Raw genomic sequence first — 72,089 nt, 5'->3', positions numbered from 1 at the left:
ATTCCTTTCATGCATGCCAAAAGTTTAGCTTCTAAAGGACTCTCATAGTTGTGCAAGTATGCAAGAGGATAGTACGGTTGAGTCGTTTCCCTTAGTATCATGTTATCATGTTAGATCTCCCCAGGGACGGAGCCATCAAGGGGAGATATGGGGCCATGGTCCCCCCATGGCAAAAAAAAAATCATGAAAGCAATCATGTATTATAAGTTCAAAGTGCTCTAAATTTGTATGCTTTCCATGCCCCTCTCAATATTTTCTATCTTCCGTTAGCCATTCCTGGATCCATCCCTGGTCCTCCCATGCTAGCTTTGGCGTTGAAATCACCATCCATGTTCAGCGCGTTCCTTAGTTCGAATGCCTGACACATTGCCATTGTGGCAATAGAGGTAATGACACAATAAGATTCCCTCGACTTCATTTATGTATGCGTGGACGTGTGATTTTGCTTCTAGGGTCGTGATGGTGCTCGTACAATTAGATTTTGATAAATCAAGATCTCTATAGATCATGCTATATGTTGTTTAGGTTCTTATCTCATCCGCGAGTTTGTCTTCTCAATGGAGGTAAATGTGGAGGAAGAAATAATGTCTAGTGTATGTTTTCTTCAAGACTTTCTATTACTTCAACCTTTATTCGTATGGTGTAGGATCGAAAGTATGTCTAGGGGGGATTGATTATACTACTTGACAAGATATTTTTTTTGCCTTTTTTCAATTTTAGTTGAGAGGCAGCTATGACAGTTATAGCAAGTCAAGTACACCCTACACATGCATTTCTAAGAGTGTAGCAACGGAAAGTAAAACATGCAAGTGTAACGTAAAAGGGCAAGGTAGGGAGATCAAACGCATGAGATTGACACGACGTTTTTTCGGCATGGTTCCAATAGGTGGCGCTATCGTACGTCCATGTTAGTGGAGACTTGAACACACGGAGGGTATGGCTGCGAGAGTCCACGGACGGCTCCACCCATGAAGGGTCCACAAAGAAGCGGCCTTGTCTATTCCACCACGGCTTCCGTCCATAGAGGACTAGCCTTACTCACGGTAGATCTTCACGAAGTAGGCGATCTCCTTGCCCTTACAAACATCTTGGTTCAACTCCACAACACAAAGTAGAGGGCTCCCAAGCAACACCAAACCAATCTAGGAGGGACCACCCTCCAAAATGTAATAGATGAGGTAGATCAATGAACTCCTTGCTCTTGTGCTTCTAAAGATAGTCTCCTCAACACAAAATCACTCTCTCACAGAATATGAATGGGTAGGAGAGGTTGATTTGGTGGAAAGAACTTTGGGGAGGCTAGAGATCAAGATTTAAATGAATTGAGTGGAATATCTTGGTCTCAACACATGAGTAGGTGGTTCTCTCTCAGAAAATGGATCTGGATATGAGGTATGTGTTTCGAGTGCTTCTCCCACGAATGAGAGGTGGGTGAAGGGGTATATATATGCAGCAGCCAAAATCCAACCGTTACACACAAAGTGGCAAACTCGGTGACACCGAAGTTGAAAACTCGGTGGTACCGATTAGCACAAAGGTGTGAACTTTTGTATCTCGGTGAGACCGTTATATGAAACTCGGTGGCACCGAAAAGGTAGCTAACAATCAGATGGCCAAACTCGGTGGCACCGAGACTCAAACTTGGAAATTCCGATTTTGTGTATCGAGGCACCCGAAAGTTGGTCACCCAAACTTGGTAGCACCGATATGGATTCGGTTGCATCGATTTGGTGGGAATGGCTAGGGTTTGTGTCTGAGGTTAAACTCGGTGGGTCTGATATTTAAAGTTGGTGACACCAAATATGTGTATGTGGATTTTGCAGAATGGTTTTGTGGGAAAAATGACTGAGTATTTTGGTGGCTAACTTAGAGCACTTTGAGCAATCATTTCATTTTACTACCTCACCCCCGTGTAATAGTATTGTGTTTCCTATGGACTCAAAAGTGATTTCTCACAAAAGAGAAAATGAAGAGTCTTCTAGCTTGAAGCTTGATCCAATATTATTCCTTTCTTGCATCAAGGGGTATCTCCACATAAACCTTTAGCCATAACATCTTTTGAACTTTTCTGAAATATACTTGGAAAACATATTAGTCCAATGATGCATATGTTGTGATCAATTATCAAAACGACCATAGGGAGCAATTGTGCTTTAAATTTCCCCCTTTTTGGTAATTGATGACAACATATAGATGAAAGTTTCGACAAAATATAAATCAATCATTAGCATCGACGCTTTGAGAAGTATGTGAAAAGAAAGAGCTCTCCCTAAATTTGTGCATTACTTAAAATTATCGTTTGAATGCAAATGCACAATCAATTAGGATCATGAGTCACTCTTCCATGTCACATACATCTTGGTGGTGTGTAAACAAGATAAGAATGAATAGTAAGCACATGACACCAACAAGATGAGTGAATAATCATCACAAGGATAGCTAAATGATAGTAATGTAGCATCACACAAGATGAAGCGTACGATCACACACAAGATAAAGTTATCCAAAAGATCAAAGTTTTGAAACCAAATGAGAGAAAATAAATCAAAAGCTCTCTCTCACACGAAGTCTATGATCTATACATTTCCCCCCCTTTGGCAACAAGTTACCAAAAAGTTCAGAAGTATAGAACTACTCGTCTCTTTGGAGAACTGATGATGGGGTTGATAGAAGAGCGTCCGCGAAGTCTTCTGCAGAATGTCCTCGAGCTGGAGGAGTGGATACTAGAGGTGCGTGAGTTGATGCTGGAGGTGGAGCTGAAGGTGTAGATGCTTGAGCCGATGAAGTCTGTCGTGTCTCCGAAGCAGGTACAACAACAGATTTGGGCTTGGTGCTGAACTGAGTGGTAGTGCGAGGAGGTGACTCATCATCATCATCATCATCATCATTGTCATCATCGTCATCTGAGTGAGGAACTTGCAATGAGTCAACTTCATGTTGAAGTTGTTTGACTATAGTGCTCAATTCCATGACCTTCTCATCCATGTCATGAAATTTTGTCTCCACAACTCTCTCAAGGCTCTTTTGGTTTTGTAGAATCTCCTAAATGTTCTTCTCCATGCCTTGGACAAAGCTAACTAGAAATTCCATTTTCTCAACTTGAATCCTGAGCTGAGGAACTGGCGGTGGCCTCACCTTCTGCTGCCTTTGTTGCCATCCTAGCTACAGCAAAACTGGGATCATTGTCATCCATCACAACTTCATTATATTCAAACTTTGGTTGAAGAGGTAGACGGGGACGATGAAGTAGATATACATGCTTTCCTAGCTTGGTATTAATAAGCATCTGAATGTATGGGACATATCCACATGATCTGTTTTGATCAGCAGCAGTCCTTCGGATACTCTCTACTATCAAATCCATCACTTTGAATCTAGTGTGAGTGTCCAAGTGGTGCAACAAGTTGATGGAGTATCGTCTGATCATCTTCTCACTGCCTGATTTAGGCATCAAGGTGTATCTCAGAATAGTGTTTGTTGTGTGTATTCCTGCTCGCAAGAAGTAAAGTGAGCCCATCTTGTGACTAGCCAAATAATCATGAGGAATTGCCTTGTACATATAGGCCTTGGAGTTGTGACTCTTCTTTGCTTCAGAATACACATCACCATCACTCTATTTTTGCTTAGGGGCAACAATGATAGTGGCCCACTCATCAATTGTAGCTTGGTACTTGCTCACATCAGTCATCTAGACCAAAGAACTATCTCCATAGAAATGAACAGTTGCATAAAAATGCATGATCATCTCATCATTCCATGGGGTCATCTCTTTTCCAACAAACTTCTCAATGTCCACTAGCCTAAAATTTTCTTGGACATGGGGAAAGAAATTCTCATTCTCCTTGATATACGCCCAGTCAACATATCTCATATCACTAATAGCTGGACATTTGTCATACAAGACAGTCTCATAGAAATCTTGTTCTTTCTTGGTGTGAAACCTTGGATCAACATCAGATCTCCTTAGGAAAGCATATGGTTCAGCAACTCTCCACTTCCTCAGACCTGCAACCTTTCTTTTCTTCATATCTTTAGCTATAGGATGAGCATCATTATGAATAGGCACATGTGGTCTGAGCTTCCTGAGAATGGTTGCATCCTCATCATCCTCTTCCTCAGCAGCATGGGCACTTGAAACAAGGTCTTTCTTCGTAGCAGATGTAGGAATGTCCTGTGTAGTCTTCCATTGAGCTACATACTACATGTCCTTAGGAGGCTTTGGAGAAAACTTCATAGCATCAGCCAAGAGCTTCTTCTTGGGAGGAGCTGGAATCTCATCTTTTCTTCACCAGCTTCGATCAGGGTCCTCAAACATGGAGGTTTGTCTTCCAACTACACGAACTACCCTCTTCCTTTCTCTCTTAGTACCAGCCTTCTTATGGGCCTGATCAGTGGAAGGTGTTGTGTTTTTCCTCACATAGTCACGTTCTCTCAGATTAGAAGCACCAGCAGATATCTTCCTGACAACTTTCCTTAGAGGAGCCTTAGGAGGAGCTGAAGATTCCTCTGGCACAAAGTCTGAGTCCTCTTATTCAGAATTAAGTTTCTTCCTGTGCCTGGTGGCTGCCTTCGGCAAGCCATGGGAGCTGTAGGATCCAGGGTCAAAGTCAGACTTCTCTGGACTAGTGCCTGAATTCATGTCAATACTAGGTTCCCTGAGATCATTTTGAGTGTCATGTGAACCACACATCTCTGTCAAGCAAGCAAAACCTCAGCACCAAGTGGCAAAACCTTTGAAGAAGATATAGGAAACATAGAAGGATTGAGCATCACAAAATTTAGATGTTTTCGGAAGTTGAACAAAGAAATCCTTAGTTTTAACTTTCTGCCGAACACATTTGGGTGGCACCGAGTTTAAACTTTCGGAGTCTCTGAGACATATGAACTCCTTAACGGAATCTTGGTCATCATTTTTGGTGGCACCAAAAATGACAACTCGGTTTCACTGAGATCATTCTCAGAAACCCTAGGTCCAAAATCGTAGCACCAAGTTTTGCAACATGGAGTCACCGAGATGGGTCTGCGGACAACTAACTCTGAAAACTTCCTCGTCCGCTAATCTACGGGATTTTCTGGAGGATGGGGAGGCTTGCACATGGTGGAACATAGATAAAACTTTCCACGTGTGGGAATTAGATGGAGGAACGCGGAGGAGGATCCAAACCATACCCCAATTCGGTGGTGGTCCGGCTACGGTGGCGACATCGGTGAAGAATCCATCGATGGCAGCTAATCCCAGTGGCGGAGACGCATAGGGAGTCAAGGGAGATGACCAGGCATCCAGGGGGCAGCGTAGGGTTTTGGGATGACACGACTTTGATGATTGGAAATCAAAGATTCGGTCTGCTGGAATATATACCCGTTCTTTGTCGTTGTCACTGAGATTACCAAATCGGTGTCTCGGAGAGAGTGATTTTGTGGAAAGCAGTTTGGGAAGGCTAGAGATCAAGATTCAAATGAATTGAGTGGAATATCTTGGTCTCAACACATGAGTAGGTGGTTCTCTCTCAGAAAATGGATTTGGATATGAGGTGTGTGTGTTCTGAGTGCTTTTCCCACGAATGAGAGGTGGGCGAAGGGGTATATATAGGCAGCAGTCAGAATCCAACCGTTACACACAAAGTGGAAAACTTGGTGACACCAAAGTTGAAAACTCGGTGGTACCGACTAGCACAAAGGTGTGAACTTTTGAATCTCGGTGAGACCGATATATGAAACTCGGTGGCACCAAAAAAGGTAGCTAACGGTCAGATGGCCAAACTCGGTGGCACCGATACTCAAGCTCGGAAATTCCAATTTTGTGTATCGAGGCACCCGAAAGTTGGTCACCCAAACTCGATAGCACTGATATGGATTCGGTTGCACCATTTTGGTGGGAATGGCTAGGGTTTCTGTCTGAGGTTAAACTTGGTGGGTCCAAAATATGAAAGTTGGTGATACCGAATATGTGTATGTGGATTTTGACAGAATGGTTTTGTGGGAAAAATGACTGAGTATTTTGGTGGCTAACTTAGAATACTTTGAGCAATTAGTTCATTTTACTACCTCACCCCCTTTTAATAGTATTGCCTTTCCTATGGACTCAAAAGTGATTTCTCACAAAAGAGAAAATGAAGAGTCTTCTAGCTTGAAGCTTGAGCCAATATTATTCCTTTCTTGCATCAAGGGGCATCTCCACATAAACCTTTAGCCATAACATCTTTTGTAATTTTCTGAAATATACTTGGGAAACATATTAGTCCAATGATGCATATGTTGTGATCAATTATCAAAAACCACGCTAGGGAGCAATTGTGCTTTCATATGGTTTCTGGTTTGAGATTTTGAACATGCGAGAGAGATTTATTCTGTTTGTTCAAGTTAATACATTGGCCGAGATGGTAATGATACATATGTGTTTGGTCGTGGTGCTAGGACGCATGTCCTCTAGTGTCCATGCATGTTGATGCCTTAGACATTGTAGGACTATTGCATAAAAATGAAAAAGAAAAATTGTGGCAAAGTGGTGTTGTAAGATGACATCATATGCTACACATAGTGTTCCTTTTGCATACTTTGTAAACATTGTTTCGCAGGTTTGTCTTCCAACTACCCAAGCATCTTTGATGGTGTACGATTGATGAGGTCTCCAAATTCTTTTACCATTCCTAGTTTCTGCGGAAGTTGTGCATAAATTTTGGAATGTAGGAATTTTGTATCCGTAGGATTGGAAATTTATCCACTTCCCTACATTTTTTCCGAAGATTGAAACAAAAAATAAACCATTTTTGGTGTTGGTGAGTTTGTTTTTCAGCCTTAGAATGATCTTAGTTATAATTTCTCTAAAGATCAATAAGAACTTAAGAAGTGATCGACTTTTCTTGATTTTTTTTCAAAGGCTTGCTTCTCAAGCGCAAACTTCTCTCCTCTAGGGATTCTGTCGGCTTCAGTGATCACATTCGAATATTCTATTGCGTTTACACTCTATGTTTCAATAGAACTGAACCATGTGCAAAAATGTAAAGGGTGAAGTGGCCGCTCCATCTTGAGAATAAATCTTCTCTTTACCCCCCATTTTTCTTGAAGCCACCATGGACTTGGGACAACTCTATATATTATCTAGAAAAATGACCACGTACGTTCAGTATATGTAGTTTGGATAAACATTTCCAATTGAGATAAGTTCACTTTTCATCCCTCAGCTTACCACTTTGTGCCCAACCCTGAACTACAAAACTGGTTATTGGACACTGATACGTCTCAAACGTATCTATAATTTTTGTTGGTTTCCTGCTGTTATCTTGTCTACTTTGGATGTTTTATATACCTTTTATATCTGTTTTGGGACTAACTTATTAATTCAGTGCCAAGTGCCAGCTCCTGTTTTTTTCTGTGTTTTTGACTCTTTTCACATCTGATTTTGGAACGCAGTCCAAACGGAATAAAATCCCCGAAATGAATTTTTCCAGAATGGAAGAAGATCGGGGGACTTGAGGGCCAAGGCAGGAGGCCCACAGGGAGCCCACAAGCCCTATGGCCGCGGCTAGGGGAGCCCCGCGGCCACCAGGCTTGTGGCCTCCCTGGAGCTCCCCTGCCCTAGCTCTTTGGCCTATATATTCCCTAAAATCCCAGAAAAAATCAAGGCGTCCACAAAACCACTTTTCCGCCGCCGCAAGCTTCCATTTCCGCGAGATCTCATCTGGAGACCCTTCCCGGTGCCCTGCCGGAGGGGACTTTGGAGCTGGAGGGCTTCTTGTTGGAATTATGCCCTAGAGGCAATAATAAATATAGTTATTAATATAATTCCTGTATCAAGATAATCGTTTATTATCCATGCTATAATTGTATTGAATAAAGACTTGTATACATGTGTGGACACATAGACAAAGCACTGTCCCTAGCAAGCCTCTAGTTGGCTAGCCAGTTGATCAAAGATAGTCACGGTCTTCTGATTATGAACAAGGTGTTGTTGCTTGATAACTGGATCACGTCATTAGGAGAATCACGTGATGGACTAGACCCAAACTAATAGACGTAGCATGTTGATCGTGTCATTTTGTTGCTACTGTTTTCTGTGTGTCAAGTATTTGTTCCTATGACCATGAGATCATATAACTCACTGACACCGAAGGAATGCTTTGTGTGTATCAAACGTCGCAACATAACTGGGTGACTATAAAGATGCTCTACAGGTATCTCCAAAGGTGTTCGTTGAGTTAGTATGGATCGAGACTGGGATTTGTCACTCCGTGTGACGGAGAGGTATCTCGGGGCCCACTCGGTAATACAACATCACACACAAGCCTTGCAAGCAATGTGACTTAGTGTAAGTTGCAGGATCTTGTATTACGGAACGAGTAAAGAGACTTGCTGGTAAACGAGATTGAAATTGGTATGCGGATACTGACGATCGAATCTCGGGCAAGTAACATACCGAAGGACAAAGGGAATGACATACGGGATTATATGAATCCTTGGCACTGAGGTTCAAACGATAAGATCTTCGTAGAATATGTAGGATCCAATATGGGCATCCAGGTCCCGCTATTGGATATTGACCGAGGAGTCTCTCGGGTCATGTCTACATAGTTCTCGAACCCGCAGGGTCTGCACACTTAAGGTTCGACGTTGTTTTATGCGTATTTAAGTTAGATGGTTGGTTACCGAATGTTGTTCGTGTTGGGGAACGTCGCACGGGAAGCAAAAAATTTCCTACGCGCACGAAGACCTATCATGGTGATGTCCATCTACGAGAGGGGATGAGTGATCTACGTACCCTCGTAGACCGTACAGCAGAAGCGTTAGAGAACGCGGTTGATGTAGTGGAACGTCCTCACGTCCCTCGATCCGCCCCGCGAACAATCCCGCGATCAGTCCCACGATCTAGTACCGAGCAGACGGCACCTCCGCGTTCAGCACACGTACAGCTCGACGATGATCTCGGCCTTCTTGATCCAGCAAGAGAGACGGAGAGGTAGAAGAGTTCTCCGGCAGCGTGACGGCGCTCCGGAGGTTGGTGATGACCTTGTCTCAGCAGGGCTCCGCCCGAGCTCCGCAGAAACGCGATCTAGAGGAAAAACCGTGGAGGTATGTGGTCGGGCTGCCGTAGAAAAGTCGTCTCAAATCAGCCCTAAAACCTCCGTATATATAGGTGGGAGGGAGGGGCCTTGCCTTGGGGCTCAAGGAGCCCCAAGGGGGCCGGCCGAGTCCAAGGGGGAGGACTCTCCCCCCCAAACCGAGTTGGACTAGGTTTGGTGGGAGGGAGTCCCCCTTCCTTCCCACCTCCTCCTTTTTTTTTCTTTCTCTCTTGATTTTCTTCTCCTTGGCGCATAGGGCACTTGTGGGCTGTCCCACCAGCCCACTAAGGGCTTGCGTGTCTCCCCCAAGGCCTATGGGCTTCCCCGGGGTGGGTTGCCCCCCCCCCCCCGGTGAACTCCCGGAACCCATTCGTCATTCTCGGTACATTCCCGGTAACTTCCGAAAACCTTCCGGTAATCAAATGAGGTCATCCTATATATCAATCTTCGTTTCCGGACCATTCCGGAAACCCTCGTGACGTCCGTGATCTCATCCGGGACTCCGAACAACATTCGGTAACCAACCATATAACTCAAATACGCATAAAACAACGTCGAACCTTAAGTGTGCAGACCCTGCGGGTTCGAGAACTACGCAGACATGACCCGAGGGACTCCTCGGTCAATATCCAATAGCGGGACCTGGATGCCCATATTGGATCCTACATATTCTACGAAGATCTTATCGTTTGAACCTCAGTGCCAAGGATTCGTATAATCCCGTATGTCATTCCCTTTGTCCTTCGGTATGTTACTTGCCCGAGATTCGATCGTCAGTATCCGCATACCTATTTCAATCTCGTTTACCGGCAAGTCTCTTTACTCGTTCCGTAATACAAGATCCCGCAACTTACACTAAGTTACATTGCTTGCAAGGCTTGTGTGTGATGTTGTATTACCGAGTGGGCCCCGAGATACCTCTCCGCCTCACGGAGTGACAAATCCCAGTCTTGATCCATACTAACTCAACCAACACCTTCGGAGATACCTGTAGAGCATCTTTATAGTCACCCAGTTACGTTGCGACGTTTGATACACACAAAGCATTCCTCCGGTGTCAGTGAATTATATGATCTCATGGTCATAGGAATAAATACTTGACACACAGAAAACAGTAGCAACAAAATGACACGATCAACATGCTACGTCTATTAGTTTGGGTCTAGTCCATCACGTGATTCTCCCAATGACGTGATCCAATTATCAAGCAACAACACCTTGTTCATAATCAGAAGACACTGACTATCATCGATCAACTGGCTAGCCAACTAGAGGCATGCTAGGGATGGTGTTTTGTCTATGTATCCACACATGTAAATGAGTCTTCATTCAATACAATTATAGCATGGATAATAAACTATTATCTTGATACAGGAATTATAATAATAACTATATTTATCTTTGCCTCTAGGGCATAATTCCAACAGTCTCCCACTTGCACTAGAGTCAATAATCTAGCCCTCACATCACCATGTGAATTACATTGTAATAAATCTAACACCCATACAGTTCTGGTGTCGATCAAGTTTTGGCCGTGGAAGAGGTTTAGTCAGCGGGTTTGCTACATTCAGATCCGTGTGCACTTTGCATATATTTACGTCCTCTTCCTCGACGTAGTCACGGATGAGGTTGAAGCGTCGTTTGATGTGTCTGGTCTTCTTGTGAAACCGTGGTTCCTTTGCTAAGGCAATGGCACCCGTGTTGTCACAGAACAAGGTTATTGGATTCAGTGCGCTTGGCACCACTCCAAGATCCGTCATGAACTGCTTCATCCATACACCCTCCTTAGCCGCCTCCGAGGCATCCATGTACTCCGCTTCACATGTAGAATCTGCTACGACGCTTTGCTTGGAACTGCACCAGCTTACTGCACCCCCATTGAGAATAAATACGTATCCGGTTTGCGACTTAGAGTCGTCCGGATCTGTGTCAAAGCTTGCATCGACGTAACCTTTTACGGCGAGCTCTTCGTCACCTCCATATACGAGAAACATCTCCTTAGTCCTTTTAAGGCACTTCAGGATATTCTTGACCGCTGTCCAGTGATCCACTCCTGGATTACTCTGGAACCTACCTGCCATACTTATGGCCAGGCTAACATCCGGTCTAGTGCACAGCATCGCATACATGATAGAACCTATGGCTGAAGCATAGGGGACGGAGCGCATATGCTCTCTATCTTCATCAGTTGCTGGGCACTGAGTCTTACTCAATCTCGTACCTTGTAAAACTGGCAAGAACCCTTTCTTGGACTGTTCCATTTTGAACCTCTTCAAAACTTTATCAAGGTATGTGCTTTGTGAAAGTCCTATCAGGCGTTTTGATCTATCCCTATAGATCTTAATGCCTAGAATGTAAGCAGCTTCTCCTAGGTCCTTCATAGAGAAACTTTTATTCAAGTAACCTTTTGTGCTCTCCAAAAGCTCTACGTTGTTTCCAATCAGTAATATGTCATCCACATACAATATTAGAAACGCCACAGAGCTCCCACTCACTTTCTTGTAAATACAGGATTCTCCAACAACTTGTATAAACCCAAATGCCTTGATCACCTCATCAAAGCGTTTGTTCCAACTCCGAGATGCTTGCACCAGTCCATAAATGGATCGCTGGAGCTTGCACACCTTGTTAGCATTCTTAGGATCGACAAAACCTTCGGGTTGCATCATATACAACTCTTCCTTAAGGAAACCGTTAAGGAACGCCGTTTTGACATCCATCTGCCAGATTTCATAATCGAAAAATGCAGCTATTGCTAACATGATTCTGACGGAGTTAAGCATCGCTACGGGTGAGAAAGTCTCATCGTAGTCAACTCCTGGAACTTGTGAAAAACCCTTTGCCACAAGTCGAGCTTTATAAACGGTCACATTACCGTCAGCGTCCGTCTTCTTCTTAAAGATCCATTTGTTCTGAATAGCCTTGCGGCCCTCAGGTAGTATCTCCAAAGTCCACACTTCGTTCTCATACATGGATCCTATCTCGGACTTCATGGCTTCCAGCCATTTGTTGGAATCTGGGGCCACCATTGCTTCTTCATAACTTGCAGGTTCATTGTTGTCTAACAACATGATTGATAAGACGGGATTACCGTACCACTCTGGAGCAGCACGTGATCTCGTCGACCTGCGTGGTTCAACAAATACTTGAACTGGAGTTTCATGATCATCATCATTAACTTCCTCCTCAACCGGCGTCGCAACGACAGAGGTTTCCCCTTGCCCTGCGCCACCATCCAGAGGGATGAGAGGTTCGACAACCTCGTCAAGTTCTATCTTCCTCCCACTCAATTCTCTCGAGAGAAACTCCTTCTCGAGAAAGGCTCCGTTCTTAGCAACAAACACTTTGCCCTCAGATTTGAGATAGAAGGTGTACCCAACTGTCTCTTTTGGGTAACCTATGAAGACGCACTTTTCCGCTTTGGGTTCCAGCTTTTCAGGCTGAAGCTTTTTGACATAAGCATCACATCCCCAAACTTTAAGAAACGACAACTTTGGCCTTTTGCCATACCACAGTTCGTATGGTGTCGTCTCAACGGATTTTGATGGTGCCCTATTTAAAGTGAATGCAACTGTTTCTAATGCATAACCCCAAAATGATAACGGCAGAACAGTAAGAGACATCATAGATCGCACCATCTCTAACAAAGTACGATTACGACGTTCGGACACACCATTACGCTGTGGTGTTCCAGGCGGTGTTAACTGTGAAACAATTCCACATTGTCTTAAGTGAGAACCAAACTCAAAACTCAGATATTCACCCCCACGATCAGACCGTAGGAACTTGATCTTCTTGTTACGATGATTTTCCACTTCACTCTGAAATTGCTTGAACTTTTCAAATGTTTCAGACTTGTGCTTCACCAAGTAGACATAACCATATCTACTTAAATCGTCAGTGAAGGTGAGAAAATAACGATATCTGCCGCGTGCCTCCACGCTCATTGGACCACATACATCGGTATGTATAATTTCCAATAAGTCACTTGCACGCTCCATTGTTCCGGAGAACGGAGTCTTAGTCATCTTGCCCATAAGGCACGGTTCGCACGTGTCAAGTGAATCAAAGTCAAGTGACTCCAAAAGTCCATCAGCATGGAGTTTCTTCATGCGCTTTACACCAATATGACCCAAGCGGCAGTGCCACAAAAATATGGCGCTATCATTGTTTACTCTAACTCTTTTGGTCTCAATGTTATGTATATGCGTATCGCTATCAAGATTCAATATGAACAATCCTCTCACATTCGGTGCATGACCATAAAAGATGTTACTCATAGAAATAGAACAACCATTATTCTCAGACTTAAAAGAGTAACCGTCTCGCAATAAACAAGATCCCGATATAATGTTCATGCTCAACGCAGGCACTAAATAACAATGATTTAAGTTCATCACTAATCCCGATGGTAGCTGAAGTGACACTGTGCCGACGGCGATTGCATCAACCTTGGAACCATTTCCTACGCGCATCGTCACTTCGTCTTTCGCCAGCCTTCGTCTATTCCGCAGTTCCTGCTTCGAGTTGCAAATATGAGCAACAGAACCGGTATCGAATACCCAGGCACTACTATGAGAGCCGGTTAAGTACACATCAATAACATGTATATCAAATATACCTGATTTTTCTTTGCCCGCCTTCTTATCTGCCAGATACTTGGGGCAATTGCGCTTCCAGTGACCCATACCCTTGCAATAGAAACACTCCGTTTCAGGCTTAGGTCCAGCTTTGTGTTTCTTCGGCGGATTGGCAACAGGCTTGCCGCTCTTCTTCGAATTGCCCTTCTTGCCTTTGCCGTTTCTCTTGAAACTAGTGGTCTTATTCACCATCAACACTTGATGCTCTTTACGGAGTTCAGACTCTGCGACTTTCAACATCGCAAACAACTCGCCGGGAGACTTGTTCATCCCTTGCATGTTGTAGTTCAACACAAAGCCTTTATAGCTTGGCGGCAGTGATTGAAGGATTATGTCAGTGATAGCTTCTTGCGGGAGTTCAATCCCCAGTTCAGCTAGACGGTTTGAGTACCCACACATTTTGAGCACATGTTCACTGACAGATGAGTTTTCCTCCATCTTGCAGGCATAGAATTTATCGGAGGTCTCATACCTCTCGATCCCGGCGTTCTTCTGAAAGATAAACTCCAACTCCTGGAACATCTCAAATGCTCCATGACGCTCGAAGCGACGTTGAAGTCCCGGTTCTAAGCCATACAAGACTGCACATTGAACTATTGAGTAGTCCTCCTTACGTGCTAACCAAGCGTTCTTAACATCCTGATCAGCCGTAGCCGGTGGTTCATCTCCTAGCGCAGCATTAAGGACATAATCCTTCTTCCCAGCTTGTAAGATTAGCTTAAGATTACGAGCCCAGTCTACAAAGTTGCTTCCATCATCTTTCAACTTAGCTTTCTCTAGGAACGTATTAAAATTCAGGATGACTGTTCCGTGAGCCATGATCTACAACACAAATATATTCAAAGTGGACTTTAGACTATGTTCAAGATAATTAGAGTTCAACTTAATCAAATTATATGCTAAACTCCCACTCAAAAAGTACATGTCTCTAGTCGTTTGAGTGGTTCATGATCCACTTACACTATCCCAAGTCCGATCATCACGTGAGTTGAGTATAGTTTCAGTGGTAAGCATCCCCATGCTAATCATATCAACTATATGATTCATGATCGACCTTTCGGTCTCATGTGTTCCGAGGCCATGTCTGCACATGCTAGGCTCGTCAAGCTTAACCCAAGTGTTCCGCGTGTGCAAATGTTTTGCACCCGTTGTATGTGAACGTTGAGTCTATCACACCCGATCATCACGTGGTGTCTCGAAACGACGAACTGTAGCAACGGTGCACAGTCGGGGAGAACACAATTTCGTCTTGAAATTTTAGTGAGAGATCACCTCATAATGCTACCGTCGTTCTAAGAAAAATAAGGTGCATAAAAGGATTAACATCACATGCAATTCATAAGTGACATGATATGGCCATCATCACGTGCTTCTTGATCTCCATCACCAAAGCACCGGCACGATCTTCTTGTCACCGGCGCCACACCATGATCATCCATCAACGTGTTGCCATCGGGGTTGTCGTGCTACTTATGCTATTACTACTAAAGCTACATCCTAGCAAAATAGTAAACGCATCTGCAAGCACAAACGTTAGTATAAAGACAACCCTATGGCTCCTGCCGGTTGCCGTACCATCGACGTGCAAGTCGATATTTCTATTACAACATGATCATCTCATACATCCAATATATCACATCACATCGTTGGCCATATCACATCACAATCATACCCTGCAAAAACAAGTTAGACGTCCTCTAATTTTGTTGTTGCATGTTTTACGTGGTGTCCAAGGGTATCTAGTAGGATCGCATCTTACTTACGCAAACACCACAACGGAGATATATGAGTTGCTATTTAACCTCATCCAAGGACCTCCTCGGTCAAATCCGATTCAACTAAAGTTGGAGAAACCGACACTTGCCAGTCATCTTTGAGCAAAGGGGGTTACTCGTAACGATGGAACCAGTCTCTCGTAAGCATACGAGTAATGTCGGTCCAAGCCGCTTCAATCCAACAATACCGCGGAATCAAGAAAAGACTAAGGAGGGAAGCACAACGCACATCACCGCCCACAAAAACTTTTGTGTTCTACTCGAGAAGACATCTACGCATGAACCTAGCTCATGATGCCACTGTTGGGGAACGTCGCATGGGAAACAAAAATTTTCCTACGCGCACGAAGACCTATCATGGTGATGTCCATCTACGAGAGGGGATGAGTGATCTACGTACCCTCGTAGACCGTACAGCAGAAGCGTTAGAGAACGCGGTTGATGTAGTGGAACGTCCTCACGTCCCTCGACCCGCCCCGTGAACAATCCCGCGATCAGTCCCACGATCTAGTACCGAACAGACGGCACCTCCGCGTTCAGCACACGTACAGCTCGACGATGATCTCAGCCTTCTTGATCCAGCAAGAGAGACGGAGAGGTAGAAGAGTTCTCCGGCAGCGTGACAGCGCTCCGGAGGTTGGTGATGACCTTGTCTCAGCAGGGCTCCGCCCGAGCTCCGCAGAAACGCGATCTAGAGGAAAAACCGTGGAGGTATGTGGTCGGGCTGCCGTGGAAAAGTCGTCTCAAATCAGCCCTAAAACCTCCGTATATATAGGTGGGAGGGAGGGGGCCTTGCCTTGGGGCTCAAGGAGCCCCAAGGGGGTCCGCCGAGTCCAAGGGGGAGGACTCTCCCCCCCCAATCCCGAGTTGGACTAGGTTTGGTGGGAGGGAGTCCCCCTTCCTTCCCACTTCCTCCTTTTTTTTTCTTTCTCTCTTGATTTTCTTCTCCTTGGCGCATAGGGCACTTGTGGGCTGTCCCACCAGCCCACTAAGGGCTGGTGTGTCTCCCCCAAGGCCTATGGGCTTCCCCGGGGTGGGTTGCCCCCCCCCCCCCGGTGAACTCCCGGAACCCATTCGTCATTCCCGGTACATTCCCGGTAACTTCCGAAAACCTTCCGGTAATCAAATGAGGTCATCCTATATATCAATCTTTGTTTCAAGACCATTCCGGAAACCCTCGTGACGTCCATGATCTCATCCGGGACTCCGAACAACATTCGGTAACCAACCATATAACTCACATACGCATAAAACAACGTCGAACCTTAAGTGTGCAGACCCTGCGGGTTCGAGAACTATGCAGACATGACCCGAGGGACTCCTCGGTCAATATCCAATAGCGGGACCTGGATGCCCATATTGGATCCTACATATTCTACGAAGATCTTATCGTTTGAACCTCAGTGCCAAGGATTCGTATAATCCCGTATGTCATTCCCTTTGTCCTTCTGTATGTTACTTGCCCGAGATTCGATCGTCAGTATCCGCATACCTATTTCAATCTCGTTTACCGGCAAGTCTCTTTACTCGTTCTGTAATACAAGATCCCGCAACTTACACTAAGTTACATTGCTTGCAAGGCTTGTGCGTGATGTTGTATTACCAAGTGGGCCCCGAGATACCTCTCCGTCTCACGGAGTGACAAATCCCAGTCTTGATCCATACTAACTCAACCAACACCTTCGGAGATACCTGTAGAGCATCTTTATAGTCACCCAGTTACGTTGCGATGTTTGATACACACAAAGCATTCCTCCGGTGTCAGTGAGTTATATGATCTCATGGTCATAGGAAAAAATACTTGACACGCAGAAAACAGTAGCAACAAAATGACACGATCAACATGCTACGTCTATTAGTTTGGGTCTAGTCCATCACGTGATTCTCCCAATGACGTGATCCAGTTATCAAGCAACAACACCTTGTTCATAATCAGAAGACACTGACGATCATCGATCAACTGGCTAGCCAACTAGAGGCATGCTAGGGATGGTGTTTTGTCTATGTATCCACACATGTAAATGAGTCTTCATTCAATACAATTATAGCATGGATAATAAACTATTATCTTGATACAGGAATTATAATAATAACTATATTTATCATTGCCTCTAGGGCATAATTCCAACAGTTCGGAGTCCCGGATGAGATCACGGATGTCACGAGGGTTTCCGGAATGGTCCGGAAACGAAGATTGATATATAGGATGACTTCATTTGATTACCGGAAGATTTTCGGAGTTACCGGGAATGTACCGGGAATGACGAATGGGTTCCGGGTGTTCACTGGGGGGGGGGGGGCAACCCACCCCGGGGAAGCCCATAGGCCTTGGGGGTGGCGCACCAGCCCTTAGTGGGCTGGTGGGACAGCCCAAGAAGGCCCTATGCGCCATAGGAAGAAAATGAAAGAGAAAAGAAAAAAAAGGAGCGGAGGTGGGAAAAGGGGGAAGGACTCCTCCTTCCAAACCTAGTTGGACTCGGTTTGGAAGGGGACGGTTGCCCGCCTTGGCTCGGCCGACCCCCTTGAGGGTGCTTTTACCCCAAGGGAAGGCCCCCCTCTTCCCCCTATATATACGGAGGTTTTAGGGCTGATTTGAGACAACTTTGCCACGGCAGCCCGACCACATATCTCCATGGTTTTACCTCTAGATCACGTTTCTGCGGAGCTCAGGCGGAGCCCTGCTGAGATTAGATCACTACCAACCTCCTGAGCACCGTCACGCTGCCGGAGAACTCATCTACCTCTCCGTCTCTCTTGCTGGATCAAGAAGGCCGAGATCATCGTCGAGCTGTACGTGTGCTGAACGCGGAGGTGCCGTCCGTTCGGCACTAGATCGTGGGACTGATCGCGGGACGGTTCGCGGGGCGGATCAAGGGACGTGAGGACATTCCACTACATCAACCGCGTTCACTAACGCTTTTGCTGTGCGGTCTACAAGGGTACGTAGATCGAATATCCCCTCTCGTAGATGGACATCACCATGATAGGTCTTCGTGCGCGTAGGAAAATTTTTGTTTCCCATGCGACGTTCCCCTACAGTGGTATCAGAGCTAGGTTCATGCGTAGATGTCTTCTCGAGTAGAACACAAAAGTTTTTGTGGGCGGTGATGTGCGTTTTGCTGCCCTCCTTAGTCTTTTCTTGATTCTGTGGTATTGTTGGATTGAAGCGGCTTGGACCGACATTACTCGTATGCTTATGAGAGACTGGTTTCATCGCTACGAGTAACCCCGTTGCTCAAAGATGACTGGCAAGTGTCAGTTTCTCCAACTTTAGTTGAATCGGATTTGACCGAGGAGATCCTTGTATAAGGTTAAATAGCAATTCATATATCTCCGTTGTGGTGTTTGCGTAAGTAAGATGCGATCCTACTAGATACCCATGGTCACCACGTAAAACATGCAACAACAAAATTAGAGGACGTCTAACTTGTTTTTGCAGGGTATGCTTGTGATGTGATATGGCCAACGATGTGATGTGATATATTGGATGTATGAGATGATCATGTTGTAATAGATAATATCGACTTGCACGTTGATGGTACGGCAACCGGCAGGAGCCATAGGGTTGTCTTTAAACTAACGTTTGTGCTTGCAGATGCGTTTACTATTTTGCTAGGATGTAGCTTTAGTAGTAATAGCATGAGTAGCACGGCAACCCCAATGGTGACACGTTGATGGAGATCATGATGTGGCGCCGGTGACAAGAAGATCATGTCGGTGCTTTGGTGATGGAGATCAAGGAGCACGTGATGATGGCCATATCAAGTCACTTATGAATTGCATGTGATGTTAATCCTTTTATGCACCTTATTTTGCTTAGAACGACGGTAGCATTATAAGGTGATCTCTCACTAAAATTTCAAGACGAAATTGTGTTCTCCCCGACTGTGCACCGTTGCTACAGTTCGTCGTTTCGAGACACCACGTGATGATCGGGTGTGATAGACTCAACATTCACATACAACGGGTGCAAAACAGTTGCACACACGGAACACTCGGGTTAAGCTTGACGAGCCTAGCATGTGCAGACATGGCCTCGGAACACATGAGACCGAAAGGTCGATCATGAATCATATAGATGATATGATTAGCATAGGGATGCTTACCACTAAAACTACTCCCGACTCACGTGATGATCGGACTTGGGATAGTGTAGGTGGATCATGAACCACTCAAAGATGATGGAAGCAACTTTGTAGACTGGGCTCGTAATCTTAAGCTAATCTTACAAGCTGGGAAGGAGGATTATGTCCTTAATGCTGCGCTAGGAGATGAACCACCCGCTACGGCTGACCAGGATGTTAAGAACGCTTGGTTAACACGTAAGGAGGACTACTCAGTAGTTCAATGTGCAGTCTTGTATGGCTTAGAACCGGGACTTCAACGTCGTTTTGAGCGTCATGGAGCATTTGAGATGTTCCAGGAGTTGAAGTTCATCTTTCAGAAGAACGCCCGGATCGAGAGGTATCAGACCTCCGATAAATTCTATGCTTGCAAGATGGAGGAGAACTCGTCTGTCAGTGAACATGTGCTCAAAATGTCTGGGTACTCAAACCGTCTAGCTGAGCTGGGGATTGAACTCCCGCAAGAGGCTATCACTGACAGAATCCTTCAATCACTGCCGCCAAGCTATAAAGGCTTTGTGTTGAACTACAACATGCAAGGGATGAACAAGTCACCCGGCGAGTTGTTTGCGATGCTGAAAGTCGCAGAGTCTGAACTCCGTAAAGAGCATCAAGTGTTGATGGTGAATAAGACCTCTAGTTTCAAGAGAAACGGCAAAGGAAAGAAGGGTAATTCAAAGAAGAGCGGCAAGCCTGTTGACAATCTGACGAAGAAACCCAAAGCTGGACCTAAGCCTGAAACAGAGTGTTACTATTGCAAGGGTATGGGTCACTGGAAGCGCAACTACCCCAAGTATCTGGCTGATAAGAAGGCGGCCAAAGAAAAATCAGGTATATTTGATATACATGTTATGGATGTGTACTTAACCGGCTCTCGTAGTAGTGCCTGGGTATTCGATACCGGTTCTGTTGCTCATATTTGCAACTCGAAACAGGAACTGCGGAATAAACGAAGGCTGGCGAAAGATGAAGTGACGATGCGCGTAGGAAATGGTTCCAAGGTTGATGCAATCGCCGTCGGCACAGTTTCACTTCAGTTACCATCAGGATTAGTTATGAACTTGAATCATTGTTATTTAGTGCCTGCGTTGAGCATGAACATTATATCTGGATCTTGTTTATTGCGAGACGGTTACTCTTTTAAGTCAGAGAATAATGGTTGTTCTATTTCTATGAGTAACATCTCTTATGGTCATGCACCCAATGTGAGAGGATTGTTCATATTGAATCTTGATAGTGATACACACATACATAACATTGAGACCAAAAGAGTTAGAGTTAACAATGATAGCGCCATATTTTTATGGCACTGCCGCTTAGGTCATATTGGTGTAAAGCGCATGAAGAAACTCCATGCCGATGGACTTTTGGAGTCACTTGACTTTGATTCACTTGACACGTGCGAACCATGCCTCATGGGCAAGATGACTAAAACTCCGTTCTCCGGAACAATGGAGCGTGCAGGTGATTTGTTGGAAATCATACATACCGATGTGTGCGGTCCGATGTGCGTAGAGGCACGCGGCGGATATCGTTATTTTCTCACCTTCACTGACGATTTGAGTAGATATGGTTATGTCTACTTAATGAAGCACAAGTCTGAAACATTTGAAAAGTTCAAGCAATTTCAGAGTGAAGTTGAAAATCATCGTAATAAGAAGATCAAGTTCTTACGGTCTGATCGTGGGGGTGAATATCTGAGTTTCGAGTTTGGTGCTCACTTAAGACAATGTGGAATTGTTTCACAGTTGACACCGCCTGGAACACCACAGCGTAATGGTGTGTCCGAACATCGTAATCGTACTTTATTAGAGATGGTGTGATCTATGATGTCTCTTACCGATTTGTCGTTATCGTTTTGGGGTTATGCATTGGAAATAGCTGCATTCACTTTAAATAGGGCACCATCAAAATCCATTGAGACGACACCATACGAACTGTGGTATGGCAAAAGGCCAAAGTTGTCGTTTCTTAAAGTTTGGGGATGTGATGCTTATGTCAAAAAGCTTTAGCCTGAAAAGCTGGAACCCAAAGCGGAAAAGTGCATCTTCATAGGTTACCCAAAAGAGACAGTTGGGTACACCTTCTATCTCAAATCCGAGGGCAAAGTGTTTATTGCTAAAAATGGAGCTTTTCTTGAGAAGGAGTTTCTCTCGAGAGAATTGAGTGGGAGGAAGATAGAACTTGATGAGGTTGTCGAACCTCTCATCCCTCTAGATGGTGGCGCAGGGCAAGGGGAAACCTCTGTCATTGCAACGCCGGTTGAGGAGGAAGTTAATGATGATGATCATGAAACTCCGGTTCAAGTTTCTGTCAAACCACGCAGGTCGACGAGACCACGTGCTGCTCCAGAGTGGTACGGTAATCCCGTTTTGTCAATCATGTTCTTAGACAACAATGAACCTGCAAGTTATGAAGAAGCAATGGTGGGCCCAGATTCCAAGAAATGGCTAGAAGCCATGAAGTCCGAGATAGGATCCATGTATGAGAACAAAGTGTGGACTTTGGAAGTACTACCTGAGGGCCGCAAGGCTATTCAGAACAAATGGATCTTTAAGAGGAAGACGGACGCTGACGGCAATGTGACCGTTTATAAAGCTCGACTTGTGGCAAAGGGTTTTTCACAAGTTCAAGGAGTTGACTACGATGAGACATTCTCACCCGTAGCGATGCTTAAGTCCGTCAGAATCATGTTAGCAATAGCTGCATTTTTCGATTATGAAATCTGGCAGATGGATGTCAAAACGGCGTTCCTTAACGGTTTCCTTAAGGAAGAGTTGTATATGATGCAACCCGAAGGTTTTGTCGATCCTAAGAATGCTAACAAGGTGTGCAAGCTCCAGCGATCCATTTATGGACTGGTGCAAGCATCTCGGAGTTGGAACAAATGCTTTGATGAGGTGATCAAAGCATTTGGGTTTATACAAGTGGTTGAAGAATCTTTTATTTACAAGAAAGTGAGTGGGAGCTCTGTGGCGTTTCTAATATTATATGTGGATGACATATTGCTGATTGGAAACAATGTAGATTTTTTGGAGAGCATAAAGGATTACTTGAATAAAAGTTTCTCTATGAAGGACCTAGGAGAAGCTCCTTACATTCTAGGCATTAAGATCTATAGGGATAGATCAAAACGCCTGATAGGACTTTCACAAAGCACATACCTTGATAAAGTTTTGAAGAGGTTCAAAATGGAACAGTCCAAGAAAGGGTTCTTCCTAGTTTTACAAGGTACGAGATTGAGTAAGACTCAGTGCCCAGCAACTGACAAGGATAGAGAGCATATGAGCACCGTCCCCTATGCTTCAGCCATAGGTTCTATCATGTATGCAATGTTGTGCACTAGACCAGACGTTAGCCTGGCCATAAGTATGGCATGTAGGTTCCAGAGTAATCCAGGAGTGGATCACTGGACGGCGGTCAAGAATATCCTGAAGTACCTGAAAAGGACTAAGGAGATGTTTCTTGTGTATGGAGGTGACGAAGAGCTCGCCGTAAAAGGTTACGTCGATGCAAGCTTTGACACAGATCCGGACGACTCTAAGTCGCAAACCGGATACGTATTTATTCTCAATGGGGGTGCGGTAAGCTGGTGCAGTTCCAAGCAGAGCATCGTAGCAGATTCTACATGTGAAGCGGAGTACATGGCTGCCTCGGAGGCGGCTAAGGAGGGTGTCTGGATGAAACAGTTCATGACGGATCTTGGAGTGGTGCCAAGTGCACTGAATCCAATAACCTTGTTCTGTGACAACACGGGTGCCATTGCCCTAGCAAAGGAACTACGGTTTCACAAGAAGTCCAGACACATCAAAGGACGCTTCAACCTCATCCGCGACTACGTCGAAGGGGAGGACGTAAATATATGCAAAGTGCACACGGATCTGAATGTAGCAGACCCGCTGACTAAACCTCTTCCACGGGCAAAGCATGATCAACACCATAACTGTATGGGTGTTAGATTTATTACAATGTAATTCGCATGATGACGTGAAGGCTAGATTATTGACTCTAGTGCAAGTGGGAGACTGTTGGAATTTTTCCCTACAGGCAATAATAAATATAGTTATTATTATAATTCCTGTATCAAGATAATCGTTTATTATCCATGCTATAATTGTATTGAATAAAGACTTGTATACATGTGTGGATACATAGACAAAACACTGTCCCTAGCAAGACTCTAGTTGGCTAGCCAGTTGATCAAAGATAGTCAGGGTCTTCTGATTATGAACAAGGTGTTGTTGCTTGATAACTGGATCACGTCATTAGGAGAATCACGTGATGGACTAGACCCAAACTAATAGACGTAGCATGTTGATCGTCTCATTTTGTTGCTACTGTTTTCTGCTTGTCAAGTATTTGTTCCTATGACCATGAGATCATATAACTCACTGACACCGGAGGAATGCTTTATGCGTATCAAACGTCGCAACGTAACTGGGTGACTATAAAGATGCTCTACAGGTATCTCCGAAGGTGTTCATTGAGTTAGTATGGATCGAGACTGGGATTTGTCACTTCGTGTGACGGAGAGGTATCTCGGGGCCCACTCGGTAATACAACATCACACACAAGCCTTGCAAGCAATGTGACTTAGTGTAAGTTGCAGGATCTTGTATTACAGAACGAGTAAAGAGACTTGCTGGTAAACGAGATTGAAATAGGTATGCGGATACTGACGATCGAATCTCGGGCAAGTAACATACCGAAGGACAAAGGGAATGACATACGGGATTATATGAATCCTTGGCACTGAGGTTCAAACAATAGGATCTTCGTAGAATATGTAGGATCCAATATGGGCATCCAGGTCCCGCTATTGGATATTGACCGAGGAGTCTCTCGGGTCATGTCTACATAGTTCTCGAACCCGCAGGGTCTACACACTTAAGGTTCGATGTTGTTTTATGCGTATTTGAGTTATATGGTTGGTTACCGAATGTTGTCCGGAGTCCCGGATGAGATCACGGACGTCATGAGGGTTTCCAGAATGGTACGGAAACAAAGCTTGATATATAGGATGACCTCATTTGATTACCGGAAGGTTTTCGGAGTTACCGGGAATGTACCGGGAATGACGAATGGGTTCCGGGTGTTCACCGGGGGGGCAACCCACCACGGGGAAGCCCATAGGCCTTGGTGGTGGCGCACCAGCCCTTAGTGGGCTGGTGGGACAGCCCAAGAAGGCCCTATGCGCCATAGGAAGAAAATCAAAGAGAAAAGAAAAAAAAGGAGAGGTGGTGGGAAAAGGGGGAAGGACTCCTCCTTCCAAACCTAGTTGGACTCGGTTTGGAAGGGGAGGGTTGCCCCCCTTGGCTCGGCCGACCCCCTTGAGGGTCCTTGGTCCCCAAGGAAAGGCTCCCCCTCTTCCCCCTATATATACGGAAGTTTTTGGGCTGATTTGAGACAACTTTGCCACAACAGCCCGACCACATATCTCCACGGTTTTACCTCTAGATCGCGTTTCTACGGAGCTCGCGCGGAGCCCTACTGAGATTAGATCACCACCAACCTCCGGAGCGCCGTCACGCTGCCGGAGAACTCATCTACCTCTCCGTCTCTCTTGCTGGATCAAGAAGGCCGAGATCATCGTCGAGCTGTACGTGTGCTGAACGCGGAGGTGTCGTCCGTTCGGCACTAGATCGTGGGACTGATAGCGGGACGGTTCGCGGGGCGGATCGAGGGACGTGAGGACGTTCCACTACATCAACCACGTTCACTAACGCTTCTGCTGTGTGGTCTACAAGGGTACTTAGATCGAATATCCCCTCTCGTAGATGGACATCACCATGATAGGTCTTCGTGCGCGTAGGAAATTTTTTGTTTCCCATGGGACGTTCCCCTACACTTCTACATCAACATCATCGCCTCTCCAATGACTCGTGAGTAGTCTACTTCATACCTACAGGTCCGTAGTTAGTAGCTAGATGGCTTCTTCTCTCTCTTGGATCTTCAATACAAAGTTCTCCATGATCTTCATGGAGATCTATCCGATGTAATCCTACTTGGCGGTGTGTTTGTCGAGATCCGATGAATTGTGGATTTGTGATCAGATTATCTATGAATTATATTTGACTCTTTGATGATTTCTTATATGCATGATTTGGTATCCTTGTAAGTCCCTCCGAGTCTTGGGTTTTGTTTGGGCAACTAGATCTGTGATTCTTGCAATGGGAGAAGTGCTTGGTTTTGGGTTCATACCGTGCGGTGACCTTTCCCAGTGACAGAAGGGGCAGCAATGCACACATCGTGTTGTTGCCATCAAGGGTAACAAGATGGGCTTTCATCATAGATTTGAGATTTTCCATCTACATCATGTCATCTTGCTTAAGGCGTTACTCTGTTCTTATGAACTCAATACACTAGATGCATGCTGGATAGCGGTCGACGTGTGGAGTAATAGTAGTAGATGCAGAAAGTATCGGTCTACTTGTTTTGGACGTGATGCCTATATGTATGATCATTCCATAGATAACGTCATGACTTTGCGCATTTCTATCAATTGCTCGATAGTAATTCGTTCACCCACCTCTACTTGCTTTCATGAGAGAAGTCACTAGTGAACACTACGACCCCCGGGTCTATTCACAATTATCGTCTCCGATTTTACTTTTACTTTGCTCTGTTTACTTTTTTGCTTTCAGTTCTCACTTTGCAAACAATCTATAAGGGATTGACAACCCCTTCATAGCGTTGGGTGCAAGCTCTTTGTGTTTGTGCAGGTACTTGTGACTTGACGCGATCCTCCTACTGTTTTGATACCTTGGTTCTCAAACTAAGGGAAATACTTACCGCCGCTGTGCTACATCACCCTTTCCTCTTGAAGGGAACACCAACGCAAGGCTCCAAGGCCGTGGGGGAATCCCTTGCATATTTGCCAAGGAAATCCCTATAGGCGTAGCCAGCAGTAGAAGGATTCCTGGCGTCGTTGCTGGGGAAGGTCTTTTGTTGCAGTAGCAGAAGGATTTCTAGCGCCGTTGCCGGGGAGAGATCTGTTGGAATTATGCCCTAGAGGCAATAATAAATGTATAGTTATTATTATAATTCCTGTATCAAGATAATAGTTTATTATCCATGCTATAATTGTATTGAATGAAGACTCATTTACATGTGTGGATACATAGACAAAACACCGTCCCTAGCATGCCTCTAGTTGGCTAGCCAGTTGATCGATGATAGTCAGTGTCTTCTGATTATGAACAAGGTGTTGTTGCTTGATAACTGGATCACGTCATTGGGAGAATCACGTGATGGACTAGACCCAAACTAATAGACGTAGCATGTTGATCGTGTCATTTTGTTGCTACTGTTTTCTACGTGTCAAGTATTTATTCCTATGACCATGAGATCATATAACTCACTGACACCGGAGGAATGCTTTGTGTGTATCAAACGTCGCAACGTAACTGGGTGACTATAAAGATGCTCTACAGGTATCTCCGAAGGTGGTAGTTGAGTTAGTATGGATCAAGACTGGGATTTGTCACTCCGTGTGACGGAGAGGTATCTCGGGGCCCACTCAGTAATACAACATCACACACAAGCCTTGCAAGCAATGTAACTTAGTGTAAGTTGCGGGATCTTGTATTACGGAACGAGTAAAGAGACTTGCCGGTAAACGAGATTGAAATAGGTATGCGGATACTGACGATCGAATCTCGGGCAAGTAACATACCGAAGGACAAAGGGAATGACATACGGGATTATACGAATCCTTGGCACTGAGGTTCAAACGATAAGATCTTCGTAGAATATGTAGGATCCAATATGGGCATCCAGGTCCCGCTATTGGATATTGACCGAGGAGTCTCTCGGGTCATGTCTACATAGTTCTCGAACCCGCAGGGTCTGCACACTTAAGGTTCGACGTTGTTTTATGCGTATTTGAGTTATATGGTTGGTTACCGAATGTTGTTCGGAGTTCCGGATGAGATCACGGACGTCACGAGGGTTTCCGGAATGGTCCGGAAACGAATATTGATATATAGGATGACCTCATTTGATTACCGGAAGGTTTTCGGAGTTACCGGGAATGTACCGGGAATGACGAATGGGTTCCGGGGGTTCACCGGAGGGGGGCAACCCACTCCGGGGAAGCCCATAGGTATTTGGGGGGGTCACACCAGCCCTTAGTGGGCTGGTGGGACAGCCCACCAAATCCTATGCGCCAAGGAAGAAAAAATCAAAGGAAAAGGAAAAAAAAAAGAGGAAGTGGGAAGGGGGAAGGACTCCCTCCCACCAAACCAAGTATGACTCGGTTTGGGGGGGGAGAGTCCTCCCCCCTGGCTCGGCCGACCCCTTGGGGATCCCTTGGACCCCAAGGCAAGGTTCCCCTCCCTCCTCCTATATATATGGGGCTTTTAGGGCAGATTTGAGACGACTTTCTCACGGCTGCCCGACCACATACCTCCATAAGTTTTTCCTCTAGATCGTGTTTTCTGCGGAGCTCAGGCGGAGCCCTGCTGAGACAAGATCATCACCAACCTCCGGAGCGCCGTTACGCTGCCGGAGAACTCTTCTACCTCTCTGTCTCTCTTGCTGGATCAAGAAGGCCGAGATCATCGTCGAGCTGTACGTGTGCTGAACGCGGAGGTGCCGTCCGTTCGGTACTAGATCGTGGGACTGATCGCGGGATTGTTCGCGGGGCGGATCGAGGGACGTGAGGACGTTCCACTACATCAACCGCGATCTCTAATCGCTTCTGCTGTACGATCTACAAGGGTACGTAGATCACTCATCCCCTCTCGTAGATGGACATCACCATGATAGGTCTTCGTGCGCGTAGGAAAATTTTTGTTTCCCATGCGACGTTCCCCAATAGTGGTATCAGAGCCAGGTTCATGCGTAGATGTCTTCTCGAGTAGAACACAAAAGGTTTTGTGGGCGGTGATGTGCATTTTGCTGCCCTCCTTAGTCTTTTCTTGATTCCGCGGTATTGTTGGATTGAAGCGGCTTGGACCGACATTACTCGTACGCTTACGAGAGACTGGTATCATCGTTACGAGTAACCCCCTTTGCTCAAAGATGACTGGCAAGTGACGGTTTCTCCAACTTTAGTTGAATCGGATTTGACCGAGGAGGTCCTTGGATGAGGTTAAATAGCAACTCATATATCTCCGTTGTGGTGTTTGCGTAAGTAAGATGCGATCCTACTAGATACCCTTGGTCACCACGTAAAACATGCAAGAACAAAATTAGAGGACGTCTAACTTGTTTTTGCAGGGTATGATTGTGATGTGATATGGCCAATGATGTGATGTGATATATTGGATGTATGAGATGATCATGTTGTAATAGAAATATCGACTTGCACGTCGATGGTACGGCAACCGGCAGGAGCCATAGGGTTGTCTTTATACTAACATATGTGCTTGCAGATGCGTTTACTATTTTGCTAGGATGTAGCTTTAGTAGTGATAGCATAAGTAGCACGACAACCCCGATGGCGACACGTTGATGGAGATCATGATGATGGAGATCATGGTGTGGCGCCGGTGACAAGAAGATCGTGCCGGTGCTTTGGTGATGGAGATCAAGAAGCACGTGACGATGGCCATATCATGTCACTTATGAATTGCATGTGATGTTAATCCTTTTATGCACCTTATTTTGCTTAGAACGACGGTAGCATTATGAGGTGATCTCTCACTAAAATTTCAAGACGAAATTGTGTTCTCCCCGACTGTGCACCGTTGCTACAGTTCGTCGTTTCGAGACACCACGTGATGATCGGGTGTGATAGACTCAACGTTCACATACAACGGGTGCAAAACAGTTGCGCACGCGGAACACTCGGGTTAAGCTTGACGAGCCTAGCATGTGCAGACATGGCCTCGGAACACATGAGACCGAAAGGTCGATCATGAATCATATAGATGATATGATTAGCATAGGGATGCTTACCACTAAAACTACTCCCGACTCACGTGATGATCGGACTTGGGATAGTGTAGGTGGATCATGAACCACTCAAATGACTAGAGAGATGTACTTTTTGAGTGGGAGTTTAGCATGTAATTTGATTAAGTTGAACTCTAATTATCTTGAACATAGTCTAAGTCCACTTTGAATATATTTGTGTTGTAGATCATGGCTCACGCAAGTGTCATCCTCAATTTTAATACGTTCCTAGAGAAAGCTAAGTTGAAAGATGATGGAAGCAACTTTGTAGACTGGGCTCGTAATCTTAAGCTAATCTTACAAGCTGGAAAGAAGGATTATGTCCTTAATGCTGCGCTAGGAGATGAACCACCCGCTACGGCTGATCAGGATGTTAAGAACGCTTGGTTAGCACGTAAGGAGGACTACTCAATAGTTCAATGTGCAGTCTTGTACGGCTTAGAACCGAGACTTCAACGTCGCTTTGAGCGTCATGGAGCATTTGAGATGTTCCAGGAGTTGAAGTTCATCTTTCAGAAGAACGCCCGGATCGAGAGGTATGAGACCTCCGATAAATTCTATGCTTGCAAGATGGAGGAAAACTCGTCTGTCAGTGAACATGTGCTCAAAATGTCTGGGTACTCAAACCGTCTAGCTGAACTAGGGATTGAACTCCCGCAAGAAGCTATCACTGACATAATCCTCCAATCACTGCCGCCAAGCTATAAAAGCTTCGTGTTGAACTACAACATGCAAGGGATGAACAAGTCTCCCGGCTAGTTGTTTGCGATGCTGAAAGTCGCAGAGTCTGAACTCCATAAAGAACATCAAGTGTTGATGGTGAGCAAGACCACTAGTTTCAAGAGAAACGGCAAAGGCAAGAAGGGCAATTCGAAGAAGAGCGGCAAGCCTGTTGCCAATCCGCCGAAGAAACCCAAGGCTGGACCTAAGCCTGAAAGAGAGTGCTTCTATTGCAAGGGTATGTGTCACTGGAAGCGCAATTGCCCCAAGTATCAGGCAGATAAGAAGGCGGGCAAAGAAAAATCAGGTATATTTGATATACATGTTATTGATGTGTACTTAACCAGCTCTCGTAGTAGTGCCTGGGTATTCGATACCGGTTCTGTTGCTCACATTTGCAACTCGAAGCAGGAACTGCGGAATAGACGGAGGCTGGCGAAAGACGAAGTGACGATGCGCGTAGGAAACGGTTCCAAGGTTGATGCAATCGCCGTCGGCACCGTGTCACTTCAACTACCATCGGGATTAGTGATGAACTTAAATCATTGTTATTTAGTGCTTGCGTTGAGCATGAACATTATATCTGGATCTTGTTTATTGCGAGACGGTTACTCTTTTAAGTCTGAGAATAATGGTTGTTCTATTTCTATGAGTAACATCTTTTATGGTCATGCACCGAATGTGAGAGGATTGTTCATATTGAATCTTGATAGAGATACGCATATACATAACATTGAGACCAAAAGAGTTAGAGTAAACAATGATAGCACCATATTTTTGTGGCACTGCCGCTTGGGTCATATTGGTGTAAAGCGCATGAAGAAACTCCATGCTGATGGACTTTTGGAGTCACTTGACTTTGATTCACTTGACACGTGCGAACCATGCCTCATGGGCAAGATGACTAAGACTCCGTTCTCCGGAACAATGGAGCGTGCAAGTGACTTGTTGGAAATCATACATACCGATGTGTGTGGTCCAATGAGCGTGGAGGCACGCGGCGGATATCGTTATTTTCTCACCTTCACTGACGATCTAAGTAGATATGGTTATGTCTACTCGATGAAGCACAAGTCTGAAACATTTGAAAAGTTCAAGCAATTTCAGAGTGAAGTGGAAAATCATCGTCACAAGAAGATCAAGTTCCTACGATCTGATCGTGGGGGTGAGTATCTGAGTTTCGAGTTTGGTACTCACTTAAGACAATGTGGAATTGTTTCGCAGTTAACACCGCCTGGAACACCACAGCGTAATGGTGTGTCCGAACGTCGTAATCGTACTTTATTAGAAATGGTGCGATCTATGATGTCTCTTACTGATTTGCCGTTAACGTTTTGGGGATATGCATTAGAAACAGCCGCATTCACTTTAAATAGGGCACCATCGAAATCCGTTGAGACGACACCATACGAACTGTGGTGTGGCAAAAGGCCAAAGTTGTCGTTTCTTAAGGTTTGGGGATGTGATGCTTATGTCAAAAAGCTTCAGCCTGAAAAGCTGGAACCCAAAGCGGAAAAGTGCGTCTTCATAGGCTACCCAAAAGAGACAGTTGGGTACACCTTCTATCTCAAATCCGAGGGCAAAGTGTTTGTTGCTAAGAACGGAACTTTTCTCGAGAAGGAGTTTCTCGAGAGAGAATTGAGTGGGAGGAAGATAGAACTTGACGAGGTTGTCGAACCTCTCATCCCTCTGGATGGTGGCGCAGGGCAAGGGGAAACCCCTGTGATTGCGACGCCGGTTGAGGAGGAAGTTAATGATGATGATCATGAAACTCCAGTTCAAGTTTCTGTTGAACAACGCAGGTCGACGAGATCACGCGCTGCTCCAGAGTGGTACGGTAATCCCGTCTTGACAATCATGTTGTTAGACAACAATGAACCTGCAAATTATGAAGAAGCAATGGTGGGCCCAGATTCCAACAAATGGCTAGATGCCATGAAATCCGAGATAGGATCCATGTATGAGAACAAAGTATGGACTTTGGAGATACTACCTGAGGGCCGCAAGGCTATTCAGAACAAATGGATCTTTAAGAAGAAGACGGGCGCTGACGGTAATGTGACCGTTTATAAAGCTCGACTTGTGGCAAAGGGTTTTTCACAAGTTCCAGGAATTTACTACGATGAGACTTTCTCTCCCGTAGCGATGCTTAAGTCCGTCAGAATCATGATAGCAATAGCTGCATTTTTCGATTATGAAATCTGGCAGATGGATGTCAAAACGGCGTTCCTTAACGGTTTCCTTAAGGAAGAGTTGTATATGATGCAACCCGAAGGTTTTGTTGATCCTAAAAATGCTGACAAAGTGTGCAAGCTCCAGCGATCCATTTATGGACTGGTGCAAGCATCTCGGAGTTGGAACAAGCGCTTTGATGAGCTGATCAAAGCATTTGGGTTTATACAAGTGGTTGGAGAATCTTGTATTTACAAGAAAGTGAGTGGGAGCTCTGTGGCGTTTCTAATATTATATGTGGATGACATATTACTGACTGGAAACAACGTAGAGCTTTTGGAGAGCATAAAAGGTTACTTGAATAAAAGTTTTTCTATGAAGGACCTAGGAGAAGCTGCTTACATTCTAGGCATTAAGATCTATAGGGATAGATCAAAACGCCTGATAGGACTTTCACAAAGCACATACCTTGATAAAGTTTTGAAGAGGTTCAAAATGGAACAGTCCAAGAAAGGGTTCTTGCCAGTGTTACAAGGTACGAGATTGAGTAAGACTCAGTGCCCAGCAACTGATGAAGATAGAGAGCATATGCGCTCCGTCCCCTATGCTTCAGCCATAGGTTCTATCATGTATGCGATGCTGTGCACTAGACCGGATGTTAGCCTGGCCATAAGTATGGCAGGTAGGTTCCAGAGTAATCCAGGAGTGGATCACTGGACGGCGGTCAAGAATATCCTGAAGTACCTGAAAAGGACTAAGGAGATGTTTCTCGTGTATGGAGGTGACGAAGAGCTCGCCGTAAAAGGTTACGTCGATGCAAGCTTTGACACAGATCCGGACGACTCTAAGTCGCAAACCGGATACGTATTTATTCTTAATGGGGGTGCAGTAAGCTGGTGCAGTTCCAAGCAAAGCGTCGTAGCAGATTCTACATGTGAAGCAGAGTACATGGCTGCCTCGGAGGCGGCTAAGGAGGGTGTCTGGATGAAGCAGTTCATGACGGATCTTGGAGTGGTGCCAAGTGCACTGGATCCAATAACCTTGTTCTGTGACAACACTGGTGCCATTGCCCTGGCAAAGGAACCAAGGTTTCACAAGAAGACCAGACACATCAAACGACGCTTCAACCTCATCCGCGACTACGTCGAGGAGGAGGACGTAAATATATGCAAAGTGCACACGGATCTGAATGTAGCAGACCCGCTGACTAAACCTCTTCCACGGCCAAAACATGATCGACACCAAAACTGTATGGGTGTTAGATTTATTACAATGTAATTCACATGGTGATTTGAGGGCTAGATTATTGACTCTAGTGCAAGTGGGAGACTGTTGGAATTATGCCCTAGAGGCAATAATAAATGTATAGTTATTATTATAATTCCTGTATCAAGATAATAGTTTATTATCCATGCTATAATTGTATTGAATGAAGACTCATTTACATGTGTGGATACATAGACAAAACACCGTCCCTAGCATGCCTCTAGTTGGCTAGCCAGTTGATCGATGATAGTCAGTGTCTTCTGATTATGAACAAGGTGTTGTTGCTTGATAACTGGATCACGTCATTGGGAGAATCACGTGATGGACTAGACCCAAACTAATAGACGTAGCATGTTGATCGTGTCATTTTGTTGCTACTGTTTTCTGCGTGTCAAGTATTTATTCCTATGACCATGAGATCATATAACTCACTGACACCGGAGGAATGCTTTGTGTGTATCAAACGTCGCAACGTAACTGGGTGACTATAGAGATGCTCTACAGGTATCTCCGAAGGTGGTAGTTGAGTTAGTATGGATCAAGACTGGGATTTGTCACTCCGTGTGACGGAGAGGTATCTCGGGGCGCACTCAGTAATACAACATCACACACAAGCCTTGCAAGCAATGTAACTTAGTGTAAGTTGCGGGATCTTGTATTACGGAACGAGTAAAGAGACTTGCCGGTAAACGAGATTGAAATAGGTATGCAGATACTGACGATCGAATCTCGGGCAAGTAACATACCGAAGGACAAAGGGAATGACATACGGGATTATACGAATCCTTGGCACCGAGGTTCAAACGATAAGATCTTCGTAGAATATGTAGGATCCAATATGGGCATCCAGGTCCCGCTATTGGAGATTGACCGAGGAGTCTCTCGGGTCATGTCTACATAGTTCTCGAACCCGCAGGGTCTGCACACTTAAGGTTCGACGTTGTTTTATGCGTATTTGAGTTATATGGTTGTTTACCGAATGTTGTTCGGAGTTCCGGATGAGATCACGGACGTCACGAGGGTTTCCGGAATGGTCCGGAAACGAAGATTGATATATAGGATGACCTCATTTGATTACCGGAAGGTTTTCGGAGTTACCGGGAATGTACCGGGAATGACGAATGGGTTCCGGGGGTTCACCGGAGGGGGGCAACCCACTCCGGGGAAGCCCATAGGTATTTGGGGGGGTCACACCAGCCCTTAGTGGGCTGGTGGGACAGCCCACCAAATCCTATGCGCCAAGGAAGAAAAAATCAAAGGAAAAGGAAAAAAAAGAGGAAGTGGGAAGGGGGAAGGACTCCCTCCCACCAAACCAAGTATGACTCGGTTTGGGGGGGGAGAGTCCTCCCCCTGGCTCGGCCGACCCCTTGGGGATCCCTTGGACCCCAAGGCAAGGTTCCCCTCCCTCCTCCTATATATATGGGGCTTTTAGGGCAGATTTGAGACGACTTTCTCACGGCTGCCCGACCACATACCTCCATAAGTTTTTCCTCTAGATCGTGTTTTCTGCGGAGCTCAGGCAGAGCCCTGCTGAGACAAGATCATCACCAACCTCCGGAGCGCCGTTACGCTGCCGGAGAACTCTTCTACCTCTCCGTCTCTCTTGCTGGATCAAGAAGGCCGAGATCATCGTCGAGCTGTACGTGTGCTGAACGCGGAGGTGCCGTCCGTTCGGTACTAGATCGTGGGACTGATCGCGGGATTGTTCGCGGGGCGGATCGAGGGACGTGAGGACGTTCCACTACATCAACCGCGATCTCTAATCGCTTCTGCTGTACGATCTACAAGGGTACGTAGATCACTCATCCCCTCTCGTAGATGGACATCACCATGATAGGTCTTCGTGCGCGTAGGAAAATTTTTGTTTCCCATGCGACGTTCCCCAACAAGATCCAGACAAGATCTCTCCAAGTAAGTGTCACAAACTCATCTCTTGCATTTACCTTTTTTGCGAGTTGCCTCTCGTTTTCCTCTACCCCACTTCACATTTTCCGTTTTCATTTGGCTTTCTCCTTTGCCATTTTCATTTGTCTTTCTCCTTTGCTGTTTTCTTTTGTCTTTTGCCTTCTTTTTCCGCCCGTTTTTCTCGCTTGCTCTTGGGCTTGTTCGTGAGAGACCTTTCCTCGTGGCCAAACCAAATTATTTCAAAAGGTTCGAAGAGATTGAAACTGGTGTCAAAGGTTTCATGTCTTCTCAGTTTGACCAAAATAGTTACTTCCGTAGGGAATTAAAAGAGCAAAATTCTTTTATGGCCTCTTTGAATAAAGAAGTTGATGATATGGCCAAAGAATTCCTTGCACTAAATTCTCAGCTTTCTCACCTTGAAAAATTGGTGGGCCAAATTTCTGACAAGCAGGCTACCTTAGTCAATAAGATGGCAGCTAAACCTGAAATTTGTGATGCAAATCACGAAGATCTTAAAGTGCTTGGTCTGACTCCTCTTGAATCTTTGTTTTCGCGTGTCAAACCTATTGATGAAGGGGCTGGATATGAATCCACTTTGGTTGAGAAACGCCCCAATGATTCGGAGTCCACCTATCTTGATGATAAATGTGTGGAGAGTGGAGTAGAAGAAATCAAAATATTGGGTAGTAATGAAACTCCCACTTTGGATTTCAAGAAATTCAATTATGATAGTTGCTCCTTGTTTGAATGCATTTCATTGATGCAATCCATTGCAAACTCTCCACATGCTTATAGCCAAAGCAAAGCCTTTACCGCTCATATCGTAGATGCTATGATGAAATCTCTTGAAGAGAAACTCGAATTAGAAGTCTCTATACCTAGAAAACTTCATGATGAGTGGGAACCTACTATCAAAATCAAAATCAAAAACTATGAATGCAATGCTTTGTGTGATTTGGGTGCTAGTGTTTCCGCGATTCCAAAGTCTTTATGTGATATTCTTGGTTTTCATGAGATTGAAGAGTGTTCTCTTAATTTGCATCTTGCGGATTCTACTGTCAAGAAACCCATGGGAAGGATCAATGATGTTCTTATTGTTGCAAATAAGAACTATGTACCCGTGGATTTCATTGTACTTGACATAGATTGCAATCCTTCATGTCCCATTATTCTTGGTAGACCTTTCCTAAGGACTATTGGTGCTATCATCGATATGACGGAAGGGAATATTAGATTTAAATTTCCTCTAAAGAAGGGCATGGAGGATTTTCCTAGAAAGAAAATAAGATTGCCTTATGAATCTATGATGAGGGCTACTTATGGTTTGAGCACCAAGGATGAGTGATTCCATCACCTTATGCCTAGCTAAGGGCGTTAAACAATAGCGCTTGTTGGGAGGCAACCCAACGAATCTATGCCTTTTCTTTCTGTTTTGTGTTTTCCACACTTTCATAATTCTTTTATTCTTGTGTTTTTTGTGTTTCTTTTGCGTTTGTGCCAAGTAAAACCGTTATGATTAGTCTTGGGGATGATCGTTTGATCATGCTGGAAAAGACAGAAACTTTCTGCTCAAGAAAAGAATTTTCAATTTTTTCTGTGTGAGCTTTTGAGTTGATTCTTTTTTCTGCTTATTTCCACGAAAATTATTCAGACTTTCGTAATTCTTCAGAATTTTTTAAGTACCATAAGTATACGAAGTATACAGATTGCTACAGACTGGTCTGCTGTTAACATATTCTGTTTTTGTTGAGTTGGTTGCTTATTTTGATGAAACTATGGATAGTATCGGGGGGTATTAGCCATGGAAGATTGAAAATACAGTAACCCAACATCAACATAAGTAGAATTTAAGTTTGCTACAGTACCTAAGGAAGTGGTGATTTGCTTTCTTATACTAATGATATCAGGAGTTTCTGTTTAAGTTTCGTGTTGTGTAGTTTTCAAGTTTTGGGTGAAGTTCTTATGGACAAAGAGATAAAGAGTGGCAAGAGCTCAAGCTTGGGGATGCCAAAGGCACCCCAAGTTGATTTAAGGATGCCGAAAAAGCCTAAGCTTGGGGATGCCCCGGGAAGGCATCCCCTCTTTCGTCTTCAATCCATCGGTAACGTTACTTGGGGCTATATTCTTATTCACCACATGTTATGTGTTTTGCTTGGAGCGTCTTGTATCGTAGGAGTCTTTTATTTTTGTTGTGTCACAATCTTCCTTGCTGCACACCTAGAGAGAGAGACATGCACTCACCGTGATTCTGTCGAGGTTCACTTATATCCTTTGGTTAGGCAATTCAACTCACATGTGTTTCACTTATATCTTTTGAGCTAGTTGATTTTGCTCTGTGTGTTTCACTTCTATCTTTTAGAGCACGGAAGCGCGTGGCATGGTAGTTGATCTATGCTATGAAAGTAGTCTCAAAAGGGGTAGTTATCCAAAGGGATATGAAAACTTCCACCTTCATGTGCATTGAATAGTTAGAGAACTTTGATTCATCTCAATTAGTTTTGAGTTGTGGTTGTGGTAATATTGAAGTTATACTATTAAGGTGTTGTGGACCTAGAAATACTTGTGTTGAAGTTAGTGATTCCCGTAGCATGCACGTATGGTGAACCGCTATGTGATGAAGTCTGAGCATGATTAGTTTATTGATTGTCATCCTTTGTGTGGCGGTCGGGATCGCGTGATGGTTTATACCTACCAACCCTTCCCCTAGGAGTATGCGTTAAATGCTCTGTTTCGATTACTACTAAAACTTTTGCAACTAGTATATGAGTTCTTCATGACTAATGTTGAGTCCATGGTTTAGATACACTTTCACCTTCCACCATCACTACCTTCTTTAGTGTCGTGCAACTTTCGCCGCTGCATAAAACCACCATTAGCCTCCCTCAAAACAGCCACCATACCAACCTACTATGGCTTTTTCAAAGCCATTCCGAGATATATTGCCATGCAACTACCACCATGACATGTGCCACAACTTCTACATTGCCATTGCATGATCATAAGATAGCTAGCATGATGTTTCCATTGATGTCTATGCCATGCTAGATCATTGTCACGGTACACTACCAAAGGCATTTCATATAGAGTCATTATTGCTCTAAGTTTTGAGTTGTAAGTGTGATGATCATCATTGATAGAGCATTGTCCCATGTGAGGAAATAAAAGAGGCCATTGAAGCTCATTTACAAAAAGAGGCCAAAGATGCCCACCAAAAAAAAGAGGCCAAAGAGCCCAGCAAAAAATGAGAGAAAAAGAGAGAAGGGATGGTGCTACTATCTTTCCACACTTGTGCTTATTAAGCACCATGATCTTCATGATTGAGAGTCTCTCGTTTTGTCACCACCATATAGCTAGTGGGAAATTTTCATTATATAACTTGGCTTGTATATTCTAATGATAGGCTTCCTCAAAATTGCCTTAGGTCTTCATGAGAAAGCAAGTTGGATGCACACCCACTAGTTTTATTTAAGAGCTTTCACATACTCTTAGCTCTAGTGCATCATTTGTATGGCAATCCCTACTCATTCACATTGATATCTATTGATGAGCATCTCCATAGCTCGTTGATATGCCTAGTCAATGTGACCATCTTCTCCTTGTTTGCCTTGCAACCTCCACCACACTCCATTCCACTTATAGTGCTAAAACCATGGCTCACGCTCATGTATTGCGTGAGAGTTGAAAAAGTTTGAGAAAGTAAAGGTGTGAAAACAATTACTTGGCCAATACCGAGGTTGTGCATGATTTAAATTCGTTGTGCAAGGATGATAGAGCATAGCCAGACTATATGATTTTGTAGGGATAACTTTCTTTTGGCCTTGTTATTTTGAAAGTTCATGATTACCTTGCTAGTTTGCTTGAAGTATTATTGTCTCCACGTCAATAGCAAACTATTGTTTTGAATCTAATGGATCTGAACATTCATGTCAGATAAGAGGAGTTACAAAGGACATCTATGCTAGGTAGCATGAAAGAATCAAAAATTCATTCTTTATCACTTCCCTACTCGAGGACGAGCAGGAGTTAAGCTTGGGGATGCTTGATACGTCTCAAACGTATCTATAACTTTTGTTAGTTTCATGCTGTTAGCTTGTCAACTTTGGATGTTTTATATACCTTTTATATCTTTTTTGAGACTAACTTATTAATTCAGTGCCAAGTGACAGTTCCTGTTTTTTTTGTGTTTTTGACTCTTTTCAGATCTGAGTTTGGAACGGAGTCCAAACGGAATAAAATCCCCGAAATGAATTTTTCCAGAACAGAAGAAGATCGGGGGACTTGAGGGCCAAGGTAGGAGGCCCATAGGGAGCCCACAAGCCCTGTGGCCGCGGCCAGGGGGCCCGCGGCCACCAGGCTTGTGGCCTCCCTGGAGCTCCCCTGCCCTAGCTCTTTGGCCTATATATTCCCTAAAATTCCAAAAAAAATCAGGGCGTCTACGAAACCACTTTTCCGCCGCCGCAAGCTTCCGTTTCCGCGAGATCTCATCTGGAGACCCTTCCCGGTGCCCTGCGGCAGGGGACTTTGGTGCTGGAGGGCTTCTACATCAATATCATCGCCTCTCCAATGACTCGTGAGTAGTCTACTTCAGACCTACGGGTCCGTAGTTAGTAGTTAGATGGCTTCTTCTCTCTTTTGGATCCTCAATACAAAGTTCTCCATGATCTTCATGGAGATCTATCCGATGTAATCCTCTTTGGCGGTGCGTTTGTCGAAATCCGATGAATTGTGGATTTGTGATCAGATTATCTATGAATTATATTTGAGTCTTTGCTGATTTCTTATATGCATGATTTGATATCCTTGTAAGTCTCTCCGAGTCTTGGGTTTTGTTTGGGCAACTAGATCTGTGATTCTTGCAATGGGAGAAGTGCTTGGTTTTGGGTTCATACCGTGTGGTGACCTTTCCCAGTGACAGAAGGGGCAGTAAGGCATGCATCGTGTTGTTGCCATCCAGGGTAACAAGATGGGGTTTCATCATAGATTTGAGATTGCCCATCTACATCATGTCATCTTGCTTAAGGCGTTACTCTGTTCTTATGAACTCAATACACTAGATGCATGCTTGATAGCGGTCGACGTGTGGAGTAATAGTAGTAGATGCAGAAAGTATCGGTCTACTTGTTTTGGACGTGATGCCTATATGTATGATCATTGCCATAGATAATGTCATGACTTTGCGCGGTTCTATCAATTGCTCGACAGTAATTCGTTCACCCACCGTCTACTTGCTTTCATGAGAGAAGCCACTAGTGAACACTACGGCCCCCGGGTCTATTCACAATTATAGTCTCCGCTTTTACTTTTACTTTGCTCTGTTTACTTTTTTGCTTTCAGTTCTCACTTTGCAAATAATCTATAAGGGATTGACAACCCCTTCATAGCGTTGGGTGCAAGCTCTTTGTGTTTTTGCGGGTACTTGTGACTTCACGCGATCCTCCTACTGGATTCATACCTTGGTTCTCAAACTGAGGGAAATACTTACCGCCGTTGTGCTACATCGCCCTTTCCTCTTCAAGGGAACACCAACTCAAGGCTCCAAGGCCATGGGGGAATCCTTTGCATATTTTCCAAGGAAATCCCTATAGGCGTAGCCAACAGCAGAAGGATTCTTGGCGCCTTTGCCGGGGAAGGTATTTTGTTGCAGTAGCTGACACATCCAACCCGTCAATCCATTCAAGAATCAACAAGGAGTTTTGTTGACACCAGTTTTCACTAATGAGGTTGGTTTTCACCTTCTTGAGTCTTGCCCGTTAGCGTTGTCAAATCACACATCGTTACATGTAGTATCCACCTAGAGAAAAATGTATGTTCCTACCAATACTGCATCAATCTCACTTGCAATTTTTATACAACAACCATAGTAAATAGTAACAACATATTTTATTGGCTCTGCAAACACATTCCAAATATAATTTAAAACATAAGATCTTATACATGATATCCCATACAATGCTTTGAGGGAACTTTAAGTAATACTTGTATACTAGTTCGAACAAAGTTCACTGGCCCCTACTGCGACGACAACATCATATAATTCTCACACCATACTGAATACTAACTCCTTTTATTCAAGAAAGACAACTCCAAACTAGAATGTATTGTTCATGGTCACGAATGGACCCAAAGGAGTTTGCACATCAAGAGTAGGATTTTGGTCACTAGCACCAATTGTAGATTGCAAGGCGAGTGCTTGCCAAAAGTTAAAGCTATTATCCATTTTCCATGGGTCAGCAGCATCGAGCTCCACGTTGTTGATGCTGTAGCGTTGGATTCCTGACCCTTCTTTTTGTAGCTTCATGAAGTACTTCTGTGCATGGCTCGAAATCTGGGCCGGCGTCCTACTAGTGACGAAGTACTTTGATATGTCCTTCCATTTTCCACGACCACATACATGCAACCCACGGAGAAAGAGCCTAGAATAACCATGTTCAAGATGAACTAGTTAGGTTAATTCTTTCAAGGACTATTGATTCTTTAATATATTGGTGAAAATGCAATAGTTGTAGTATTAAAACTTGTAAGCAAATATTAACCCTCATGCTAATTGTGTAAAGGACATATTTTCTTTTTTATATTTTATGATGTTCTTATATAATATGTGCCCACATATGATTTATGGATAAGGAATTACATAACTACCATGGTCAGATTGATAATATATAAAAATAGACCATGATAATACTTGCAATCATAATTTCATTCTTACTACACATATATACTTAACTACTGCATGTTTAGTTGCAAGGACAAGCATAGGTGGTATTAACTTATTAAGGGAAGCACAATAATGAAATGAAGTCGGCCTTTCACAAATGAAATATATACATATTGTTGCTATTGTTTCAGGTAAATGTGAAATGTGCACTATGAGTACAGTGAAAATAATAAACAAACCTCCCATTTATGAGAATGAAAACCCACATAATGGTTAATAGTATGATATCTTTTAAAGCACACCGACATCACCAAAATCAAAATTAAATATATTTTCTAAATCCCATGGAAAATTAGGAAGGATGAAACATGAATAACCTGTGTTCCTCTGTGGTCCAATACCCCTTGGCATGTGCTGCAATCACTGGTTGATGGATGCACATCTTATTCTCCAACTCAACCTTGTTCTCCTCCACTATCGGCACCTCTTCTTGTATCTCCATGGTTGGCATAGTCTCTAATGGATGACCAAAAAGAAGACCCATTCCTTCCATGTCAACCTCCTCTTGCAATCCAAAGTTCTTATTCATGAGGCCATCCACGGTGTAATTGACACCATGGAAACTATTAGTACCATCGTACTCCTTCTCTGGGCACTTCAAGATATTCATCTCCACAACAAGATCATCATATAAGCTTGTTACCTGTTGCATGGTCTTCCTAGGGAACCGTCCCTGGAGGTTGGCCACGATAGCATGCTTCTTGTTCTTGTCATGGTTGGTGCCATCATTGTTGTAGTAGTTGTTAAGAAAATCAATGATTGATCTTGCCCCCTCTACTTCAGAGGGGTTCCACTCCTGGTTCACTCTTTGGTTCATGGAAGAAATTTGAGGCTTTTTAGGGGAAAACTTATGAGATTTGGGTAGAACTATGGGCGGTATGATACCAAAGGCGTGTTTGTATAGAGAAGATAAGGAGGAGAGTATGCTATTTATAGCATCACCATATATCAAATCTTGTTCTGATGGTAAATATGATTAATTAGAATATAAATGCTAGGGACAAGTATCCGCTCTATGAAATATCATATCCCATTTATGTCCTATCGAGAGTAGCAATTTAGTATCTACTAATAACAACCAAAACATAACTCTTGTGCAATTAATAAGTGTAATCTTCAGCATGATGTGAAAAAAGATTAACTAATATCCCTTTTTATGATAGTGTGAAATGGTTGTTGCTAACACATGGGAATTGAATTTCCATCTCGACAGTAGTGGTTAGCCTCTATATTCATGGTATGCCTTATTAATGTAGGTTCGATTTTTAACCTACTGCATATAAACACCATGAATATAGTGGACTACTCATATAGTTAGAGTGGACTACTGTTAGAGTGGACTATTATTAGAGTGGACTACTCGTATAGTGGATTCCCACTGCCTTCATTAGAACACATATAATTCTATCAAGCATAGGCGTGTTTCATTAGAAGTGATATTGTCAATATAGTTTCGATGGACAATGAATCTAGTTTAATTGTACTAATAGTATATACCTCACTGAAAATATATATACATACAACACATATATGATCCATTAAGTGCTATATAATCAAAGCGTATCTTACTATATGTCGTGATATTGCACATACTATTTTCATTTTCCATGTGACCATGTAAAAGGTCAAACACTGACATCAGACTCGATCTTGTATATCTTCTAAAGCATGTTCTAAAGAATCTATATATGGGGAAAATTGCATATATATGATTCCCCGCTCAATATTTCTTCCATGTGCACATCAATTTAATGCACAACACAAACATTAGGATTCATATATATATATATGGCTGATCGGCAAATGATCATATGGGTGCATGATGCAAGATAGTTAAGTCATGGGTAGAGGCTAGCCTTTGCATTAAATTTAAAATTTTAACTCCACATTATTGTGTCAAAATTTCCACTATTGCTATTGAAAATGAAACTATTACATATGATCATCTCACAAATTTCATTTGGGTTTCATTGATTCCCAAACAAAGCCTCGATGTGAACAAGGGTTTCCTAGGTAACCATGATAACTTGTTTCACCAAGGATAATAATATGCAATTAAATTATGCCATATATACTACCTGCAGAAAATTGGTTGGATAGGTTTCCAATTAAATTATATTGCCTTGTTCATGATGATTGTCTATTGTTCATGCTATAATTGTATTAACCAGAAACCGTAATACATGTGTGAATACATAGACCACAATATGTCCCTAGTGAGCCTCTACTTGGCTAGCTCGTTGATCAATAGATGGTCATGGTTTCCTGATCATGGACACTTGATGTCATTGATAACAGGATCACATAGTTAGAAGAATGATGTGATGGACAAGACCCAATCCTAAGCTTAGCACAAGATCGTGTAGTTCGTCTGCTAGAGCTTTTATAATGTCAAGTATCATTTCCTTAGACCATGAGATTGTGAAAATCCTGGATATTGTAGGAGTGATTTGGGTGTATCAAATATCACAACGTAACTGGGTGATTATAAAGGTGCACTACAGGTATCTCCGAAAGTGTCTGTTGGGTTGTACGAATCAAGACTGGGATTTTCACTCCCTGTGACGGAGAGGCATCTCTGGTCCCACTCGGTAATGCATCATCATAATGAGCTCAATGTGACTAAGGATTTAGCCACAGGATGATGTGCTATGGAACGAGTAAAGAGACTTGCTGGTAACGAGATTGAACAAGGTATAGGATTACCGATGATCGAATCCCGGGCAAGTGTCATACCGGTAGACAAAGGGAATTTCATACGGGATTGAGTGAATCCTCGACATCGTGGTTCATCCGATGAGATCATTGTGGAACATGTGAGACCCAACATGGATATCTAGACCCCGCTGTTGGTTATTGGCCGGAGAGGTGTCTCGTTCATGTCTGCATGTTTCCCGAACCTGTAGGGTCTACACACTTAAGGTTCAGTGATGCTAGAGTTGTTATGGGAATCGTATATGTGGTTACCGAAAGGTGTTCGGAGCCCCAGATGAGATCCCAGACGTCACGAGGAGTTCCAGAATAGTCCGGAGGTAAAGATTTATATATGGGAAGTTCAATTTCGGTCGCCGGAAAAGTTTCGGGGTTTATCGGTATTGTACTGGGAACACCGAAAGGGTACCGAGGGTCCACCGGGAGGGTTGACCTGTCCGGGAGGGCCACATGGGCTGAAGGGGAGAGGAACCATCCCCTGGTGGGCTGGTGTGCCAAGGGTAAGAGGCCCAAGGCGCAAGGGAGGAGGCCCAAGCGTAAGGGAGGCAAAAGCCTAGGCATGGGGGCTGCCTTGGGTGGCGAGCCACCCACCTAGGCCGCCGCCCCCTCCTCTTCCTTGGGCTGTCGCGCCTCATAGGGCTTCCCTAGGGGTGGCGCACCCCCTCTCCCTCCCTCATATATATAGTGCAGGATTTGGAGGGCTGCACACAACCTGATTTGATCACCTATGGCGTAGCCCTACTTCTCCTCTTCTCCTAGTCCGCGGTGCTTGGCGAAGGCCTATCGGAGAGCCACATACTCCATCGCCACCACGCCGTCGTACTGCCGGAGTTCTCCTTCTACTTCTCCCTCCTTTCTGGATCAATAAGGAGGAGACGACCCCGGGCTGTAGGTGTGTTGAACGCAGAGACACCGTACGTTCGATGTTCGGATCGGATCTTCCACGATTTGAATCGCCGCGAGTACGACTCCATCAACTGTGTTCATAGTAACGCTGCTGCTATGCGATCTTCAACAGTATGAAGATGCTCTACCCCTTTGCTTGTTGTTGGTCTCTCCTAGATAGATCCTTGTGTGACGTAGGATTTTTTTTGAAATTACTACGTTCCCCTACAGTGGCATCCGAGCCAGGTCTATGCGTAGATTCTATGCACGAGCAGAACACAGAAGTTGTGGGCGATGATTTTGTCAATTTCTTGTCATTACTAGTCTTATCTTGATTCGGAAGCATTGTGGGATGAAGCAGCCCGGACCGACTTTACACGTACTCTTACGTGAGACTGGTTCCACCGCCCGACATGCACTTGTTGCATAAGGTGGCTAGCGGGTGTCTGTCTCTCCCACCTTAATAGGATCGGATTCGATGAAGAGGGTCGTCATGAAGGGTAAATAACATTGGCATATCAACGTTGTGGCTGTCACGTAGGTAAGAAGCATTCTTGCTAGAAATCCAAATCAGCCACGTAAAACTTGCAACAACAATTAGAGTTCGTCTAACTTGTTTTTGTAGGGTATGCTATGTGATGTGATATGGCCAAAAGGATATGATGTTATATATGTGATGTGTGAGATTGATCATGTTCTTGTAATAAGATTCACGACTTGCATGTCGATAATTATGAAAACCGGCAGGAGCCATAGGAGTTGCCTTAATTTATTGCATGAGATGCAACACCATGTGATTACTTTACTTTATTGCTAACCGTTAGCCCTAGTAGTAGAAGTAATAGTTGGCGAGGCGACTTCACGGAGACACAATGATGGAGATCATGCTGTCATGCCGGTGAAAATGATGATCATGTCGTGTCCCGAAGATGGAGATCAAAGGAGCAAGATAGTATTAGCCATATCATGTCACTATATGATTTGCATGTGATGTTTATCATGTTTCTATATCTTATTTTCTTAGAACGTCAGTTGTAAATAAGATGATCCCTCACTAAAATTTCAATAAAAGTGTTCCCCCTAAGTGTGCACCGTTGCGAAGGATCGTTGTTTCGAAACACCACGTGATGATCGAGTTTGATAGATTCCAACGCTCGGTTACAACAGGTGTAAGCCAGATTTACACACGCAAAACACTTAGGTTTACTTGACGAGCCTAGCATGTACAGACATGGCCTGGGAACACGGGAGACTAAAAGGTCAAACACGAGTCATATTGTGGATACAATCAACATGGAGATGTTCACCATTGATGACTTGTCCGTCTCACGTGATGATCCGACACGGCCTAGTCGATGTGCGTCATGTATCACTTGGATGACTAGAGGGATGTCTATCTAAGTGGGAGTTCATTAAATAATTTGATTAGACGAACTTAATTATCATGAACATAGTCAAAAGGTCTTTGCCAATTATGTTGTAGCTTGCACAGTACTGTTTTTTATATGTTCCTCGAGAAAACATAGTTGAAAGTTGATAGTAGAAATTATGCGGACTAGGTCCGCTAACTGAGGATTGTGCTCTCACTACATAGAAGGCTTATGTCCTTAATGCACCGCTCGGTGTGGTGAACCCTAAGCGTTGTCTGTAGATGTTACAAACATCCGACATACACGTTTTTGATGACTACATGATAGTTCAGTGCATAATGCTTAAACGGATTAGAATTGAGGCGCTAAAGACGGTTTTAACGTCGCATGACATACAAGATGTTCCAAGAGATGAAATTGGGATTTCATGCTCGTGCCGTTAATGAGAGGTATGGGACCTCCGACAAGATTCTTCGTCTACAAAGTAAGAGAGAAAAGCTCAATCGTTGAGCATGTGCTCAGATAGTCTGAGTTCTACAATCACTTGAATCAAATGGGAGTTAGTCTTCCAGATGAGATAGTGATGGTTCTCCAAAGTCACTGCCACCAAGCTACTAGATCTTCGTGATGAACTATAACATATCAGGGATAGATATGATCATCCTTGATCTATTCGCGATGTTTGACACTATGAAAGTAGAAATCGAAAAGGAGCATCAATTGTTGATGGTTAGTAAAACCACTAGCTTCAAGAAGGGCAAGGGCAAGAAGGGGTACTTCATGAAACGGAAAACCAGTTGCTGCTCTAGTGAAGAGACCCAAGGTTGAACCCAAACCCGAGACAAAGTTCTTCTATAATTAGGGGAACAATCACTGAAGAGGAACTACCCTAGATACTTGGTCGATGAGAAGGCTGGCAAAGTCGACAAAAGTATATTGGATATACATTATATTGATGTGTACTTTACTAGTACTCGTAGTAGCACCGGGGTATTAGATACCGGTTTAGTTAATAAGTGTTAGTAACTAGAAATAAAATCTACGGGATAAAGAGAGACTAGCTAAAGGCGAGGTGACGATAAGTGTTGGAATTGTTTCCAAGGTTGATGTGATCAAACATCGCATGCTCCCTCTACCGTCGGGATTAGTGTTAAACCTAAATAATTGTTATTTGGTGTTTGCGTTGAGTATGAACTTGATTGGATTATGTTTATTGCAATACGGTTATTCTTTTAAAGAGAATAATGGTTATTCTATTTACTTGAATAATACCTTCAATGGTCTTGCACCTAAAATGAATGGTTTATTGAATCTCGATCGTAGTGATACACATGTTCATAATATTGATGTCAAAAGATATAAAGTAGTAATTATAGTACCACTTACTTGTGGCACTGCCACTTTAGTCATATTGGTATATGACGCATGAAGAAGCTCCATGTTGATGGATCTTTGGACTCACTCGTTTTTGAAAAGGTTGAGACATGCGAAACATGTCTATTGGTATAAACGTATGAAGAAACTCCATGCAGATGGATCATTTGTACTCACATGATTTTGAATCACTTGACACATGCAAATCATACCACATGGGCAAGATGACTGAATACCTCGTTTGCCAGTGAGATGGACCAAGAAAGTAACTTCTTGGAAGTAATACATTTTGATGTGTGCAGTCCAATGAGTACCGAGGAACGCAGTAGATATCATTATGTTCTTACTCCACACATGATTTGAGTAGATACTAGTATATTTACTTGATGAAACACAAGTCTGAATTATTGAAAGGTTCAAGAAATTTCAGATTAAAGTTGAAGATCATCGTGACAAGAGGATAATATGTCTACGATGTGACCGTGGAGGTAAAAATAAGTGAGTTGCGAGTTTGGTAAACATTTAACACAATGTGAAAATTGTTTCACGTGATTTTTTTTCACCACTCATGCCACCTGGAACACCATAGTCTAATGGTGTGTCTGAATGTGATAATCGTGCCCTATTAGATACGATGCATACTATGATGTCTCTTATCAAATTACCACTATCGTTCCTGGGTTAGGCATTAGAGACAATCGCATTCACTTTAAATAGGGCACCACGTAATTTCGTTTAGATGACACCGTATGTACTAAGGTTTAGAGAAACCTAAGCTGTCATTTCTTACAAGTTCGGGGCTGCGATGCTTAAGTGAAAGAGTTTCATCCTGATAAGCTCGAACCCAAAGCGGATAAATGCATCTTCATAGGACACAAAAAACAGTTGGGTATACCTCCTATCTGTAGCGACCCGACCTGAAACGGCCAAGTCTCTGGTGTTTCCGTACCATCCCAAGATCATGCTGGTACACACACAGTACATCAATGTATATATCAAGAGTTCAATCACACAACTTTATTAATGGTAATCTCATAACGAGTACTTTATTACAATAATGAATTACAATTAAGTGGCTGAACGCCATCTCATGAGATAACTAACGAAGACTAGAGGAAGCTTCAAAGGTAGACGAGTCCATCCGGCTCCAGGGCATATCACCGAGCGTTGATCGTAGCCTCACTCCTGGTCGGAAAAGTACTCTGCAGCATGATACGTTGCGGCCGTGTAGGTCAGCATATGGAATATGCCAGCAAGTCATCAAAGAGAGGGTTAAAAGCAAAATGTTACTACATTGTTGGTTGTTAACGAGATGGTTCCGCCAACCAATTCTCGTACCCGAGTTGTCGATAATTCCCGCATCATTATTAAATTGTGTTGAGAATTCAGGAAAATTTCAATGCCTTCGGCTCAAGTTGTCCATGACCGTGGACACGGCTAATCGATTAGGTTTGGGTACTCTGTAGAGTTTTGCACACGTTCCCCACAAGTTTTGATCGCCTCCGGGTTTGTCCTCGCACTTCAGGGTGTTTGAAGACTGGATGATCAAAACATGGTATTTCAACGGGTCCCTCTGATCCCCTGTCGGTGCCCATCCAATCCTACCGTTCTTCTACATCTGCTAGTACCGCCTGTCCAGAGTCGCTGTGTTGTCCAACCAAGCAAGAGCCCATAATGACTTGTGGCTGTGCAGGTAAGCCTTGGGTCTTGAAGCCTACCTTCATCCCTTCGAGCCTGGGTGAAGCTTTCCGCAAGATGTCATGGCACTTCCCCATGCATCCCGAGTCGTCCATTGGTTTCTCCAGGGAGCGCATCTAAACCGTCCTTCACCCAGAGTTGCATTGCATCACGAGGTCTTGAAAGTCTAGATTTAACCGGTCTTGGTTATTAAATTAATCTCGCATCACTTGCGATAAACTCTCAACCAGAACCCCGTCTACTCAAGCATAGCAAAATAGAATTTGTCGTCCTGGCCAAGTAACGGGGTTGTTGGGTGCCTACCACATGATACTACAACAAGTAACCAAAATTTCCAAGTACCTACTCAACATGCAATTGGGTGTAGAAGGGTAGAACTACAATGCATAAAACATAGGTAATACATGATCAAATGACTTGCCTTGCTGATAGTTGTCGTTATCAAGCGCTTCTAAGTGGCATGCTTCGCACTCCGGGTGATCTATCGATACAACCAAATTACACACAATAAGTATTACAATCACCAACAAACAAAATAACATCACAATCATATGAACACCAATGCATAAACTGAAGAAAAATCACTTAACCTAACAAAACAGAATCTGTTTTTGATAAAACCCCAACTGAAAATATTAAAAAAAATAGAAACTTAAACTACTGAAAGATATGATCACTAGGAAGCAGCACCAAAAATAATCAAATTAAAAGCTATTTTTAACTTCTGGAATAAGCAAAACAAGATTTAAACTAAATCTGATCTAATTCAAATTTTTAAATTTCAAACATAGGCAAATAATATGTTCTCGAAAACTACAAGAAAATTGTGATCTACTGGAAAAAGAATCAACCTCATTGTACCTCTACATCAAAAGTTATAGGGCAAACAAAATTGAAACTCTCTCTGTTTCTAAACTAAAACAAAAGCTACTCTAGTGAACATGGGGGGGGGGGGTATGTGGCAGCTCCTGATTGGCTCAGGTGGTGTGTGCTGCAGGGCTAACTAGCAAACGGACGGTATTTAAACAAAACTCCAGCTAACTAATAAGTGAAGAATAAAACCGTTTCGGTTTTCTGTCTAAAGCTGAAGGGGTACTATGATTCTAATCTACACCGTCTAGAGGAGCTCGGACGGAGGAGGAGAAAGAGGGGGCTTACCACGGGGGGATGCCGGCGTTTGTCCTGCCTCCGATGAGGCCGAGGCGGGTGGAGGTCGAGGCGGCGGCTACGGCGGGTCTCCGGCGAGGCCGAGGGGTCGGGGAGGTGGCGGCGGGGCTCCGGCATCCAGAGGTGGCGGTGGCGAGGCGTGGCGTGGCACGAGGAGAGCAGGGGCGCTCGGGGAAGCTTCGGCCGGGGCTCGGGACTCCGGCGAGGTGGCAGGCTGGCGTGGAGGGAGAGGGGTGATGTCAACTGTTCTTCCCCTTTGCAACGACACTAGAAGTATGTTGTTAGCACTCTCCGGCAATCGAAGCTAGAAGAATGTTGTTGACGCCCACCAGCGCATGGGATCGTAGCAGTTTTTGAGGGTAGAGTATTTGACCCAAATTTGTTGATTCGCACGACGGGAAGCGAGAGAATACTCTCGAGTATTAGCAGCTGAATTTATCAGATTCAACCACACCTAAAAGATTAGTATCCGCAAGCAAGGTAGTAACAGCAAAGTAGCGAGTAACGGCAGTGTAACGAGCAATAGCAGCGGTAAGGAAAGCAGTAGTGACAGCAGTAGCAAGTAGCAACAGTAGCAAGCGACAGTAGTAGGAACAGTAGCAGCAGAGCAAGACAAGTAACATCAGCAGCTACCGTAGTAATAGCAGCAGAGCAAAACAAGTAACAGCAGCAGTAGGACAAACTCATAGGCAATGGGTCGGTGATTTGTTTGGATGATATTCATCATGCAACAGCTATAACACGGAGAGATATGTGGCTAGCTCCCGTTCGTCAATGTGATGTAGGCATGCATTCCGTGTGTCGTCATACATGCTTAGGGAAAACACTTGCATGACATCTATTGTCCATCCCTCCTGTGGCAGCGGGATCCAAAAGGAAACTACGGGATATTAAGGTTCTCCTTTTAATAAAGAACCGGACCAACGCATTAGCACTTGTGAACACATGAATTCCTCAAACTATGGTCATCACCGGGAGTGGTTCCGATTATTGTCACTCCGGGGTTGCCGGATCATAACACATAGTAGGTAACTACAACTTGCAAGATCAGATCTAAAACACACATATATTGGTGACAACATAATAATTTCAGATCTGAAATCATGGCACTCGGGCCCTAGTGACAAGCATTAAGCATGACAAAGTAGTAGTAACATCAATCTCAGAACATAGTGGATACTAGGGATCAATCCCCATAAAAACTCACTCGATTACATGATAGATCTCATCCTACTCATCACCGCCCAGCGAGCTTACGAATAGATTACTCACGAACGATGAAGAGCTTCATGGAATTGGAGAGGGAAGAAGGTTGATGATGACGATGGCGATGATTTACCCTCTCCGGAGCCCAAGACGGACTCCAGATCTGGCCTCCAGATGAAGAACAGGTGGTGGCGGCGCCTCCGTATCGCAAACCCGGCGAAAACTTCTCTTTTTATTTTTTCTGTGACGAAAGGTTCTCCTTTTAATAAAGAACCGGACCAATGCATTAGCACTTGGTTAACACATGAACTCCTCAAACTATGGTCATCACCGGGAGTGGTTCCGGTTATTGTCACTCCGGGGTTGCCGGATCATAACACATAGTAGGTAACTACAACTTGCAAGATCAGATCTAAAACTCACATATATTGGTGACAATATAATAATTTCAGATATGAAATCATGGCACTCGGGCCCTAGTGACAAGCATTAAGCATGGCAAAGTAGTAGTAACATCAATCTCAGAACATAGTGGATACTTGGGATCAATCCCCATAAAAACTCACTCGATTACATGATAGATCTCATCCTACTCATCACCGCCCAGCGAGCTTACAAATAGATTACTCACGAACGACGAAGAGCTTCATGGAATTGGAGAGGGAAGAAGGTTGATGATGACGATGGCGACGATTTACCCTCTCCGGAGCCCAAGACGGACTCCAGATCTGGCCTCCAGATGAAGAACAGGTGGTGGCGGCGCCTCCGTATCGCAAACCCGGCGGAAACTTCTCTTTTTTATTTTTTTCTGGGACGAAAGGGGACTTATAGACCTGAGGTTGGGGGCGGCAGAGCCGTGTGGGACCCACAAGCCTGCCCACCGCTACCAGGGGGGTGGTGGTGCAGCCAGGGCTTGTGGCCCTCTGGCCCACCCCCTCAGGTGGAACTTGGTGCAGATATTTTTCTTATTTTCGAAAACTGCTCCTCGTAAATTTTCAGGACGTTTGGAGAACTTTGATTTGTGCACAAAAATAACACCAAGGCAATTCTGCTGAAAAAAACGTCAGTCCAGGTTAGTTCCATTCAAATCATGCAAATTAGACTCCAAAACAAGGGCAAAAGAGTTTGGAAAAGTAGATACGATGGAGACGTATCAACTCCCCCAAGCTTAAAACCTTGCTTGTCCTCAAGCAACTCAGTTGACAAACTGAGAGAGAAAGAAAAACTTTGACAAACTCGGTTTGATCTTTTCGTTGCAACTATGTCTAACTCATAACCAGAATTTCAGCAAGATCACAAGTTAACCACATAAGCAAGTGACACATAGGTCTCACGGTAAACTAATACCAATGGCATAAACAGCTAGCGAGCAAATAATAATGAGTTTCAGATACCAACAATTCAATCAAAACAAGCATGAAGCAATATGAATAGGTGGTATTTCGCTAGCTCTTTCTGAGACCGCAAAACATAAATGCAGAGCACTTTCAAAGATCAAGGGCTGACTAAACATTGTAATTCATAGCAACGAAGATCCAGTCATAGTCATACTCAATATCAATCAAAAGCAAAGCATAAAAATGACAAAGGTGCTCTCTACTTGGTGCTTATATAAGAATAGGATGACTCAACAGGAAAATAAATAGACAGACCCTTCGCAGAGGGAAGCATTGATTTGGAGAGGTGCCAGACCTCAAGCTTTGAAAATAGAGATAATAATTTTGGGTGGCATGCTTTCATTGTCAACGCAATGACCAAGAGTTCTCAATATCTTCCATGCTACTCATGCTATAGGAGGTTCCCAAAGAGAAAAGTAAAGTTTTAACTCCCCCACCACCAATCAATCACACTCCCCGGCTAGCCGAATCCTCGGGTACCGTCCATACTAACATCAATCCGGGGGGAGTCTTGTTTTAAAGTTATGTTTTCGATTTAAGCGTGGAACTGGGCATTCCAATTACCGGCCCCTTTCTCATGAATGACAGTGAATAAACACATGTCGAGGATAACACGCCTAACATGGAAGATACCAATAGCCCCCTTGTCACCACATGAGCGGTTCGGGCATGCAAAACAGATTATTTCTTGAAGGTTTGGAGAATGGCACATGCAAATTTACTTGGAACGACAGGTAGATACCGCAAATAGGTAGGTATGGTGGACTCTCATGGAAAACTTTTGGGTTTAAGGAAGTGGATGCACAAGCAGTATTCCGCTTAGTACAAGTGATGGCTAGCAAAAGACTGGGAAGCGACCAACTAGAGAGCGACAACAGTCATCAAGATGCAATGAGTTTGACTAAGATTGAATGCAAGGATGAATAGGATAGAAATCACCATGAATACGAACATCATAGAGGCTATGTTGATTTTGTTTGAACTACATGCATGAACGTGCGCCAAGTCAAGCCACTTGAAACATTCAAAGGAGAATACCATCCTATCATACTACATCATAGTCATCTCAAAATCTATGTTGGCATTCAAGACAAACCATTATAAGCTCTCAGCTAAATAAGCATGGCATCAGAAACTATGATCTCTAAGTTGTCATTGCAAACATGGTTCTCTCACAACAAAGCTAAATCTGGGTCGACAAGCAAGTCATATTTACAAAAACAAAATAGATAGAGTTCATACCAGATTTTCAGTCTCAGTCACTTCATCATATATCATCATTGTTGCCTTTCATTTGCACGATCGAACGATGTGAACAATAATAAGCGCATTGGACTAAGCTGAATCTGTAGGCAAACACAAAGGAGAAGACAAAGTAATATGGCTCTTTGAAAGCTAAACAGGTAAGCATGTAAGAACCACTAAACGTTGTAACTATCTTCTACCTTGACACAAAGAAAAAGAAAACTATTTACACGGGAAAGCTCCCAACAAGCAAAAGAAGAAAGAAAAATATTTTTGGGTTTTCTCAAAAGGACACGAAACAAGAAAACGAAAATAAACTAGCATGGATAATACTATGGCAAAGTGTAAACACCGGCTAACAAAGTGAAAGCATAAGCATGAATGTAAAGTCAGTGAGAACACGTACTCCCCCAAGCTTAGGCTTTTGGCCTAGCTTGGTCTACTCCCATGGATGATCCTGGCGAAACCCAAAGTCATAATGGGTGTTATACGGGAGTGCTGCAGCCAATGCCTGAATAGCTGCCTCAAGAAGTCGAGCAGCCGTCGCCTCCCTCTCATACTCCTCTGCCTCTCCTATGGTTATGTAGTATCTTTGTTTTACCTGAGAGTCAAAGAAAGCAGGAGCAGGAAGGGTAATATGGAAAACACGCTGCCGGTTAAACATCAAGCGGTATAGGAGGGATCCATGATCTCTCTTAAGGAACTGGTAGCGGGTTAGAGCAACTCGGTCAAGGTAGGCTGTACAGAGAGGAGGGTCTTCTGGACGGATGGGTACTCCAAGAAAACTTGCTAAGTGTGTAGCATAAACTCCACCAAAGAAATCCCCCTCACTGGCATTTTTATTCAGCCTCCTTGCTATTATAGCTCCCGTATTGAAGCTCCTGTCACCTGTTACTGCGCTCTTAAGGATACTAAGGTTGGAAGCGCATAGGTGACAATGTGCACCCTTGCCGTTAATGCACCTACCTATGAAGAGGGCAATGTAGTGCAAGGCAGGGAAATGGATGCTTCCTATGGTGGCTTGCGTGATATCTCTGGTTTCTCCAACAGTTATACTGGAGACAAAGTCTCTGACCGAAGACTTAGAAGGATCATTAACACTACCCCCATCGGGTATCTTGCTAATCCTATTGAAATCCTCCAAATCCACGGTATAGGATTTGTCGTATAGATCAAACAGTATGGATGATTCACGGCCAACTGAGAATTTAAATCTACGCACAAAAGAGGCAGTGAGCATAGCATACTGTTCACATTTATCTAAGAGGAATTTTTCTAACCCGGCATTGCGGACAAGTGTATCAAACTCATCCTTGAAACCTGCTTCGATCATGAACTCATCGGAAGGCCATTCACATGGTTGCACCGGTGTGTCCCTTAGTTGAAAAGGTTCGGGCTCCCAAAAAGAGAGACGGGGACCCTTCTTACTTGAGGAACCACCATGAAATTTCCTCCTGAACATAATTTCCTTTTGCTGAAATTTTTGAAGTTCAAGAAAAAAGTGAATGAGGACCAACCATGCCTTGTAGCAACTACTCCTACTAGTGCCTAGAGACCGTATCACGCGCTAAAACTACATGGGACCGGCTAAAGTCAACCTTTCTAGCTCAAGAACAGGGTCACCAAGGTAGCAAGAATACGCGAAGGATAAAGCACTAGAGCAAAAACTAACTGGACCAATGGAGGAGTCGCTTACCAAGGAGTAATTTCCCCAAAACGGTTCGGAGAATGGTTCTTTGAGCAAGGAGATCGAAAATCACAGCCAAATGAGCAAGAACACGAGTTTGAGCTGCGAAACAATTTTTTTCTGGAGGTGGAAGAAGAGGCCGGGAGCTGGAATGAGTGGAGAGGGTGCCTGTGGGCCCCACAAGCTTGCACCCCGCCGCCAGGGGGGTGGGTGGCAGTGGCAGGGCTTGTGGCCCACTGGTCAGGCCCCAAGGCCAGCTCTCAGGCCCAGAAATTTTCAAAAATTCCAGAAAAAATCATACTAAATTTTCAGGACCATCGGAGAACTTTTATTTTCGAGGTATTTTTCTGTGGGACGCTGAAACAGAAAACAGGAAAAACTAAACTAATTCTATCATTTTTTTTCTAAGCAAAAGTAAATGAAAGCTCAAAACAGAGGTATGTGACTCTTTGATTCATCCGTTTCATGGTCATCGAAAGAAATCCGTCAGTGGGATTGATCAAGTCCTTATGACAAAACCTTCTCGAATCGTAAGAGAGAACGGAGAATTTTCGAATCGCCACTAAGTCACCTCAATGGGGATATGTATCTCCCCAACGAGAAAATCATACTTCATCTTGACACGAGGAATAGGGCATTCAAAGCTCCCAATAAGAATCGATGAAGTCTTTTCAATAGCATGGATGCAATGTACTTGATATCGTTTCTCCGAAAAGTGCACTATGTGCTCATTACCGTTGACATGGAAAGTGACATTGCCTTTGTTGCAATCTATAACAGCCCCTGTAGTGTTTAAAAAGGGTCTTCCGAGGATGACAGCCATGGCATCGTCCTCGGGAATATCCAAGATAACAAAGTCTGTTAAGATAGTGGTGTTAGCAACCACAACAGGCACATCCTCGCAAATGCCGATAGGGAAAGCAGTTGATTTGTCGGCCATTTGCAGAGAAATTTTAGTGGGTGTCAACATATCCAACTCAAGTCTACGATAAAGAGAGAGTGGCATAACACTAACACCGGCTCCAAGGTCACATAAGGCAGTTCTTACGTAGTTTCCTTTAATGGAGCAAGGTATAGTGGGCACTCCGGGATCACCAAGTTTCTTAGGAGTTCCACCTTTAAAAGTGTAGTTGGCAAGCTTGGTGGAGATCTCAAGATCTGGTATCTTCCGTTTATTAGTCACGATATCTTTCATGTACATGGCATACGGAGACATCTTGAGCATATCAGTTAACCGCATCTGCAGAAAGACGGGTCTTATCATCTCAACGAAGCGCTCAAAATCCTCATCATCCTTTTTCTTGGATGGCTTAGGAGGGAAGGGCATAGATCTCTGAACGCATGGCTCCCTTTCTTTACCATGCTTCCTAGCAGTGAAGTCATTCTTATCGTTTTTCTTAGGTTGTGGGTTATCAGGATTAACCGTAGGTTCAATATCCACATCCTCATCATTGCTAGGTTGAGCATTATCACTATCCATATTGTCACGAGGTTCATGTTCATCACCAAATTGTGTTTCTGCATCAGACGCAGAAATATCATTAGGTTCTTCCGGTGTGACAGTATTTGGTGAACTGGCATGTAGGTTTCTATCATCCTTCTTCTTCTCCTTAGGATGACTGGGTGTATCAGCATTGATTCCTTGAGAATCGTGATCAATTCTCTTAGGATGACCTTCAGGAAACAAAGGTTCCTGAGTCATTTTGCCTCCTCTAGTAATGACTTTGACAGAGTTGTCATTTAATTCATTTAGCAAGTCATATTGAGCTTTAAGTACTCGTTCTACCTGAGTAGTAATCATAGAGGCATGTTTACTCAGAAGCTTCAGATCATTGACATTTCTGTCTACACAAGCACTTAAATGGCTAAGCATACGAGTACTTTGTTCCAAATGTCTGCTAACATAATCATTGAAACTCTGTTGTTTGGCAACAAAGTTGTCAAATTCATCAAAGCATAGGCTAGCAGGTTTATCAAAAGGAATATCACTCTCATCAAACCTACGCAGAGAATTTACTTCTACTACTTGTATCGGGTTATCGAGACCAAGGATCTCTTCGATAGGTGGTAGATTTTTGACATCTTCAGATCTAATGCCTTTCTCTTGCATAGATTTCTTGGCTTCTTGCATATCTTCGGGACTGAGGAATAGAATACCTCTTTTATTAGGAATTGACGTAGGAGGTGGTTCGGGAATAGTCCAAGCATTATCGTTGATCAAGATGTTATTCAGTAGGGTCTAAGCTTGTTCTACAGTTCGTTCCCTAAAAACACAACTGGCACAACTATCTAGGTGGTCTCTAGAGGCATCGGTAAGTCCGTTATAGAGGATATCAAGTATCTCGTTCTTCTTAAGAGGGTGATCAGGCAAAGCATTCTGTAGCTGGACGAGCCTCCCCCAAGCTTGTGGAAGACTCTCTTCTTGGAGTTGAGCAAAGTTGCATATTTCCTGCAAGGCAGCTTGCTTCTTATGGGCAGGGAAATATTTTTCACAGAAGTAATAGACCATCTCCTGGGACTACTCACACATCCAGGAGCAAGAGAGGTGAACCAGGCTTTAGCATCATCCTTTAGAGAGAAAGGAAACAACTTAAGGATATAGTAGTGGTGGATCTTCTCCTCATTAGTGAAAAGGGTGGCTATATCGTGTAGTTTGGCAAGATGGGCTATGACCGTCTCAGACTCATAACCGTGAAAAGGATCAGATTCGACTAGAGAGATTATCTCAGGATCGACAGAGAATTCATAATCCTTATCGGTGATAAAGATAGGTGAAGTGGCAAACTTCGGGTCATATTTCATCTTAGGTTCCCGAGATTTTTCCGTCCACTTGAGAAGTAATTTCTCAGCATCATAGGCATCCTTACACGCAAGAAAATCCTCAGCTATCTCTCCCTCCATAACGTAACCCTCAGGTATATCAGGCAATTCATATCTAGGAGAGCTAGATCTAGCAGGAGCAAAAGCAGGTTCTATCTCAATAGTATCGGTAGTTTCAGTAGCATCACGAGCATTGGCAGTAACTCTAGCAATATGAGCATCAAGGAACACTCCTAGTGGAACATCAGGCAAAAGAGCATCTCTAGCAGTATCAAGCATAGCATCATCAGGCATAACATCTCTAGCAGTATCAAACATAGCATCTCTAGCAGTATCAAGCATAGCATCATCAGGCATAGCATCTCTAGCAGTAGCATCATAAGCATCATCAAGCACAGGTGACATATCAAGATTTCTAGCAGGAGGTGATGTCGCACACTTACTCATAACTGAAGGTGAATCAAGTGCAGAGCTAGATGGCAATTCCTTACCTCCCTTCGTAGTTGAGGGCAAGACTTTGGTCTTCGGATCCTTTAGATTCTTCATAGTGATCAGCCGATATAAATCCCAAGCGACTCAGAGAATATAGCAATACATCCCCGGCAATGGCGTCAGAAAAATGCTTGATGTCAACTGTTCTTCCCCTTTGCAACGGCACCAGAAGAATGTTGTTAGCACTCTTCGGCAATCGAAACTAGAAGAATGTTGTTGACGCCCACCAGCGCGTGGGATCGTAGCAGTTTTCGAGGGTAGAGTATTCGACCCAAATTTGTTGATTCACACGACGGGAGGCGAGAGAAGACTCTTGAGTATTAGCAGCTGAATTTATCAGATTCAACCACACCTGAAAGATTAGTATCTGCAAGCAAGGTAGTAACAACAAAGTAGCAAGTAACGACAGTGTAACAAGCAATAGCAGCGGCAAGGAAAAGCAGTAGTGACAGCAGTAGAAAGTAGCAACAGTAGCAAGCGACAGTAGCAGCAGAGCAAGACAAGTAACAGCAGCAGCAATGGTAGTAACAGCAGCAGAGCAAAACAAGTAACAACAGCAGTAGGAAATACTCGTAGGCAATGGGTCGGTGATTTGTTTGGATGATATTCATCATGCAACAACTATAACACGGAGAGATATGTGGCTAGCTCCGTTCGTCAATGTGATGTAGCCATGCATTCCGTGTGTCGTCATACGTGCTTAGGGAAAAGAACTTGCATGACATCTATTGTCCATCCCTCCCGTGGCAGTGGGGTCCAAAATGAAACTAAGAGATATTAAGGTTCTCCTTTTAATAAAGAACCGGACCAACGCATTAGCACTTGGTGAACACACGAACTCCTAAACTATGGTCATCACCGGGAGTGGTTCCGGTTATTGTCACTCCGGGGTTGCCGGATCATAACACATAGTAGGTAACTACAACTTGCAGGATCGGATCTAAAACACACATATATTGGTGACAACATAATAATTTCAGATCTGAAATCATGGCACTCGGGCCCTAGTGATAAGCATTAAGCATGGCAAAGTAGTAGCAACATCAATCTTAGAACATAGTGGATACTAGGGATCAATCCCCATCAAAACTAACTCGATTACATGATAGATCTCATCCTACTCATCACCGCCCAGCGAGCCTACGAATAGATTACTCACGAACGACGAAGAGCTTCATGGAATTGGAGAGTTAACAAGGTTGATGATGACGATGGCGACGATTTCCCCTCTCCGGAGCCCAAGACGGACTCCAGATCTGCCCTCCGGATGAAGAAGAGGTGGTGGCGGCGCCTCCATATCGCAAACGCGGCGAAAACTTCTCTTTTTTATTTTTTCTGGGATGAAAGCGGACTTATAGACATGAGGTTGGGGGCGACAGAGCCGTGTGGGCCCCACAAGCCTGCCCACTGCCACCAGGGGGTGGTGGCGGAGCCAGGGCTTGTGGCCCACTAGCCCACCCCCTCAGGTGGAACTTGGCGTAGATATTTTCCAAAACTACTCCCGTAAATTTTCAGGATGTTTGGAGAACTTTGATTTCTGCACAAAAATAACACCGAGGCAATTCTGCTGAAAACAGCGTGAGTCCAGGTTAGTTCCATTCAAATCATGCAAATTAGAGTCCAAAACAAGGGCAAAAGAGTTTGGAAAAGTAGATACGATGGAGACGTATCAAGGGGCTCGAGCTGGGGAGGGGAACAGGGTGCGGTGGCGGAGGGAGGGGCTTTTATAGGGGAGAGGGGGGCTCGGTTTGGCAAGGGAGGGAGATCCGGGTGGATCGCGGCGCTCCGGCGAGGTTTGGTAGGCTCGGGACTAGGGAAGGAAAGGGGAGAGCGAGAGGAAGGGGGTGACCATGGGGAGGTGGCAGTTCGGCCAGGGGGCCACGGCCAGAGAGAGGAGGGGTGGCGCGCGATTGGATCGGTGGCCGATCCAGATCCCTTCGTATCTGGCATGGCAGATTCGGCAGAGGTGGCCTTAAATGACGCCTGTGCGATCCCAAAAAAAAGAATGTTTCCTTTTCTTTTTTTTAAAAAGAAAGTAAATCAAAGAAAAAGGCAAGTAAAGAAAATCTAAAAATAGTGATATTATATATCAAGAAATTTAGAAATAAAATCTCTACACGTTTAACATTTTTCCAAGGTCAAAATAAAAATTAATTTTTTTCTTTTCAGAAAAACCCTAAAAGCTTTATTTTCTTTTGCAAATATTTTCTCAACATAATTTTGGTTTTATTGGCTCAAAATATATCAAAAGTGCCCCTGGTTTTGGAGGGTCATATTCCTCCTCTCTTTCTTGCTTGCAAGAAATTATTTCCCGGCACTTCTTGCACGAAGAAAAAATAGAAATGCAAAAGAAAATTTGAAAGAAATCAAATGCAAACTTTATTTCAACCAATATGCATAGATGCTTAGCTACAATTGTAAATACATTAGGAAATTTGGGATGTTACAAACCTACCCACCTTAAGATGAATCTCGCCCTCGAGATTCGGGTTGGCTAGCAAATAGGTGTGGGTGGTCTCGACGAAGATCCTCTTCTAGTTCCCAGGTGGCTTCTTCCTCGGTGTGGTGACTCCACAAAACCTTGCAAAACTTGATGATCTTGCTGCGGGTAACTCTGTTGGCAGTCTCGAGAATCCTGACGGGTTTCTCCTGATACGTCAGATCACTGTCGAGCTGTATGGCCTCTAGGGGCACAGTATCTATCAACGGAACATCAGCCATCTCAGCATGGCATTTCTTCAACTCGGAAACATGGAAGACATCATGAACTCCGGACATTCCTTCCAGCAATTCCAGTTTATAAGCAACTTCACCTCTACGTTGAGGAATTTTGTAGGGGCCAATGAATTGGGGTGCTAACTTTCCTTTTACACCAAATCTCTTGATTCCTCGAAGTGGAGACACCCGAAGGTATGCTCGGTCTCCCACTTCGTATGTTACTTCCTTGCGTTTGCTCTCAGCATAACTCTTCTGTCTACACTGAGCTATCTTGAGTCGGTCACGAATCAGCTTGACCTTCTCTTCGGAATCTCGGATAAGGTCGGGACCAAAAAGTTGTCGGTCTCAAACACCATCCCACATCAACGGTGTTCTGCACCTCCTTCCGTATAGAGCTTCGAAAGGGGCCATCTTCGGACTGGTCTGATAGCTATTGTTGTATGAGAACTTGGCATAAGGTAAATTGTCATCCCAGCTAGACCCATAGTCTAGTGAGCAAGCTCTCAACATGTCTTCCAGAATCTGATTGACTCTCTCGGTCTGTCCGTCGGTCTGAGGGTGAAAAGCTGTACTGAACTCCAATCTCGTTCCCAAGGTTTCGTGTAGTTGATGCCAAAATTTTGACGTGAACTGAGTTCCTCTATCTGACACAATACTCTTCGGTACTCCATGTAGACATATGATCCTGGTCATATATATCTTGGCCAGCTTAGCACTCGTGTAGGTAGTCTTTAGGGGAATGAAGTGAGCTACCTTGGTCAAACGATCGACCACAACCCAGATAGAATCATAACCAGAAAGGGTCCTGGGTAATCCTGTGATGAAGTCCATACCAAGCTTCTCCCATTTCCACTCGGGTATCGGCAGAGGTTGAAGCAATCCTGCTGGCTTCTGATGCTCGGCTTTTACTCGCTGACAAACATCACATATTGCTACAAACTCGACAATGTCCTTCTTCATTCCTGTCCACCAGAAACTCTCTTTCAAGTCCAGATACATCTTGGTGTTGCCTGGGTGTATCGAGTACGGGGAATCTGGGCCTCCTGAAGTATCAACTTCCTGAGTTTGGGATCATTGGGCACATAGATGCGATCCTCAAACCATAAAGTTCCGTGTTCATCCTCACGAAAACCTTTAGCCTTCCCGTCATTCATTCTCTGCTTTATCTCAGCTATCTCCTTGTCTGATTTTTGTGCTTCGCGGATCTTTTCGGTCAAGGTGGACTGAATTTCTAACGTGGATACAAATCCTCTTGGAACTATCTCCAATTTGAGCTCTCTGAGATCATCGGCTAACTCCTGGGGTAATCCTCCCGCTACGAGTGTGTTCACATAACTCTTAAGGCTCAAGGCATCGGCTACAACATTTGCCTTCCCTAGGTGATAATGCAATCTCATGTCATAGTCCTTGATCAACTCTAGCCATCTCCTCTGTCTAAGGTTCAACTCCTTCTGCGTGAAGATATATTTCAGGCTCTTGTGATCAGTGTAAACATCACAACTATTTCCGATCAGGAAATGTCTCGAGGTCTTGAGAGCGTGCACTACGGCTGCTAGTTCCAAGTCATGTGTGGCATAATTCAACTCATGGGTTCTGAGTTGTCTCGATGCATAGGCTACAACTTTTCCTTCTTGCATGAGCACTCCTCCAAGTCCTTGACGAGAAGCGTCACAATAAACCTGGAAATCCTTCCGAATGTTCGGCAATATCAGCACTGGGGCTGTAACCAGACGTTTCTTCAACTCTTGGAAGCTGACGTCACATTCCTCGGTCCAAACATACTTGGACTCCTTCTTCAACAACTCTGTCATGGGCTTGGGGATCTTTGAGAAATTCTCAATGAACCTCCGGTAATATCCGAAAAGTCCGAGGAAACTTAGAATCTCCTTAACTGAAGTGGGTGCTACCCATTCGGTAACTGCTGCGACCTTGGCAGGATCCACTGCTATTCCTTCTCCTGAAATGACATGTCCGAGGAATCCGACTTCCTCCAACCAAAATTCACATTTGCTGAACTTCGCATACATCTGATGCTCTTGAAGTTTCTCCAAAACCAGACGTAAGTGTTCCTTGTGCTCCTCCTCATTCTTGGAGAATATCAGTATGTCATCGATGAACACCACGACAAACTTGTCCAAGTATTCCATAAATACCTTGTTCATTAGATTCATAAAATATGTCAGACCATTAGTCAGTCCAAATGACATGACCATGTACTCATACAGACCATACCGGGTGGTGAAGGCTGTCTTGGGTATATCTTGTTCACAAATTTTCAGTTGATGATACCCGGATCGAAGATCGATCTTGGAGAACACTCGGGCTCCAACTAACTGGTCAAACAAGTCATTGATCGTCGGTAGGGGATACTTGTTCTTGATGGTCACCTCGTTCAATGCACGATAATCGACTACCATTCTCAACGACTTATCCTTCTTTTCAACCAAGAGCACTGGGGCTCCCCAAGGTGAAGAACTTGGGCGGATATACCCTTTGTCTAACAACTCCTTAATTTGCTTCTTGATCTCTACTAAATCATTTGCGGGCATCCGATAGGGTCTCTTGGATACCGGGGCTGTTCCGGGTAATAGCTCAATCAGGAACTCAATTTCTCTATCCGGTGGCATGCCCGACAATTCCTCCGGAAATACATCTGGGTATTCTTGCACAATCGGTACTTCCTCCTGGACTACTCTCATGAGAGTGTTTACCTGATTACTCCGTGTCGGGCGCTGGGATACATACTTAATCCTCTTTTGCTCGGGGGTGGTGAGCAAAATAGACTTAAGGGCACAATCAATATTCCCTTCGTACTTGGCCAACCAATCCATGCCTAGGATTACATCCAATCCCTGGGATTCTAATACGATGAGGTTGGTGGGAAACTTATGGTTCTCGATGTTTAGACTCAAAGCATGGCATCCTATCCCGGCTGTCATCATGCCTCCTGGGGAACTGATCTTAATAGGCTGGCTGAGGGTTCTAGTTGGCAAACTATACTTTTCCACAAGTACCCTTGATATGAATGAATGTGTTGCACCAGAATCAAAAGGTACCAATACGGGACATGAATTTAGCAAAAACTTACCAACCACAGTATCAGGGTGATCATAGACCTCTTCAACATCAATGTGATTCACCTGAGCTCGGGGAAAAGGATTGGGCTTCTTTGCTGCTGAGTTTCCGTTGCCGTTTCCATTTCCCTGCTTGTTCTGAGGACATTTAGTGGCATAGTGTCCTGTCTTCTGGCACTTGAGGTAGGTGATATGAGTCAGGTCCTTCTGAGCAGGAGCGGAATGATGTTGAGTGCCGGTACCACCATTCTTGAAGTTGCTGTTGTTGCGGTGGTTCCCATTTCCTCCATGGTTGTGGCCTCCATGATTTTGCACTGGGTGGTTATGCTAGACGTGTCCTCCAAACTTACCGGATCCAGTCCCGGTATTCCCTGAATAGGGGGTGTAGCGAGGCTTTTTCTGAGTGTCGGAGTTGAACTTCCCATTGCCATACTTCCGCTTGCGGTTCTCCATCTGCTGATGTTTCCCCTCCAAGATGAGGGCCTTATCTACTAGCTCCCGGTAGTTGTTGAAGTTGGCTATAGTCAGCTGAATGCTCAGCTCATCATTGAGTCCCTCCAAGAACTTTTCCTGCTTGGCCGCATCATCGGCCACATCTCCAGGTGCATAACGAGCGAGCATGCTTAATTCATCAACATACTGAGCCACAGAGCGATTTCCCTGGCGTAAGTTGCGAAACTCACGCTTCTTCAGACTCATGGCCCGAGCTGAGACATGAGCGGTGCGGAAGGCTTGCTTGAACTGCTCCCAAGTGACTCCAGCAATGGGGTGTGTGGTGGTGTAGTTCTCCCACCATGCAGCTGCAGGGCCTTCAAGTCGATGTGCGGCAAAGCGCACCTTCTCAGCTGCAGTACATCCAACAGTGATTAGTTCCCGCTCCATCTTGTGGAGCCAATCATCTGCCACAATGGGCTCAATGCTGCTGGAGAAAGTTGGAGGGTTCAACCTCACGAAACAGGTGAGATTGTCGGCCTGGGGTGGATGATGGTTGTTGTTATTGTTCTGGTTTTGAATGATCAGCTGCATCAGGGTATTCTGTTGGTGAATCAACTGTGTGAGTTTCGACGAGAAGTTGGAAGCAGGGTCCTGTCTCGAAGGCATCTGGTGGTTGTAGAGGGGTGGGATTAGCATAGAACAATGGTCTAAAGAGTAATTACACTACCCATATGAAGATGCAACAAACAAGTATCACACCACACATTTTATTCAATATCATCACAAAAGGTTCACACACGGGATTACATGTTTCGATAACCTAACATCGTCCTAAGCGTTTAACGATAAGATAAATTGGTGGACTAGTCTAAGTGTCCTCCTCAGAAAAGCATGGTGGTGGGTCGTTTGGTGGAGCTTGCTTTGTAGTCCTCCTCATTGCTGATCAAGGGGGCTACGTGTCCTTCAGGATGAAGGTTCTCGCCCATGTCATGTTCTTCCTCCAGATATGCGACACGGGCCTTCAGCTTCTCGATCCTCTCCTAGAAGTCCTTCACCTCCAATTCGTGCTCATAGTGGGCTTCCCGGGCTGCTTCTTCGAGTTCGAGTTCGCGGAGCGACAGTTGCTTGATCTTCCTGGAGTCCTTGACCACACGATGCTGCAGAGTCCCGTTGTGCTTCTCCAAGGTTTGGGCATAGGACAGGAGAGCGTCTTTGGTCTTGATTGAGATGACTTCTCCATCTTCTCCTCTCCGGGATACCGTGAATAGGTCCGGTGAAATAGGGCAGCCTGTGTACACTTCCTTGATACGTCCCAGTGCACCATGGACCAGCATGTCCCTTCCAAGAATCCAGCTGGGTGCGATGAACTTGAAGTCCATAGGCTCAGTGCGCGGCTCGAATGTCCTTCCGGGGATGTGCACCTCAATCCTGTAGCATGAATCCTTCGGGTAAGATGAAGTAGGCTTCCCTGTGATAGTGGGCAGAGCAATCCTCAAGTCCTTGGTGATCTGCATCAGCTCCTTTCCGAAAGGCATAGTGGCGTCGGGCTGGCAAAACTCCGTGAACTTAACGGGGATGAAGGTGGCCATCTAAAACATTGGAACATCGGAGAGAAGTCAGAAATGAGCGGAAGAGGAAATAGAAGATTTATAGACATAAGAAAAATAGTTTTCTTCCTAAGGCTTTTCCATTCCTAGAGGTTACGTCCTACGGTCAGCGTGTGCTCTGATACCATATCTGTAGCGACCCGACCTGAAACGGCCAAGTCTCTGGTATTTCCGTACCATCCCAAGATCATGCTGGTACACACATAGTACATCAATGTATATATCAAGAGTTCAATCACACAACTTTATTAATTGAAATCTCATAACGAGTACTTTATTACAATAATGAATTACAATAAAGTGGTTGAAGGCCATCTCATGAGATAACTAACGAAGACTAGCGGAAGCTTCAAAGGTAGACGAGTCCATCCGACTCCAGGGCATATCACCGAGCATAGATCGTAGCCTCACTCCTGGTCGGAAAAGTACTCTGCAACATGATACCTTGCAGTCGTGTAGGCCAGCATATGGAATATGCCGGCAAGTCATCAAAGAGAGGGGGTGAAATAATAATCATCTATTCTACATTCATATATGGTAGGTGGGGCTATAAGTTTTTAGCGAAAAGCAAGTTTTCTCCTACATCAAGAGAGGGTTAAAAGCAAAATGTTACTACATTATTTGTTGTTAACGAGATGGTTCCGCCAACCAATTCTTGTACCCGAGTTGTCGATAAATTCCCGCATCATTATTAAATTGTGTTGATAATTCAGGAAAATTTCAATGCCTTTGGCTCAAGTTGTCCATGACTGTGGACACGGCTAATCGATTAGGTTTGGGTACTCTGTAGAGTTTTGCACACGTTCCCCACAAGATTTGATCGCCTCCGGGTATGTCCTCGCACTTCAGGGTGTTTGAAGACCGGAAGATCAAAACATGCTCTTTCAACGGGTCCCTCTGATCCCCTGTCGGTGCCCATCCAATCCTACCGTTCTTCGACATCTGCTAGCACCGCCTGTCGAGAGTCGCTGCATTGTCCAACCAAGCGAGAGCCCATAATGACTTGTGGCTGTGCAGGTAAGCCTTGGGTCTTGAAGCCTTCGTCCATCCCTTTGAGCCTGGGTGAAGCTTTCCGCAAGATGTCATGGCACTTGCCCATGCATCCCGGGTCGTCCACTGGTTTCTCCAGGGAGCCCATCTAAACCGTCCTTCACCCAGAGTTGCATTGCTTGAAGGTCTTGAAAGTCTTGACTTAACCGGTCTTGGTTATTAAATTAATCTCGCATCACTCGTGATAAACTCTCAACCAGAACCCCGTCTACTCAAGCATAGAAAAATAGAATTTGTCGTCCCGAGCCAAGTAACGGGGTTGTTGGGTGCCTACCACATGATACTACAACAAGTAACCAAAATTTCCAAGTACCTACTCAGCATGCAATTGGGTGTAGAAGGGTAGAACTACAATGCATAAAACATAGGTAATACATGATCAAATGACTTGCCTTGCTGATAGTTGTCATTATCAAGCGCTTCTAAGTAGCACGCTTCACACTCCGGGTGATCTATCGATACAAACAAAATACACACAATAAGTATTACAATCACTAACAAACAAAATAACATCACAATCATATGAACACCAATGCATAAAGTGAAGAAAAATCACTTAACCCAACAAAACAGAATCTGTTTTTGATAAAACCCCAACTGAAAATATTTAAAAACAATTGAAACTTAAGCTACTGAAAGATATGATCACTAGGAAGCAACAGCAAAAAGAATCAAATTAAAAGCTATTTTTAAACTCCTGGAATAAGCAAAAAAAGATTTAAACTAAATTTGATCTAATTCAAATTTTTAAAGTTCAAACATAGGAAATAATATGTTTTCGAAAACAAAAAGAAAATTGTGATCTACTGGAAAAAGAATCAACCTCATTGGACCTCTAGATCAAAAGTTATAGGGAAACCAAAATTGAAACTCTATGTGTTTCTAAACTAAAACAGAAAAAAGCTGCTCTAGTGTACTGGGGGGGTATGTGGCAGCTCGTGATTGGCTCAGGTGGTGTGTGCTGTGGGGCTAACTAGCAAACTTCCGGTATTTAAACAAAACTCCGTCTAACTATGATTCTAATCTACACCGTCTAGAGCAGATCGGAAGGAGGACGAGAAAGAGGGGGCTTACCATGGGGGGATGCCGGCGTTGGTCCTCTCTCCGACGAGGCCGAGGCGGGTGGAGGTCGAGGCGGCGGCTACGGCGGGTCTCCGGCGAGGCCGAGGGGTCGGGGAGGTGGCGGCAAGGCTCTCTCGTCTAGAGGTGGCGGCAGCGAGGCGTGGCGTGGTCAGAGGAGAGCAGGGGGGCTCGGGGAAGCTTCGGCCGGGGCTCGTGACTCCGGCGAGGTGGCAGGCTGGCGTGGAGGGCGAGGGGCTTCAGCTGGGGAGGGGAACGGGGTGCGGTGGCGGAGGGAGGGCTTTTATAGGGGAGAGGGGGGCTCAGTTTGGCAGGGGAGGGAGATCCGGGCGGATCGCGACGCTCCGGTGAGGTTTGGTAGGCTCGGGACTGGGGAAGGAAAGGGGAGAGCGAGAGGAAGGGGTGACTGTGGGGAGGTGGCGGTTCGGCCAGGGGGCCCACGGCCAGAGAGAGGAGGGGTGGCTGGTGATTGGATCGGTGGCTGATCCGGATCCCTTCGGATCTGGCATGGTAGACTCGGCCCAGGTGGCCTTAAATGACGCCCGTGCGATCCCAAAAAAAAGAATGTTTCCTTTTCTATTTTTTTTAAAACAGAAAGTAAATCAAAGAAAAAGGCAAGTAAATAAAATCTAAAAATAGTGATATTATATATCAAAATTTTCAGAAAAAAATCTCTACACGTTTAACATTTTTCCAAGGTCAAAATAAAAACTTAAACAATGTTTTTTTAAGAAAAACCCTAAAAGGTTTATTTTCCTTTGCAAATATATCAAAAGTGCCCCTGGTTTTGGAGGGTCATATTCCTCCTCTCTTTCTTGCTTGCAAGAAATTATTTCCCGGCACTTCTTGCACGAAGAAAAAATAGAAATGCAAAACAAAATTTGAAAGAAATCAAATGCCAACTTAATTTCAACCAATATGCATAGATGCTTAGCTACAATTGTAAAACATTCCAAATTAGAAATTTGGGATGTTACAGTATCTCAGATCCGTAAGCAAAGTGTTTGTTTCTAGACACGAGTCCTTTCTCGACGAAAAGTTTCTCTCGAAAGAATTGAGTGGGAGGATGGTGGAAACTTTATGAGGTTATTGAACCATCACTTCAACCAGTGTGTAGGGCGCAGGAAGGTGTTCTTGTGGCGCATACACCAATTGAGGTGGAAGCTGGTGATATAGTGATCATGAAGCTTTGGATCAAGTCACTACCAAACCTCGTAGGTCGACAAGGATGCGTACTACTCCAGAGTGGTACGGTAATCTTGTCTTGGAGGTCATATTGCTAGACAACAATGAATGTAACGCCCCGGACACACCCGCCGGCGATCGTTACTCCTGGCGGGATCTAGACTGTCCCCACATATCAATACTAGTCTTTTCTGCGCACTTTGTCCTCACTCATGCGCACCCGGGATCAACTTCCCGGTGGGTTACCCATCCTAGAACTACTCCAAGCTGAGCACGCTTAACCTGGGAGTTCTGTTCGAATGGGCTCCCGGAAAATAAGGAATTCCTTATTTATATGAGTAGTCTATCATCCCTAATAAGCTAGGCTATCACATACACCACCACTCAGAGGAACCGACGTCCTCGTCGGGCCACTGGAACGTTCCCTCTTGGCACAAACGTCTGTGCATCCAGTCCAGTACATGTGACATGTCGTGTGCCACGACGGGTCACAAACGTCATGAACAACATGACTGCGCACCTATGTGCAAACATCCGTGTAACCGCGAGGGTCGGCTCTGATACCAAACTTGTAACGCCCCGGACACACCCGCCGGCGGTCGTTACTCCTGACG

The 72,089-nt window shown here is 44.3% G+C and overlaps 1 protein-coding gene across 1 annotated transcript; it reads right to left on the bottom strand.

Annotated features, from left to right (window-relative positions):
• Window positions 1-41,502: 41,502 nt before the first annotated feature.
• LOC123412388 lies at window positions 41,503-43,150 on the bottom strand. Its single transcript, XM_045105334.1, has 2 exons — window positions 42,591-43,150; window positions 41,503-41,971 (listed from the first exon to the last, which is right to left on the bottom strand). Exons 1-2 carry the CDS (start codon window positions 43,088-43,090, stop codon window positions 41,647-41,649), a joined length of 825 nt encoding a protein of 274 aa, XP_044961269.1. The 5' UTR covers window positions 43,091-43,150; the 3' UTR covers window positions 41,503-41,646.
• Between the last annotated feature and the right edge of the window lie 28,939 nt (window positions 43,151-72,089).

This window comes from Hordeum vulgare, chromosome 7H (assembly GCF_904849725.1).
Source record: "Hordeum vulgare subsp. vulgare chromosome 7H, MorexV3_pseudomolecules_assembly, whole genome shotgun sequence".
Taxonomy (NCBI): domain Eukaryota; kingdom Viridiplantae; phylum Streptophyta; class Magnoliopsida; order Poales; family Poaceae; genus Hordeum; species Hordeum vulgare.
This window is presented reverse-complemented; position numbering and strand designations above follow the sequence as displayed.

Excerpts from the sequence above, each read along its gene's own strand:
- LOC123412388 (XM_045105334.1), bottom strand. The coding sequence starts at position 43,090 with ATGAACCAAAGAGTGAACCAGGAGTGGAACCCCTCTGAAGTAGAGGGG. Across the intron at positions 41,972-42,590 it reads TGGACCACAGAGGAACACAG|GCTCTTTCTCCGTGGGTTGC; the intron begins GTTATTCATGTT and ends TGGTTATTCTAG.